The 68,413-nt window shown below is 39.4% G+C and overlaps 1 protein-coding gene across 1 annotated transcript; it reads left to right on the top strand.

Moving 5' to 3' along the window:
• The first annotated feature begins 14,154 nt into the window (after window positions 1–14,154).
• Window positions 14,155–60,695, top strand: rabggta (Rab geranylgeranyltransferase subunit alpha). Its single transcript, XM_034180478.1, has 17 exons — window positions 14,155–14,274; window positions 14,525–14,565; window positions 14,664–14,774; window positions 16,898–17,022; window positions 17,140–17,327; window positions 17,521–17,778; window positions 17,945–18,028; window positions 18,191–18,273; window positions 19,299–19,394; window positions 42,098–42,203; window positions 44,634–44,685; window positions 44,757–44,845; window positions 44,958–45,046; window positions 45,135–45,251; window positions 45,365–45,478; window positions 49,618–49,705; window positions 58,021–60,695. The coding sequence occupies exons 2-17, from the start codon at window positions 14,563–14,565 to the stop codon at window positions 58,167–58,169; spliced, it is 1,752 nt and encodes a 583-aa protein (XP_034036369.1). The 5' UTR covers window positions 14,155–14,274; window positions 14,525–14,562; the 3' UTR covers window positions 58,170–60,695.
• Window positions 60,696–68,413: the final 7,718 nt, after the last annotated feature.

The raw sequence follows: 68,413 nt of genomic DNA, 5'->3' as shown, positions 1-68,413 counted from the left end.
GTTCTTGTGTGTGCTCTTTTCTCGTCTTGTGTATGTTTAATTTCACCCTGTAGGTCACACTCTTTTCATCTGTCTTGTGTGTATTTGATCAGGTATATTCCACTCCTGTGTCCTCACCTGATAGTCTGGTTTTGTCTTTGTTAGTCTTTGTTCTCTCCACCCAGCCTCTTTTGTCTCATGTCCATAGTCCATTTTGCTTGTATTCACCCGTCTCATGCCTCTTCTTCTTTCTGTTTACATCAGTATGGATTGTGTTTCTTTTCCAGTGTCCTTGGTTTCTTTAAATATTCTATGTTGAGTGTCTCTGTGTCCTTGTTGGGTTTGCATTTATTTCTTTGGTGTACTTTTGGTTACGTGTCATGGTCTTGAGTTGTGTTCCGTCACTTGGATATGTCTCAGTATTTGCTACCCCCTTGTGCTCACATTTTGTCAGTACATGTTTCTTGCCGTCTAATTCATACACCTGTCTCTAATCACTCCAGCTGGTTATTTAAGGTCACCCTTTTGGTCACCCATTGTTGTTTGTGCTTCTCGTGTGTTGGCGGTATGTATATTACAGATAGTTGGAATTCTTTATGTGTACTTGTTAGTTTAAGTGTTCAGTTAATTCCCAGGGGCTTTAAGTATTTGTGTCCTTTTGGTTGCACTTTCTGTTTTACTGGTTGTTTCCCCTCACCCTGCATTCAGGGTTAGTTTGTATTTTGGTTGAAACCTTTCCCACTCCTGCTATGTTTGGAATATCACTCCCCAATTTGAATAAAGACTGTATTTTTGTTGAGACCTTCCCCACACCCGTTTTTGTATTTTTGTCTTGTTTACTGTACACTGTGGCATCTTTTGGAACTTATCTTTGTCTTGGCTGTTCTGCATATTGGGGTTCTACTTTGATTAGTTCCTGGCACCAAATCCTGTCATGAATAAGTGACTAAAAATGAATGAATGAATACTGAGCAGGTATATTACAAAGGTTTCCTGTGTGAGGATGGAATTTACCTGCACCTGGTACCTGGCAGGTGCTACTGTTCAGCCATGGGATATGCACTATATGAATACCCTTTTTATTTCTTTGTGGGAGCTTAATGATGTTACATATAATGAAAAAAAACAAAACAAAACAGCACCACATGTTTTTTGGGCAGTGCATTGGTAGAAGACACAGAACAAGCTAGAGGCAATCCCTGTCCACATCTGACCTCAGTTTTTATACCAAAATAGAAAACAGAAGAAGGAGATGGGTCTTGTTACTATACCTACATGAATACATACAACAGAATTTTTGCTGTGTGTGTAGCCCATCCTAGTTACAGTTAGATACAATCCAACCACTAGGAAAACACTGGAGTGCCTGGAAAAAACCCACACGGACACAGAGAGAACATGCAAACTGCACACAGAAAGGAACTGGGTATGGGTGGAATTAATCCCTAGATCTTCTATCTGTTAGGCAAGAAGATCTTGCTGTAATCTGTGCTTTTAAAATCTCATCTTCCAAACTCTGCATGAACATTGAAGACTCAGCTGATTTATAAATGTGTAAGAAATGACCCCAGTGCTATCTTCAAAATATTTAAACCAATCCAGTATTTATTTAGAATTTAACAACTTCCTAAAGCTAAACAGCTGCACAATGTAATTGTATGGGCCAAGTTAAAAACACTCACAGTAAACTATTTTTAATTATTATTATAATTATTTATTTTATTTATTTATTTGGAATACCGAATAAGGAAAATGTCATTCAAAGTGTCTGGTAGCACTGAGAGGATCTCTATGGATGTAAAGATGTGCATGTTTACCTCCATTAAATGTAAAAAAAAAAAAAAAAACTTGTTTAAATAATTAATTAGCTGCTTAGTGTGGCCCTCTGCCTATCTGGCTGTACCAGTCTCCACTAAGTCATTGCAAGTCAATTGTCAATAAGCGGCTCCTTCCTGTTGTAAGCAAATGAAGGAGGCCTCATCAATCCCCTTTAGGAACTGGAGTGTGGCAACAACAGACAGACTTGAGAGGTTTTCTGGCAATTTAATTAATCTGTGTTGCAGCAAGGTGTAGTATGACTGAGTTATGTATTTTTTCATTACTGGTTACTTTTATTTCATTGAATTAATTAAACAACATTTTTGTGTCATTGTCATGAATCACTGATCAATCAATTTGTGCTGAGAGATACTGTAGTGTTCAGAATAATAGTAGTGCTATGTGACTAAAAAGATTAATCCAGGTTTTGAGTATATTTCTTATTGTTACATGGGAAACAAGGTACCAGTAGATTCAGTAGATTCTCACAAATCCAACAAGACCAAGCATTCATGATATGCACACTCTTAAGGCTATGAAATTGGGCTATTAGTAAAAAAAATAAGTAGAAAAGGGGGTGTTCACAATAATAGTAGCATCTGCTATTGATGCTACAAACTCAAAACTATTATGTTCAAACTGCTTTTTTAGCAATCTTGTGAATCACTAAACTAGTATTTAGTTGTATAACCACAGTTTTTCATGATTTTTTCACATCTGCAAGGCATTAATTTTGTTGGTTTGGAACCAAGATTTTGCTCGTTTACTAGTGTGCTTGTATTGTCTTGTTGAAACACCCATTTCAAGGGCATGTCCTCTTCAGCATAAGGCAACATGACTTCTTCAAGTATTTTGACATATCCAAACTGATCCATGATACCGGGTATGCGATATATAGGCCCAACACCATAGTAGGAGAAACATGCCCATATCATGATGCTTGCACCACCATGCTTCACTGTCTTCACTATGAACTGTGGCTTGAATTAGGGGTTTGGGGGTCGTCTCAAACTGTCTGCGGCCCTTGGACCCAAAAAGAACAATTTTACTCTCATCAGTCCACAAAATATTCCTCCATTTCTCTTTAGGCCAGTTGATGTGTTCTTTGGCAAATTGTAACCTCTTCTGCGCATGTCTTTTATTTAACAGAGGGACTTTGCGGGGGATTCTTGCAAATATATTAGCTTCACACAGGCGTCTTCTAACTGTCACAGCACTTACAGGTAACTCCAGACTGTCTTCGATCATACTGGAGCTGATCAGTGGGTGAGCCTTTGTCATTCTGTTTATTCTTCTATCCATTTTGATGGTTGTTTTCCATTTTCTTCCACACGTCTTTTTTTTTTTTTTTTTTTTTTTTTGTCAATTTTAAAGCATTGGAGATCATTGTAGATGAACAGCCTATAATTTTTTTGCACCTGCGTATAAGTTTTCCCCTCTCCAATCAACTTTTTAATCAAACTACGCTGTTCTTCTGAACAATGTCTTGAACGTCCCATTGTCCTCAGGCTTTCAAAGAGAAAAGCATGTTCAACAGGTGCTGGCTTCATCCTTAAATAGGGGACACCTGATTCACACCTGTTTGTTCCACAAAACTGACACTCACTGACTGAATGCCACACTGCTATTATTGTGAACACCCCTTTTCTACTTTTTTTTTACTAATAGCCCAATTTCATAGCCTTAAGAGTGTGCATATCATGAATGCTTGGTCTTGTTGGATTTGTGAGAATCTACTGAATCTACTGGTACCTTGTTTCCCATGTAACAATAGGAAATATACTCAAAACCTGGATTAATCTTTTTAGTCACATAGCACTACTATTATTCTGAAGACTACTGTACATAGTCAAGGAAACATTTGTGCTTCACATCACAAAAACAAAATGTTCTTCACTCCTGGAGCAGATAATGGAAAAATCATTCATTCGGCAGTGAAAGCACCAATGTGGCATGGTGATTCTAGTGATATTACTCAGCATATCTCCTCGACTGACCACTTGAAAATTCAAGATGTCGGCCATTTTCTAAGATGGCAGCCAAAATGACCTATTGAAAATCTTTTTTTTTTTCTTTTTGCACAGAAATGCTCCTATTTGATCAATTAAAATTATATTGATGTCAAATTCTATTTTGTTACATTGTATTTTATTTTATTTGACATTAATGGATTTATGTGTTAAATTGGAGGGAAGTTTTTTATATTTAATATTAATGGTTTCCCCCCAGCACATTTTGAAAGTGTACATCTATTGAAATAACTGCATGTAGGCATGTTAAAAAGTGATGTGTTAAATATTATTGTGTTGTACTTCTTAATATCTGCAGTCATCATGGACAAATGGCAATTTATGGCGCTAAAAGTGTCATATTGTTGTTGAAACATGAAAAATTAAATCTGGTATGCCTGACAACCCACAATTTAACACAAAGATAAAAATAATCACATAAGTGATGACATTTTGTGAGGGGACAAAAATATTTTAGGGTCAATTTGGTGACCATTGTGAAATTATGTAACATCTTGGATTTCAATGATTCTGTAAAACACATCCATTGTAATAGGAGCATTTCAATGCAACAAGTAATTTTTCAGAAGGTCATTTTGGCAGCTATCTTGAAAATGGTTTGGATTTTCAAGTGACCAATCAGCCAGTTTTAGTAAATACTAACTTGGGAATCAAAATTCCATATTTGATGGTGTGTCAGCATTTGCACAATTTTGCTGTAAAATTCACAGTATCTGCTCCAATAATTATGTCAATATGAAGAAGTAAGGTGACACCATGAGTAAATGGTTATGTCATTGCCACCTAGTGTTGACATTTGGTGCATTTATTCCTTTTTTTGTCATCTTACTGCTGTGATCACACACAAGCACCTTGATTTCTACTTCAGAAACATTTTTCTTGCTCTTCCTCTCGGTCGTCACAATAAGCCCATATTTCAGGCTTCGTGTGTGTATGTGCTTGAACAATCATGAGGTGTTTGCACTGACCATTTGTGATTCACTGTGGGTGTGTAGAGGGCACGATATGAGGCAAATCCATGTGCACACAATTCCAGGTAGGGTGTGATTTATAAAGAACTTTTTACTTGTGTGTGTGTGTGTGTGTGTGTGTGTGTGTGTGTGTGTGTGTGTGTGTGTGTGTGTGTGTGTGTGTGTGTGTGTGTGTGTGTGTGTGTGTGTGTGTGTGTGTGTGTGTGTGTGTGTGTGTGTGTAAGAATGATGTTAGAATTTTTGTTTGTATGCCATTTTTGTCTTTTCTTCTAACATGTACTTTTAGTATGAATCCTACTCACTGTTTTCTAAATGAGGCCCCTAGACACAAAGAAAGAAAGTTGGAAACCAGGTGCAGGGCCGTGACAATAATGCATGATGATGAATCGTAGCACATTACAAGACATAAGGGGAGGAATAATTTTCTAAATGTTGTACCTCTTGTCTGTGATGTCAGTGACAAAATCGCTTTTAAGCAAAAGTCTTTAAATAATTTTTCCTGAGTTTGTGTTATTCAAAACGTTTCATTGTTCTGGTGAAAGTGCACAATTTTATTTTTTCAAAAGAAAGTCTAATACAGGCCCTGAGGCCCATAGGACTGGTACTTAGACATACTGTATTGTGAAGAGGATGACAGTCTGTGATTTTCCCTGGATGTAGCACCAGTCCATCACATGTTACTGCCCCAGACAGGTTTCGTATCCATTTACAGCTGGATGAACTGGTACAATTCAGACAAAGTGGAAGTGCCTTGCCCAAGGACACAAACAGTTACTACACCAGGAATCAAACCCCAGTCAATATATTGGCAGTCCAACTCCTAATACACAGTGTCACCTGAGCCTGTTGAAATGAAAGGGATTATTAAAATCATAAATACTGTAACAAAATCAGAGACAGGAGAAAAAGGTACGTGGGCATTTCTTTCCTGTCAGTCATCTGAAGCAGAAGAGACATCTCTTGTCATAACCTTGTCACTTCAGTTTTGTTATTTATTTATTTATTAGTGCATTTATTATTATTATTATTATTATTATTATTAAGTCATCAGTTCATGGGAGAAGATTTACCGAGTGCCCTAAGAAAACTTTAGTATTGTTTTGATTGAACCAAAACTTACTGTCATGATGCCTGTTTTAAAAATGTCTGAAAAGTTGACAGGTGACAGTTACTGTCAAGTGCTTCTTTGTTTTACAGGAGACAAAGAGGGCGTCGCCCTGCCAGAAGTCAGGCTCATGCTGATTGGTTGGAGATGGGCCGGTAAGAGCTCCTCTGGTAACAACATACTGAGAACCGAACAGTTTGTGTGTGGAAGAATCCGAACAGTTCAGGCTGAAGTAGGGCACAAAGAGGTTGAGGGTTGAAATCTCATTGTGGTCGACGCCCCAGGATGGAGCAACTCCCTCTCCCTCACAGAGATCCCAGAAGGAGACAAGCAAAGGTTCAAACTCAGTGCATCCAAATGTCCACCTGGACCAAACGCTGTTCTTCTCATTGTTCTAATAGACTCAGCTTTCTCCATTTGTGCCGTCTGATGATTTCTTTTGTTCAGACTGCATCAAATAATATCCAATAAATATACTGTCTAACCAGCTCAGTCTCAACGTTTCTTTTTCGTGCTCCCGTCACAAAATGAATAAAATTTTCGTGACTGTTTTTTTTTTAACTCATTATTACTAACCCTACTCCTACCCCCTACCTTAACCATAACCTAATCCTACTTCTCTCCCCCCCCCCCCCCCCTCCCTAGCCATAACCACCCCGACCCCCCTGCTTCACTTTTAATTTCGTGCAGCCATCATGGAATGTATTGGAATGAATTCGTGCTGCCGTGACGAAAATGAGGTGCTTTTCATCACAAACCAGTAGATTAATGTATCTTTTGTGCTGCTGAATCACGACTTGCAACATGGGCCTTATTTGCCCATGTTGCTTATATTTGGAATTTAAAAGGTGTTATGTTAAGTAGCAGCACACGCTGTAGTGTGCACATAGTTCCTGTCCACTTTTAAAGTCACCCTCAGGGGAAACATTGTATTAAAAAGTGAGTTCCACACACAGAAATAAGGTGCAACATATACTCTATTGCAGTTTGTGTTTTTCCTCTTCAAGAGGCATTTTTGACAAGTGCAACATTTACTCTGTTGCGACATACTCCAGAAAACAAGACAATTACCCACTAACTTAAGCCTGGATCCCACTGAATACTCACTGACTGACTGACTCATTACTCCTCTCCTTGACCTGCTAATCACCGAGAACCAACCACTCACTCACTCATTTTCAACCGCTTAGTCCAATTAAGGGTCGCGGGGGCTGGAGCCTATCCTAGCAGGCACAGAGCACGAGGCAGGGTACACCCTGGACAGGACACCAGTCTGTCACAGGGCCACATGTAGACAGACAAACACATTGACACAGAGAACAAATCAAATGAAAGCAGTTAGTTATTCTTTAAAATAAACAGTTGACTTGAGCTCTTCCATACTGACTCATTTTACAGTGACTCACAGTTGCAACTTTGTGAAAATTGCTTTTAGGATATCAAGTTATGAGAGTGTTGGACTTTGTAACATTAGGTGGGTACAGTCAGTGATACAGTTTTCTTCTTAGGTTCCAGATACAAATTATTGGAGCTCAGCTTATTTTTGCTTGGTGAAAAAACAGTGTGAAGAGCTCATCAGGAAATATCCTGCTGCAGAAAGAAGCCTTCGCCACCTGTCAGAATGAGTGCTGTCAGGCAGAGCAGGTGAAAATTGCTGACAGACTGGTCACATTAGTCGACACCCCGGGCTGGTGGACGAACCCGTCCCACTGCACTGAAGAGATGGACAAAAATAATTGTCCATGGTTTGACTTTGTGCCCATTATGAGTTCATTTTACTTCAATACTCTGTATGGGCTGGTGTTGGTCATAGAAACAAATCGTTATATTTTGGGATGTTAGGTTCTTTTATGTGGTGAGTGATCTCAAAAAGAACTGGACAGGAAACAGACTTCAAAGTTTAGATTTTGTATTGAAAAAGTTCAAACACTGATACAAAGAGTCATCTGCAGTGCTGGGGTCTCTGAACCAGATCACATGCAAGCACCTAGAACAAAGATCCCAGATCTCCCATCTACGCTAACTTTTGTTCCTCCAGCCAGCTCCATGTGGGTGGTCCTTAGCCTGTCGTGAATCAGCGGTTATGTGATTGGTTTCAAAGTGAAGTAGGCAGTTATAAGTGGGTGTCTGCTCATGATGCATTCAAGGTTATCTAAAAATCTTATAGTCTTTGTGTATGTTGATGCCAAACAATAAATGAGTGTGTTCCATCATGCTGTCCAAATAGATGCGAATACTTTGGTTTTATCAATTAGACAGCTATAAAAAGATCAGATGTTTTTTTATCAAATACAAGGACATTTTATATTTCAGCCATTTTGAAAAGCTGTTAGGTAGAGATCAGATAGTTACAAGGACATTTTGGATGTGCGTTGGTCATTTTGTGATATACATCATGGAACACTCTGGCAGGGATCATGTGAACTGAAAAACAGTTTCACTCAAAAAACTGACTCATTGTTAATAAATTACTTAGAAATGCATATGTCATATAATTTTATTGATTTCAGACTCTCTAAAACCCATATTAATACACTGTTACATTTCTGCTGGGGTTATGTGAGGTTAAAAGTGATGACTGTCAGCAAGTTTGCACTGGGTCAATATGTTCTTGATATCTGCAAAGTAAGTTTTTGTGCTTTTGTCTGCACCAAAAGTACATCTTGTAAAAGCTAACCACCTTTCATTATCTTGTTATCATGTGAAAAGATGTAAACAGCAGGCAGCGGTTTCACTAACACAAGGCCCTGCTTTTCACGTCTTTAAAGTTTGACCTAGTTAGCCACATGGCCTAAACATGACATGGCATTTTTTATCATCTTTATCAATGATGTCAATTGAAGTATCATTTCAAGTTGACCTGAATTGGAAACCATGCCGAGGAGGCCCAAAGCAAGCTGATAAGGATGTGAAGGAGACGGGGACAGTTCAGAGGGTGGACCGTGGGAGAAGACCACTGCTGGACCGTGAAGATGGATGGGACTCTGACCAATCAACAGAGAACAGATTCTGATTATAAAAATGAAGAGATCAGATGCAAAACCCAGTATCTCCAAAACCATAAATTTTTAGTTGCAGCCAATATGTAGTTGGCTGTCAAGGGGACCACCAGTGTGCAAAATATGAAAAAATTTGAACAAACTGTTTTCATTTTATTGATGAAAGTCTGTGCATTTTCAAATAGGGTTTTCTTTAAATATCCATTTTCAACTGCATTTTTCTCCATTTAGAAAAAAAAAACACCAAAAACACTTACTGCGTTTTGCATCTGAACTCTTCAAATGTACTGTAGTCAGAGAGTCGTCAGTCTTTTCTGCTCTCTCCCCTGCTGGTGATTTGCTAAGAATTACATTAGGAGGAGCCAGCCGAATGGATCCACAGAATTCTGTGTCTGGTAAACTTATCTTTACTCACTCTGTTTGTTTGAATAATAATTTGTTAATAAATTCCCGCGTAAGAGGTCTGTCTTCCGGGACAATGTACATTATAAATTGAGACTGACTTCTTATTTCGCATCAGTGGACACGCGGGGTGTGTGTCCTAAGGTAAATAGTTTTGCTGTTCACATGTTGATGTTTGGGTTCACAGGTATTTGACAGAAGTAAACATTTCCGCTCCAACCAGGAGGTTGATGTCTTGGGTTTTCAGTTAAATACCGTGGTAAAAGGTCCGCCCCAACATGTGAAAAGGTAGAAACTCCACAAGGTATTAGGTTATACACTCCAACAATTTCCACCTAATAAATATATGTAGTCTCAACTAAATTTAATTGAATTATCTTGTATGGATGCGCTTTATTTGAGTTGGGGCTACATATATTTATTAGATGGAAATCCAATCCAATGAGTCAGTTTTTTTAGTGTATTATGACATCATGCTGTAGACACTGTTGCTCATGTGATGTGTTGTGATCACCTTGATGTCAACCATCTGATTTTTTTATTTATTTATTTATTTTACTTTTGCCGGTATGGTGGGCCTACAGATGGGAATGAGTGATCTGATTTTGGTTAGGATCATTCAATGATCAAGATGAGAGGATATGGTCAAATTTCTGGCCCCATGTTATTATATTAACATATATTAATATGTTATTTAATGACATGCAGGTTAGGTGAATTGGAACCTTTAGAATTCCCCAGGTCTCCCTTGCAAAAGAGATCTTGACCTCAGTGGGACTAATCTGGTTAAATAAAGGTTAAATTAAAGAGAAATATTGGAAATTGGCTGCCTTTATGGGCATGAGTTCATATATTTTATTGCTGTTAATGATCTTGACTTGTTACCGTTGAAAAGGCAGAGCAACATTTTCTCTCCATGCCTGCTCCTTTGAAATGTGGGTGTGGCGTTACTGAGCTCTGTGCAGTTTTCGAGCTTGTGGTGGAGCTGATGGGTATTTAACAGCTTAGATCCTATTAAGTGCTTCACTGAATTAAGAAAATTAAATTACTTTATGTTTGTTGTGCTTTAAATGAATCTAGTGAAAAGTGATTCGCACAAATTCATCATGTAATCAAACAAGATTTCACCCGGACATGTAAGTGAATGTTAAACATGCTGTGTGTCCTGAACTCAAATAAATAAATAAAAATCAGAACCAGTTTAATGCTCTTGCATCCAGTCGTAATATATTGCACTAAATGTATTTTCTTGTAATTATGTTTTTATTACATTCTCCAAACTGTCATATTTTTATTTGTCTTGCCTGTCTCTTAGATGACAAAAAAGAAACAAAAACCTGAATGACTAATTTTTTATGAAGCTGAGTAAAAAAAAGAAATAAAAAAAATAAATAAAAATAAAGCTGCTGCAGCTGTGCAGCTCTGCAATTAGTACTTGGCTGTTCGATTTGCTTTGGAACACCAGGAGCTGTGTATGTTTCTCCAGGTGCAGCTGGAGATGTGCCAGAAAGGTGATCTGGTGTAAAACTGGTGCCAACCCCAAATGTCGATTCACTGTAGCAACCATCAGCAATCAGGGCAGCCAAAATAACAAGAGTAAAAGTGTTTAAAACTGAAAGAGGAAGTCCAGGAGTTATCACTTAAACACTGGAACATAACTGACCACTTGCGAAACAAACTACAATGGGATGATGTCATCATTTTCTCCACAAATACATTCTTTCTACAAATACATTGTTTCTGGATATGCACAGAAATTGAAATATGGTTAATAGTTGCCAAACTGTGGGTGGGTTAGTGGTTAGCACTGTTGCCTCACAGCAAAAAGGTCCTGGGCTCGTTTCCAACCTGGGCCTTTCCATGTGAAGTTTGCATGTTCTCCCTGTGTCTGCGTGGGTTTCCTCCCACTATAACATGCCTATTTAGGGTCTGCTCTTTTTCTGTCCCTGATCAAGGCAGCGTCTCTGCATCTGGAGTTGGTCCCTGGGCCCTGCTCTGTGGCTGCCCACTGCTCCTAGTGGTTGGATTGCGTGTAACTGTAATTTGAATGGGTTAAATGGACAGGACAAATTTTGTTGAATGTATTCAACTAAAAGCCCCTCTTCCCTTCTAAATCCAATTACTGTTTTGTTTCTTAATGTGTTTCATATTTTTTCTCTGATTATTTGTTGGGGTTTTTCCACCTGCCTGAACCCCACCCACTAATTTTATGTGGTGAACGAACTCAGTAACTGACAGGAGATGGACTTTAAAAAACAAACAGATGTTGTATTAAGAGATGCCTATACTGAGAACAGAGTCACTAAGACAGCACAGGGGCCTTCCAGAAGAAGACCTCACATACATACAGAAGAGCCCCCCACATTAGGGCTGAGCTGTCCTTATTTCTGCAACCAACCTGCCCCCAGGTGGGCGGTCTTTTCCCTGCTGTTGTGTATCAGTGGAACTGTGTGATTGGCTGCAATACTTGTGCATCGTTGTGGTAAGGGGGTGACATGATTGTGTTGTTTGTTCAAGCAGCATGTGTCATGTCAAAACTTTGTGACAAACGTGTTTGTGTCAGCGTGATAAGCAAAAATGGAACATTCCATCAGGCACCCTCATTCATCCCAGACAGATATGAAACACTTGTTTTTATCAGTTACACTGCATGCAAAGCAGCTAAGTTAAATCCAGTTTGCAACATTAAGTGGTCTGAGAACATTTGGGTGTGCGTCATGGAACATTCCGGCATGTTTTAACTGTCCAATATCAGAACCAACATCAGATTTCTGAATACAACTTGAATGCCCTGGTTGAATAGCAAGCAGCGTTTCGGCTAAGCAGTTAGTGCACTTGTTTCCCGAGCAGATGGTTCCTGCTTCAAGACCATCCGTGCCCACTCTTCATGTCATGTGGGGTTGCATCAGGAAGAGCACCAGGTGTGAAACCTGTGCCGAATTAACACTCATATCCATATCAAATCTGCTGTGGTAACTTTGAGCGAAAAGGAGAAGCCGAACCTTGGATGCCCCCTTGGTGTCTTACTAGGGCTCGTCCAGTCAAGAGGAGGCCCTGGGGAAGATCCAGGCCATGCTGGAGGGATTATATTTCCCAAATGGATTGGGAATGCATTGGGATCCCTCAGGAAGAGTTACAGGATGTGGCTGAGGATAGGGAAGTGTGGGATGAGCTGCTTGGTCTACTTCCACTGTGGCCTGGACCTGGGAAAGCACAGAAAATGAATGAATGAACTTGAATACAATTCCTACTGCAGTTTTTTTCCCCCTTACATGCTACAAAGGTTTCTTGCAGACTGCATCCTGCTTCCCTCCCATTACTAACCCTGGAGATCACTTCACCTGCATGCTTCTTTTTACCTGCTCTCCTCACAGCTTATTAACTGAGGGCAGTGTGTTCAGCCAATAAAGGGCTGACAGATACCAGACCTAACTAATCAGCAGTGCAATTAGAGTTGGAAAATGTGCAGGGTAGGTGACCCCCATGGGAGCAAGGCTCGTAAAAACTATCTACAGCTGACAAACCTCCCAGGGCATGGTGCCACCAGCATTATGCTTCACAAGTGAGATGATGCATGTATGATAATGTGCAGTGTTTAGCTGGTGTACAAATCATGGTTTTTAGTTTCATGGCCAAAAAGCACAGACCACAGAACCTTTGCCTTTAGAGTCCCCTAAACTGGATCTTGCATTTCAGGTGTAGAGTTTTTATCAGTTGCCCCTGAGCCACTCCACCATATATAAAGTTCTGACTGATAAAGCAAGAGGAAAAAATGTCAATCACAGCCACTAAGCAATGCAACTCCTTAACACATATTGAGGGTCTTTAGTCTGTAGCATATCATTCCGTTTTTGAGGAAATCTTGCTTTATGCAGGGCAATACAGCAGCTTTGTGGTTGGCACTGGTGCGTTTGTTTCTCTTAGAGGTGTGCGATTTGGTATCGACCCGATATTAAGTAAATACAGGGCCGTATCAAGGTTACCAATACTGATACTTTTTAACAATTAAGGTAAATGCTTCAACAAACTGCTAAATCTAAATGAATTTTCATGACTGTTAAGTGCTTTTTTGATTTTTTTTAACCTTTGGATTATTAATGAGTTAGAACCCAAGACAGAACAGGTAAATAGAAACTACTTGATTATCATAATAAAGGTTTTTGATCACAAATAATAGAACAGGAACAAAACAATTTTTCACATAGATTGTCATGTCTAAGGTTTTTTCTTAAATAAATTGTACAAAAATATCACTCCACAGCAACTCATATGAAACATGTGTTCATGAAATACAATAAAAATATAAAACAACATTTTTCCCTTCAGTGCACTTCTTTTCTTAGTGCACACCCACACACCCACACACACACACACACATATATATATGTGTGTGTGTGTGTGTGTGTGTGTGTGTGTGTGTGTGTGTGTGTGTGTGTGTGTGTGTGTGTGTGTGTGTATAGATATATAAGAACAAGAAGTCCAGTTTCTGTCAAGTAAACATCTGGATGTTATATTTAATGATATATTAATACAAATATATTTATTCATGCTCCTATCGTTAATGCTTCTGGTTACTTATTTAGAAAGTGGAGGCAGTAAAACAACGGCAACTTAAAAAAAAAACAACTTTCTCTTAAAAAAAGTTTGTAGATGTGAGTACAGCTTATTTTAACCTTTACAACAAGAAATACTGTACTTAAATGTACAGCTTTCATATATGTAACTCTTGAGAGCCTGTTCCGTTTGTTTAGGTCTGCTGTCGCTTTTACTCACCACTAGAGGGCGACAGAATATCACTATCGAACCATCACCTGTGGGTGGAACCATGGAAGGCATCTCAGTGACGTAGATTTAATGAGACGGAAGTCAAACTTGTAGTCGTTGGGATTCTTGTCAGTGACATGACAAAAGAAACTGCAGTTTGAAAATTAGACAGTAATTCAAGTTTGAAAAGGCGGCAGATTTGGCAGGTAAGTGATTCAATTTTGTAGACAATTATTCTTCTATTCTGTGTGTAATGTGAGACTAATATCTTGTGGTGTTGTTCTTGTTGCAATGCTAATTCGCTAAATATCTCCACATTTTTCCTCTCTAGTGTTAAATTTACTGATGAGCTGTTCTGGTTCAGGCCTCAGAGGATTCTGTCAGAATTTTTCTTCCACTTCGTGATATGAATGTTGCTCAGGCTTAAATAACCCACAGTATTATGTGTGATTTCAGACTGATTTGCAGAGAAGTTTCAGTCAGAAGCAGAAAGGATGGTAAAGGGTTCATTTCCTCTTGCTGTTTTGAAGATGAACTCTATCAGATTCTGTTCAGCAAATAAATAATTCTGCACCTCCCTTTTCTCTTTGCTCAGCATGGCAGAGTGAAGGTAAAAACTACAGCTCAGCAAGAGGAGGAGAAAAGAAAGGAGCGAGAGAAGAAACTGAAGATGTATGTGGCCGCACGGGATGCTTGCTTTTCTAAGGTATTTGAAAAGATATCACACACTGCATGTGAAAATGGCCAGCTTGAAGAAGTGTATAAAAAAGTACAAAACATCAGAGACTGTATGCAACATCGTTTTAAATTCAAGGGAGTTCAGGATTTTGTGTAATTTAGCATTACTTGCCCGCTTGCATTTGTTTACCTATTGATAGTGGTGCAGTTCTTTAGAGAAGTGCATTTACATCACAAATGAAGCCAAAACAGGTTGGTACTTACATGCATAACAGTAATTATTGAGACTAAAATGATGACCATCGCTTGCATTGTGAGGGAGCATCATCTTAAACATTTTGGCCATGTGGTGTGTTTTTCTGAGCGTCATCGAGCACATTGGTGCCAGTGTTGTGGTCTGAGTTTGCGCCGGTCTCATTTTACCAAGCGCATGCGCAAATCGATTTTTTTTTCACGGTCAACTTCCGGGAGGTCTAGATTTACCATTTCTTGCGGCGATCTTCAACCGAGCAGATGTATTTTGAAATAACTGCATTTTCCACACACAATTTCGATTCAGAAAACTTGAAGTGGGACATAAATTCAGACTTGCAGGCTGGAAATTTCAGACTAGCTAGGTAACTAGTAACCAGAATTATAATGGTTAAATCAATAAGCATCAATAGAAAGTGACAGGATTTACTTGTGGTTCCAATTTAAAAAATTATATAATATATTTGCTTGGCAAATTTGGACCAGGGTCAATAACACACAAGTCTCAATATACCAAGATGGTAAGTTCAGACTGTGGCTGCTACAGTCTAATTTTACCTGGTAAATTCAGACTGGTGGTAATCTCAGACCGTGACACCGGTGTTCTGTCGAGATGAGGTGCGTCGTCGAGATGAGGTTCCTCGCATAACTGCATATGTGTGCACTGACAAAAATACTTGACGAAGTTCGCTTATTTTGATGGGAAAGTAAATGTATAAATTGTTCATCCGAACGTAGTAATGTATAAAATCTACTCACTATAAAACGATAAGTATTTTTAACCTGGAGTTAGCTTATTTCAACAGGCAAAATATACATATACATACATTTATGCTCCTAATGTAAAATACAGAAAATGTTTTACTTACTAGGCTATAAATACACTGAATACAATTAATAAAAAAAAAAACTTTGCCAAAAAAAAAAAATGCGCATGCGCAGTTGCATGTTGAGCGAGTTACATCATCTCCCCATGTGCAGTTGCGCGAGCCACCTCATCTCGACAGGTGACGTTTTCAAGTCCGGGGTAGAGCGATATGCGCACGCATGCATAGTAGCGTGACGCACCTCATCTCGACGGGAGTTGAGGACCCCAGTGGCTGGAGATGGTCAAGGCGTTGCCCACGTTTCACCTAGCTGTGTCAGATAATGCAGTGGTTATGGACTGGTTGTCTGCCTGGGCGGTTGTCATCCATATTGTGGATGCTCCCAGACTCGAGGTTTGACTTGACTTGGTGTAGTCAGTTATATCCATATTTCGATAGTGATACCATTTTTGTAATTTTGCCTCTGTACATCACTTCAGTGAAGTCTAAATGAAGCATCAAAATGTGCTTGTAGTGTAGATTTGCACCTTTAATTCGGGTTTACCTGTTGAGGAATTACCATTTTCAGAGACTATAAATAATTGGACAAACTCAATGCAGTATTAGAAGTCTTTGCACACGTCAGGAGATGGATGCACGAATATTTCCAAGTCACTGAATATGTCTTGGATTTAATTAACAGCAAGTGTAAAGAAATGTGAACAGTACGGTGCTGCATGGTAAATCTGTCTGAAGTAGGCATTTCTCAAAAACTGAGTTACTAGGCAAGAATGAGACAAGTGAGGGAATCCAAGACACTCCTAACAGTCTGGAAGGAAATAAATGCTTCTGCGGCTGTGACTGGAAAAAATTGTGCATCGTGACGTGCAACTTTTACATGTTGCACCACCAGTTGCAGTTTCATGGTGGAGTGGCACAGAGAAGGATTTTCATTTTTGTGGTTGTACTTATTCTCTGTAAATTAATGCTTGTCACAAATTATTTGGTTTCATTCTTCTCTATATACTTTATAGAGCTCTGCATGTAGAAGAATGACCAGGTGTGTCTGCTTTACTTTGTCCTGTGTGGTCAGAGGAAGGAGGGCGTTTGTGATGATGAGGCCCTCCAGTTGACTCAACAGCTGCTTTCTTCTAATCCTGACTTTGGAACCCTGTGGAACTACAGAAGAGAGATCCTCATGCACCTGGACACTGTGAGGTTGGTTTGTATTTTCCTCATTGTAGCAAAAGTAATATCCCATTTTTTTTTTGCATGGCTAAGCCATCTCAGTACAACAGAAGAAGGATGATTTTTGTTTATTAATTTCTGCTTCAGGGAAATGGATGACATGCAAAAGATTTATGAGGCCGAGCTGTCATTTTTAGAGACTTGTTTGAAGGTGAATCCAAAGTCCTATGGCAGCTGGCACCACAGAGGTTGGGTCTCTGCCCGCCTGCCTCAGCCAGATTGGGCCAAGGAGCTGCTCCTCTGCAATCGCTGCCTTAGCCTGGATGAACGCAATTGTGAGTGGTGTACTCGTAGTTTAAAAAAAATAAAAATAAGAGGATTTAGTGGTCAAAAACAGTTGGGGAAAGGAGTCAGTTAATGCTTCTGTGTGTTCTTGTAATGTATGAGTTATTATACGTATGTCACTGTACTGTTTCCATGCTTTAATGTTCACCCTTTAATTCCAACATATTCTTTCATTTTAACCAGTTCACTGTTGGGACTACCGCCGGATGGTTGTGAAGATGTCTGGTGTGCCCGTGGATCAAGAGTTGGAATTTACTGACCGTCTTATTGGTTCCAATTTTTCCAATTACTCCAGCTGGCACTACCGCAGTACCTTACTGCCACTCCTCCACCCAGAGTCCCCAGAGAACCCATCGCCTTGTCATAAGCCTCCCCATTCCTCCCCTCCAACATCTCCGCAAATCCACTCTCATCGAGTGTGTGAACAACAGCTACTCAAAGGTTAACTTCATGACACACAAAATGTTGTTATTGTCTGCTGTATGCCAATGAAAACAACAGAGGGCAGTATTGTTGTGCAAGCTGTCTGAGCATTCCGCGTGCACTTGAGCTGTTTTTATGTACAAGACTGAGTTTGCCAATTCAAAATGATCTTTTTTATTTTCAGAATATGAACTTGTGCAGAATGCCTTCTTCACTGACCCCAATGACCAAAGTGCTTGGTTCTATTATCGCTGGTTGCTAGGCAGAGGTATGCCGATGTGTAATCGTTTGTTTTCATGTATGAGTACATATGGAGGTACATTTGACTTTATTTTTGTCCTGTTTGAGCATGCAAACATTATCAAAGCTTTTCTGTATTTATTTATCAAACATAAGTTGTACACAACATTTTTCTTGGTCCTTCTAACAGCAGATCGTGAAGAGATGATAAGCTGTGTCTATGTCAGTCGAGAAGAGGAGAGAGTGGCTGTTGCCTTCTCTCGGCCTGTCAATGTATGAATCTTCAATTACTGTCATTATACAAATATTTACTTTGTGTCTTAACTAGTCCATGGGCCAAGCAGATTTTCGGTACCGCTTAAGCGGACTAAACAACACTTTGAATCCAGCCTCAGTGTGCCATGACCTACACAAAAATGTATGATAGCCATTTGTAGTTGTAGCCAGGTAGGGGTCAATGAAGAATTACAGAGGTCAAAATTTGAAAGTGCTGCAATTATATTCAGAAATATACCGCATTTGTTGTCTGATTGTAACTATTGCAAAAAGGTATGGTTGGACTAACTATGACTGAATTCAGTGGATTTCTGGTGTAAAAACAGCAAAAATGTTGACAAAGGTCCGTTTCAGTTTGGACAGGGGTCAAAAGTTAAACTTGCTCCAGTTTTGGTAAGAAGTGATGCAAATTATTGGTTGAGTTAATAGGGTTTTATAAAAGAAATAGTTTTCACTATTTGTTATATGTAGTTATCATGTTACAGGGTAACATATGTCACAGTGTACGTCGACCTTATTTGACCTTTTACTTTGGAACCTAAGCATTCAACTTGGTCAAAACTATTCCATTTATTAATCCTTTTATTTCAACCAATGATTCGCATAACTGTTTTTACTGAAATTGGAGCCACTTTAAACTTTTGACCCCTGTACAAACTGAAACGGACTTTTGTCACCATTTTTGCTGTTTTTACCCCATAATTCCTTTTTGGAATCATTATGATCAGACAAATAATGCGGTATAGTTTTCAACATGATTGGAGTATTTTTAAATTTTGACCTCTGTGTAACCCTTCATTGACCCCTACCTGGCTACAGCTACCACCCTGGGATAGCTATAATACATTTTTGGGTAAGCCATGGTACACTGAGGCTGGATTGTAAGTGTCATTTAGTCCCCTTAAGTGGTATTGATTAGGTCAAAATTGATGACTGACTCATGGACTAAACCTCATGTTTTCACTTCTACACGGTGGCTGGAATTTGCTCACTGACTTTTCTTCATTCCTTTGTTGTGTTAGGGACGGGGTGTTGGTCTTCAGCTGGTGCTTGATGGTCAGATCCAGCAAGTAGAGTGGAGGAGTGTTCACCCACGCTATAATCACAGCCCTGTCTTGGTATCCTTTTCTGTTGTGACACTATGTAAGTCGTAACACAGGTGCTGATGTTGGCTTGAATTCTGTATAGTGAGGTGGGGGTGGCCGATTGGATAATTTTTCAGCTCAGAAAAAAACAAAACACTCACAAAAGGATAAATATTACTTTGCTTTGTATTTTTAAAAATAATAAGTAATGAAAATGAGGAACTTTTGCCTGTGGTTCTGAATGAAAAGGTGTAAATTTGTTTATTAAAGTAAAATGCTTAATAGTTGTATTCAGTTGCAATATGAACAATATCAGTGAGTTATAAAGCTGCCTTTGTCGAAATCATGAAAAGGAGAAAAACTAATTTGATTTTATAATTACATTTTTTTCTTCTTCTTCTTAACAGAGATGAGGGTATCTCCATTGTTGGTTGAGAAGATAACAAAAATAATTATATTTATCACCCTTTTTGGATAAATACTTCCACTGAAAAAATTCAGCAGCATGAGTGTGAGAAATCCTAAAAATTTACTGGGGTCTGGTGCCTGCTGGAGAGTCAGCCAGGGCCAGTGTGGAGACCATTTTGACCTTTATTTTAGCATGTTTGGGCTCAATATATTTGAGAAAAAAATTACTTTTGTATCTGTAGACTGCCAGAAAGATGGAAATCATCTGAAAATATAGGTACTGGATTTCAAGAGTTAACATGAGAACGTGATCTCACAGAATCTTCTGGCCATAGCTGTCGCATTTCAGCCAGTTTGGCTGTGTGCGCTCAATTCAGTGGGCAGAATCAGTCAAAATCAATCTTATGCTGCGTTCACACCGGGTGCGACCAGACGCCACAAATCTGCATTGGTCGTGTGGCGACGGACGTGCCACCATTGCCTGGTGTGTCATTCTGCTTTTGCTGCGAAAATTTGCCCAGTGCGTCATCAAATAGGAGGAGCTTCCATTCCGCTCACCGCCTCCGGTTGTCAGTCAAGTTAACATGATGGACCTTGATCACATGGAGCGAGTTGTTGTGGAAAGCTGACAAACGTCATGAGATGTTCCTAATTCGGGGAGTATCATTATTTGCCGCAGGAGCTGCGTCTGCAGGACGGCTGATTTCAGCGGTCCTTCCGCCTCTGCAGGACCCAGTTTGAGGACCTCCTGTCCCGTTCACGCGTGCACATGTAAACAATATAAAAAAAAAAAACTCTGCTCCCCCTCTTGCGGGGCTGCTGCTACCTCCAAAAACTCTGTCATAATAGTGTTTAGAAACCAGTCACCATTTGCTTTATTATACATCTGTGTAGTTAGTAAATAAAATAATCTTCACGGACGATTCGCTCACGCGCGCATGTAAAAAAAGAAAAAAAAAAAAAAACTCTGCTCCCCCTGCTGCGGGGCTGCTGCTTGCTCCAAAAACTGTCATAATTGTGAAATAAAGGACTGACGTGCGTTGTTGATGGTCTCAAAGAGACTTCTTGCGAAGTTAAAGTGAAGCAGTGTTTTCATGTGTTGTTTTAAAAACATACAGCGCCGTGTATTGATCCCAGCAGCAGACACTGGCTGCTCGCTCCACCTCACAGACAAAGTGAGAGGTAGCGCGCACTTTTTTTTTTTTTTTTTTTTTTTTTTTTTTTTTTTTTTAGTGAATCAACTGACTATTCCAAAAAACACTTTTATCAGGCTGATTCTTATTGGATTCAGTCAGTTTTCATCTTCTCAACAACAGGCCACACAGCAGATTTATCATTGTGGCTTTTGAGGAAATCAATGTGGAAAGGCCACATTCTGCAACCCCACATGAGGCTGTTTTTAACAGTCTGCGTTCATGAAGTGCAGCTGCAGCTCCTCCACTCAGTGATTTTACAGAGAATGCATCGGAATAAACACAGTTATCACTTTAAAGACAAGACACTATGACATCAGAACAGAATGTTGTAACCCTAAGTTTGTTTCCAAGGCTGTCAAGCCTTCACTGGCTTTGTTTAAGGCATGAAGCAAAGATGCAAAAATTCATTACAAATGCTGGAATGGCACTCAGAGTGCACGCCACTGCCTACACTGGAAGTGCACCAACAGGAATCCATTCTCTTGTGCAGATAACAATTCAAATGTTGTGGATTTGATTGCATCATGAAAATGTTGAAAAATGCATTCGCTCACAATATTAAAGTGGAAAAAAAAATTCCCCCCCCCCTTTAATTGGAGCCACTCCACAAGGTAATGGATTCCTCCTTGGATCATACCCTGCCAATTTCAAAAATCTGTTATGTGACAAAAAGACACACAGCACTGACAACATTGCCTGCTTGGCAGATGTAATGATTAAACTACAATTATTCAGTGTAGGCTACCTTCATATTCCAGACTTCAGTGCAGAAACTATGGTGTCTGACCACAACACTTTCATATTCAGTCAAACAAACAAATGCAACAACAACAACAAAAAAACCCACTTGCACTCATTAAACAGATGGTTGCATCAAAAAGCCTTTCAATTTGAAAAACACTTGCTGTCATAGACTATATGAACAAATATAGCTTACAGCACATGTTGCATTTTAATCTGATAATGTGCCTGTTGCATCTTCAGACCAACACAAAGGCTTTGCAAAGATTCACAGCACAACAGAAGTGCATTACGCACAACATGAACAGGAGTTTCTGGCCGGGGGACTTTAACTGACGTCAGCTCTTCAGTGTACTGCACATACATGAATAAAATATGAAAATACGAGGTCTGTGATAAAAGTAACGGACCTTATTATTTTTTTCAAAAACCATATGGATTTGAATCCCGTGTGATTACATCAGACATGCTTGAACCCTCGTGGGCATGCGAGAGTTTTTTCACGCCTGTCGGTTACGTCATTCGCCTGTGGGAAGTCTTTGAGTGAGGAGTGGTCCACCCTCTCGTCGTTTTTTTAATTTTTTAGGAATGGTTCAGAGACTGCTGCTTTGTTTGATCAAAATTTTTTTCAAAAACTGTAAGGCACAACTGAGTGGACACGATTCGATAAATTCAGCTGGTTTTCGGTAAAAAATTTAACGGCTGAGAGATTTTGGTCTGGTAGTGTCGCTTTAAGGACGGCCCACGGCGCCTGATGGCGATCTGCGCTTTGAGACGGCAGCGTCTCGCCGTTTCAAGTTGAAAACTTCCACATTTCAGGCTCTGTTGACCCAGTAAGTCGTCAGAGAACAGAGAACTTTCAGAAGAAGTCGGCATGAGGAGTTTATTCGGACGGAGATTTTGTAATGAAAGAACGTGCGGGCAGAGTCGCATGTCGGGCCGGACCCGACCGTGGGGGGGGTCGCGACAGGAAAAACACCTCCGTTGGAAACCTTAACGGGCAAGTTGGAACATGCCCAAGCTGTTAAACAAATTCTCAGTTACTCACTTGTTGAAAGCCATCAAAAGCCGCCTGAATTTTACAAATGGTTTTCAACACGGAGGTGTTTTTCCTGTCGCGGCGCACACAGATTCGCCGAGTCGTCACAGAAACGACTCGGCAAATTTGCGCGCACGTCTTTCATTACAAAATGTCCTTAAACAGTGGAATGTCCGCATAAAGTCCTCATGCCGGCCTGTTCTGAATCTTCTCTGTTCTCTCACCACGTCCTGGGTGAATTAAGCCTTAAATTAGGATGTTTTCAGGTCGAAACAGGCCGACGACGGCGCCTGGAAGCGCTGCGCGACGTCCCGCTCCGTGGGAAGTCCTTACAGCGACAGAAACACCCCATAATCTCTCATCAGCCGTTAAACTTTTCACCGAAAACCAGCTTAATTTCTCGAATAGTGTCCACTCGGATATCCCTCACAGGTCCAGAAAAAATGTTGATAAAGCAACGCGCGCCGTCCGCAGCGGCTATTCAGACAAAGAGATTCCGACGGGCGGGGTGGAGCACTCCTCACTCAAGGCCTGCCCACAGGCGAATGACGTCACCGACACGCGTGAAAAAACTCACGCATGCGCACGAGGGTTCAAGCTTGTCTGATGTAAAAACATATGAGTCAAATCCATTTATTTTTTGAAAAAAATAAAAAGGACCGCTTTTTTCATCACAGATCTCGTATAGCTACTGTTTTCATGGAAACCTATCTGTGACAAGGAAGAGTGTGTCTTGATTGTTTCCCGGATGAGATGGTGGACATGGAGTTGACTGAACAGGCCCAGTCCTGATGCACACTGTTTCTGGCGGTTGTTGTGGGAAGCTTCTACCAGTCAGGATCTTGCTCTTTCTCCTCTGTGTTGTTTGCATTTTTTTCAAAGACTTCCACTCCCTTGTGGTTCAGTGCTGGCCAGCTGGCTTGGTCTCTTGCTTGTTCTTCCCAGGTCTTCCAGTCGATGGATGAGTTCTTGAGGTTGTACTTCAGGAGGTATTTATAGCATTTCTTTTGCTTTCCTTTGGACTGTGATTGTTCACTCAGCTGGGAGTAGAATATCTGCTGGAGAAAGCTACTGTAAGACTAAAACTCACGAATAAAGTAAATAAATAAACTTCAACTGTTCTGCTGATCGGCTAGAGATGGAGTGCAGCACCATGACACGCTGAAAGATCAGTCAGAAACACTGCTGTGTTGTGAAGCATTTCTATATTGCCTGTGCTGCAGGATGCATGTTTGTGCTGTCTACATTTGTTTTTGTTTTGAATTTGCAAAATGTTTATTGATGTAGCTCCGTGATGTTTGCATTTGGAAATGCCGGCTTTGCTGGTGGTGTCTTAATGTGAAAGTGTTGTGGTATCTGTCAGCTAATGTACAAACCAGCATAATACCCTGTACCAGCATGCCAGCCACACACTTGGCCTTAGGTCGGCTTTGCTTTTACACTACTGCAAGTTAAACATACACAACACAGGTGCTGATGCCATGAATACACAACACAAACCCATACTTTTTGTGACCCATGGTTCTTTTGTGTGTCTGTGTGAACATGTTGCTGGCTTTTCAATAATTCAATGGATTATCACAATTCGTTGTCATTTTTGCAGACATGATCTCCATCAATTTGAATACAATGCATGATATCGGCACAGTGCTTTGACTTCAGTATGGCAGCTTTGTTGCTTGTTAGGGACCGGGGGTTGTGTCTGGCACTGATGAGGGGAAAAGGAGAAGGTGGACATGAGTTGGGGCTTCAAAGTTTCCTGCTGTATGGTGCTTTTGAGAGACTTATTCAGGAATTACAAGAGAGAGATGCACCAGATTGTTTTGATGATTTTTTTTTTTTTAACGCACCATGTGAAGTGTGTCAGGATACTGTGTTCCCTATTGTGCCTGTTGTGACACTGGCATCAACCCTGAGGTTGAATAGTGGCAATGCTGTGGCAAAGGTTCTTAGTGGGTTTGTATCCAAAACTGATTTCTAGTTCAAAACATCTGGAGTGTGTTAAGATGGGCATCTGGTGTAAAACCTGTGCAAAATGAACCTATGAATCCATTTGTGATCTGCTGTGGCGACTCTGAGCAAAGAAACAAATAGGGAGAAGCTGAAAGAAATTTCTAGTGGTGCAGGTGGCAAATAATGCAAACATTTGATTTCAGTCTTAATTAAATTATGGTCTGTTGCAGAGTCATTCTGTGTTGATGTAACACATTTAGCACATATGTTGAACTGTAGCCCGCACATAAGGTGTGCACACACAGAGTCTGTGCCACATTTGCTTGACGGCATCATAATTTCAAACGTGTCAAATTTTGCATATGCTCTGCATTCACCTAATGTAAGCTCTACACAGTGCTTTACATTCATGTCCCACCTGTGCATCCTGCAGTAACATTGGTGGTGCACAGACGCAACATATAGTTTGCGGTGGGTTTAGAGAGAGGCCCCTACAGACTGCCCCTACTTCTACCAGTAGGGGTCAGCTGCTAACAGATGGCTTGTATTTGATCCAAAACTTCAACCTGCCTGGCAAAATGCAACTGAAAGCAGCACAGCAAGTGCAGCCCTTGTTGAGATTAGGCCACCACGCCTGTATCTGATCAGATCTATGAAACAAACATTAGTATATTGGCCTCTGCATGTTAGTAGTTACAGCCTTTATTGATAAATCTTTTGTGGATACATTTTGAAAGGTGATTCCTACAACAAAGAGTTTATATTTTGAATTGTATGTCATAACCATATGTTTGGGAAATAGTTGTTATTATTATTATTATTAAATTCTTTTTATTGAATTTTCAAAAGGTTTTCAAAACATATACAATACATACAAACACAAAACAAATGGAATACAGGCACAAAAAATACAAATGTTTCTGAAGTGGTTCAAACGAAAAAAAAAAGTTAAATATTAGTTGTCAGACCCATAAAAAGATGCATTTTAGTATATCAATACTGGCTGCTTGTTGGAATGAGGGGGGGGAAAAAGAATTAATTAAAAGAAACTACAGATCAGATTTGAAATAAAGAAGAAATGGCTGCCAAATCTTGTAGTACTTTTGCTCTGATCCATTCACAGTACACCTAAAGTGTTCAAGTTTCAAATGAGACATAATATCTTCAACCCAACGTTTAAAAGATGGTGCAGTTGCATTTTTCCAGCCAAACAGTATTATGCGTCTTGCAAGCAATGTCATGAAGGCTATTGTATCTGCTTGATGGGGGGTTACTGACACATTTGGAGGCGCAGTCCCAAACAAAACAGTAGCTGAGTTTGGCTAAATATTTATTTTACACATATGTGAAATTATCTTAAATATTTTCTCCCAATATTCGCTTAGCTGAGGACAGAGCCAAAACATATGACTAAGATTGGCTGACTTATGCCCACAATGCCTGCAGGAAGGATCAGCTTCAGGGTAAAGTCTGGCTATCTTACTTGGTGACATATGTTACCTGTGCAGTACCTTAAACTGTAGTAAACCATGCCTAACACAAATAGATGTATAATGAATTTTTGAAATGGCTTTTTGCCAGGTATTTTCAGTTAAGTGTTCACCAAGTTCTTCTTCCCATTGAGTTTTTAGGTGGACAAGGGATGGGGATGCTTCACATTGTATTTTATTATAAATGACTGACATCAGACCTTTCTCAAATGGATCCAGGTCGAAGCACTCATCAAGCCATGATTTTGAAGGCATGGTTAATGAAAAGAACTTCTTAACAAAACTATGTAATTGAAGGTATTTGAAAAAGTCTGTTTGTAGGATATCAAAGTCAGTCTTTAGAGTTCAAAAGATATAAATATATTATTTTGGAAAAAATCTTTGACACATCTTAATCCTCTTCTATGCCATTGTTAAGATGGGTCAATTAAGGAAGGTGTGAAGTTGATATTTTGTTGAATAGGGGCTGAGATTAGGGACTGTCTGAGTTTAAAATGGGTTCTAAATTGAGACCATATTTTTAAAGTACCTTGGACAATAACATTGTTAGTAAGCATGCGCTTACTCAATGGAAGTGGACTACATAAGAGGGACGAGAGTGAGACCGGGTTACAAGAGTGTTGCTCTAGGTGCACCCATGATGGAGATTCAGCACCCAATCCATCTGCAACCCAAAACAGAAGTTTGTGGATATTAGTTGCCCAATAGTAATATAGAAAATTAGGTAGAGATAGCCCACCATCCTCCTTCAAACTTTCTACAAATTCCTTTCTGATTCGGGGAATGTTTTTATTCCAGATGAACATGGACACATGCTTATTTAGTTCTTTAAAGAAGGCTTTAGTAATGAATACTGGTATAATTTGAAATAGATATAGATGTCTAAGCATGACTATCATTTTAACAGAATTGATTCTTCCTGCCAGTGATAGGGGAAGCTTTGACCATTTATCCATGTCTTGCCTGGCTTTTTCCAGAGCTTTTGTGAAATTTGTTTCATATAATAAATGATAATTGTAGGTAACAGATACACCTAGGTAATTAAAGTCGTCCTTGTTAATTGTAAAGGGGAAGCCCTGGAAATTTAATTGTTGAGCTTTTTTATTTATTGGGAAAAGTATACTTTTAGTCATGTTTAATTTATACCCCGATACTTGCCCATATCTGTTTATAAGTTCAAGAGCAACAGGGATAGCAGCGTGTAGGTTGGACAAAAAGAGGAGGAGATCATCAGCATATAGGGCTAATTTATGAATTTGTCCTCCTCTCTGAATCCCAGCCAACTGCACAGACTCCCTAATCATAATTGCCAGAGGTTCAATAGGAATATCGAACAAAATTGGGCTCAATGGGCAACCCTGTCTTTTCCTACGAGTGAGGGGAAAGAAGTCAGACACAATTTTGTTTGTTCTAATAGATGCCTGAGGTGTCAAATATAAGATATTGATCCAAGAACAACAATTAGGACCAAATCCCATCTTTTTTAGTGTAGTAAATAAAAAATTGTATTCAACCCTATCAAACGCTTTTTGTGCATCTAGGGAGATCACAATTTCTGGAACTGCTTCATTGCATTGATAGATAACATTGAATACCCGTTGGAGATTACTTGATATTTGCCTTCCCACCACAAACCCAGTTTGATCTGGGCGTACCAATTTTGGAAGAACAGTCTCAAGTCTTCCTGCTAACACCTTTGCTAATATTTTATAGTCATGTTTGGGAAATAGTTATTCAGTTTGAATAGTGTTATTAGCTATTTTGGCATTGTGGGATAGCTCGGCGGACTACTTTCACCTGGTGTGCTTGAGAGCATGCTCTTTCAGAGCAGCTTCTTGTTCTGGTTTTAACACAAAGTTAACACCCAACTCTTTCATCGCCAACTGTGAATGGTAATCAAACCATTCCAATCGTATATTTCTGAACTCTTACACATCAAACTCCATTGTGTCAGTGTTTACAATGTGCTTGCGCAATAATAGGCGAAGTTGCTCCAAAATTTTAAGTTTCGTAAAACGTAAAAATGTAAATAAAAACAGAATACAATGATTTGCAAATTCTCTTCAACTATATTCAATTGAATACACCACAAAGACAAGATATTTGTTCAAATTGATAAACTTTATTGTTTTTGTGCAAATATTTGCTCATTTTGAAATGGATGCCTGCAACACGTTTGAAAAAAGCTGGGACAGTGGTATGTTTACCACTGTGTTACATCATCTTTCCTTCTAACAACACTCAATAAGCATTTGGGAACTGAGCGGTGGCGGCTGGCCTATAGGGGGCGCTGGGGCGCCACCCTCCCAGATGTGGAAGGGGAAAAATTATAAAATATATTTTTTAAAGAAGTATTATCACTGTCAGTTTTACTTAATAGTATGTGCCTACATTTAATCTGAATTACACTATGTAACAAATTTTTATTTTTGTTTTGTTCCTGGGTACACAGTGTGTTTTCCTAACCTGTTATGCCTTAAATAAATAGAAAATAGCTGTTATTCCACAGAAACTTTGCTTCTGTGATCAGGACAATGATATTTTGAAATTTGTCTGTTTTCAAGAATATTCTTGATTCACCTTCACTACTACTGAGTAGTCTTCTAGAATATTCTTTAACTGCTAGAACTGTCCAGAATTATCTAGAAATTTCAAGAAACTTTTAGAACTTTCTAGAACGTTAAAAAAAAAATCAATTTGTGCTGAATGTAGTCATTTTTCCATAGACTTAGACATAAGCAGTTGAAATATAACACTTAGAAGCCACGAACAAAAAATGTGTTACATAGTGTTATTAAAACAACATTTCCACCAACTGACTCTCATTCGACAGTGCATTTCCACTGACAGAAGCACAGAACGTATCATTTCTAATCTTGGACGTTCACAAATTAGCCCCTTAAGTGCAGCGAAATGTCCAGTTGTGTATTTTGCTAAGCAGATTAATAAATATTTGGCTAACCAGCATAGCCAAATTTAATGGCTTGTGGGTGCCAGAAATGGTGCCCACAAGCCAATTGTGTGTGGTTGCTAAGGAAATATGCTAAATATTTGGCCAATCAGTATCTCCAAATTTACTGGCTTGGGTCACCTGTGGATTTATCGAAGTGCTGCTGTCTTTGGTGCAAACAGAAACCCCATCGATGTTTGGGTTCTGTTTATTTTTATTTTTTTGTCTCCGTGTGTTTTGCTGGAGTAAGTTGAACTTTGGGACTTTACGATGCTGCTCCTCCTGGCCATTATGTCCTCGGAGGTTTTCAGCTGCGGACTGATTCGCCTTTGGCTCGCACTTCAGCTCATTTACGAGGTGTATTAGATAAGAAACTGACACTTTTTTTTTTAACTATATGGATTTGAATGACGTGCGATTACACCAGTCATGCTTGAACCCTCGTGCGCATGCGTGAGTTTTTTCACGCGTGTCGGTGACATCATTTCCCTGTGGGCAGGCCTTGAGTGAGATGTGGTCCAGTCCTCTCGGCTGAATTCCTTTGTTTCACACGTTGCTCGAGACGGCGCGCGTTGCTTTATCAAATTTTTTCTGGACCTGTGAGGAATATCCGGGAGAACACTATTCGAGAAATATAGCTGGTTTTCGGTGAAAAGTTTAACGGCTGATGAGATATTATGGGGTGTTTCTGTCACTGTAGGGACTTCCCACGGAGTGGGACGTCGCGCAGCGCTTCCAGGCGCCGTCGTTGGCCTGTTTCGAGCTTTTTAATGAAAGACGTGCTCGCAAATTCGCAGAGTCGTTTCCGTGACGACTCGGCGAATCTGTGTGCGCCGTGACAGGAAAAACACCTCCGTGTTGAAAACCATTTGTAAAATTCAGGCGGCTTTTGATGGCTTTCAACAAGTGAGTAACAGAAATTGTTAAACAGCTTGGGCATGTTCCAACTTGCCCGTTAAGGTTTTCAACGGAGGTGTTTTTCCTGTCGCAACCCCCCACGGTCGGGTCCGGCCCGACATGCGACTCTGTCCGCACGTTCTTTCATTACAAAATGTCCGTTAACAATGGAATGTCCGAATAAACTCCTCATGCCGACTTCTTCTGAAAGTTCTCTGTTCTCTGACGACTTCCTGGTTCAACAGAGCCTGAAATGTGGAAGTTTTCAACTTGAAACGGCGAGACGCTGCCGCCTCAAAGCGCAGATCGCCGTCAGGCGCCGTGGGCCATCCTTAAAGCGACACTACCAGACCAAAATCTCTCATCAGCCATTAAAATGTTTACCGAAAACCAGCTGAATTTATCGAATGGTGTCCACTCAGTTGTGCCTTACAGCTTTTGAAAAAATTTTTATCAAACAAAGCAGCAGTCTCTGAGCCATTCCTAAACAATGAAAAAATCGACGAGAGGGTGGGCGACTCCTCACTCAAAGGCTGCCCACAGGCGAATGACGTAACCGACAGGTGTGAAAAAACTCTTGCATGCCCACAAGGGTTCAAGCATGTCTGATGTAATCACACGTGATTCAAATCCATATGGTTTTTGAAAAAAATAATAAGGTCGGATACTTTTCTAACAGACCTCGTATATATTCCCGAATGTTGCTCCTGGTTGTAAATGAGGATGAAAATTTAAGATAAAACGAATGAGTGGCGTTTGTTTATTTGTTTTAGGGGGTCAGTGCTGTGATCTTTATTGGTACAGTGGACCAGTTATAACGGTACTAGGGGAGACTGGGGCTGTTTGTAACAGTGTTCAAAGCTGCAGCCATGCTGGCATTTTGATTTCAGTTTACACTTAATGAGGAGCCCACAGAAGTTAAATATTCTTTGGAGTATTCCACAGTCTAAAACAAATTATTTGCTCAGCTTAAAAAAAAAAGAAGCTAAAATAGCAATTTGCATGTTTTTTTGTTTTTTTTTAAGAAATTCAAACTCAGTGGTTTTGTATACTTAATTTGCTTTGTCCTCTACACTGTTAATTAATTTTAACCAATTTAATTTAAAGATTTTGGTGTTATTAGTTAGCGGAATTATTTAATTTAACTTATTCTAGCTTCTTTATTTTGCCTCCATTCCACTCAGTAATGTTCATGCAAAATATTACCTTAATTTTCGCTCTCACTCACACACACTCTCTCTCTCACACACATTTTCTCTCTCTGTCTCTTTCTCTCTCTCTCTCTCTCTCTCTCTCCCTCTCTTTTTTGGAAGGTGGGGTGAACATTGTAGTATGTAATGTTCTTTTATCAATTGAGGAATTTTTCCATATTTTGAAAGTCTAAATTTGCTGATATTTTCTATTGGGGGGGGGGGTCATTGTGAAACCCAGGATCTGTTTGGCTGAAGATAATGGCAGTACAGTACAGTTTGGTGTACCAAGTGTGTAATTGGTGTCAAATGGTGAAATGTTCCTTGCTGAGGAACTTGAGTGTTGTATTGCATTTGATACTGTTCCTTTCCAAAGTATAAATGAGGCCTAATATCTGTAAATGTTAACTTTATCTGTGAAACTGCTGATTTTGAGAAGGACATGAAACGATTATTGTGGCATTGTAGTAATGTTCTGACTGTTCATTTGAATGCCTGTACTGGACCAGGCAGGGAAATCTATTGGCACACCAGCCCCACCAAGACTTTTTTCCGCCAGCCGCCACTGGACCTGAGGACACTAATTGTTGAAACTTTGTAGGTGGAATTCTTTCCCATTCTTGCTTGATGTACGACTTCAGTTGTTCAACAGTCCGGGTCTCCGTTGTCGTATTTTGCGCTTCATAATGCGCCGCACATTTTCAATGGGTGACAGGTCTGGACTGCAGGCAGGTCCGTCTAGTACCCGCACTCTTTTACTACGAAGCCACGCTGTTGTAACACGTGCGGAATGTGGCTTGGCATTGTCTTGCTGAAATAAGCAGGGACGTCCCTGAAAAAGATGTTGCTTGGATGGCAGCATGTGTTGCTCCCAAAACTGGATGTACCTTTCAGCATTGATGGTGCCATCACAGATGTGTAAGTTGCCCATGTCATGGGCACTAATCTTTGCTTGTGAATGGCTGAGCCTTTTTGGGATGCTCCTTTTATACCCAATCATGACACTCTCACCTGATTCCAATTAACCTGTTCACCTGTGGAATGTTCCAAACAGGTGTTCTTTGAGCATTCATCAACTTTCCCAGTCTTTTGTTGCCCCTGTCCCAACTTTTTTGAAATGTGTTGCAGGCATCCATTTCAAAATGAACAAATATTTGCACAAAAACAAAAAAGTCTATCAGTTTCAACATTAAATATCTTGTCTTTGTTGTGTATTCAATTAAATATAGGTTGAAGAGGATTTGTTAATCGTTTTCTGTTTTTATTAACCTTTCACACAACATCCCAACTTCATTGGCACTGGGGTGAGCACGTACTAACACAGAATATACGGAAACTATATCGTTGTTCGGTCAAAACTAGCGTCCAATGCCTGAGCTAGTGGCGCACGTGAGAGTATGATGGAATTGTTCAACAGTGAGTCCCTTCCAGCTTGAATAGTGTTGTATATGTGACCACAGTTAGTTTCCTATGGAAGAGAGATGTATAGTGGAGAACTATACCAACTATGACTTGTCAGTAGTGTTGTGAAAATGGGCCCCTTTGGTATAATACCTGAAAATAATCAGTTTTATTGCCAGTATTCTTCAGACAAGACGGGATGGATACATGAACATTTCCAAGTCACTGAATATGTCTTAGACTTTATTTACATAATTTATGAAGAAATACAAACAGTATGGCACTCTGGTGGCAAATCTGATTGAAGTAGACAGTTCTCAAGAAGGAAAGAGTGAGAAAGCCAGCAAAACACTGAGACAACCCAGAAAAGTTATAGGCTTCTGTGGCTGTGATTGGAGAAATTGTGCATAGTTTTTTTTGTTTGTTTGTTTGTTTGTTTGTTTTTTTGGGGGGGGGGGGGGGGGCTTTTCGTATCACCAGTTATACAGCTTCATGATAAAGTGGCATAGAGGAGGATTTTCTTTCACCAAAACATTAAATCTAGGCTTGGATGTTAGATGTACCTTCTGGCAAATTGTAGCTGAACTTTCAGGTCTTCTTAAGAGAATCCTCCTCTATACCACCATCAAAATATGGCCATCGGATATTGCAAAGGCTTGGCGTCCATCTGTCCAGCGGTCATTCTGTCTGTCTCTCCATCCGTCCGTCTGTCTGTGCTCAGTATAAGTCCATTCCTGTTACTGCCAGTCTTCAAATTTACATGCAACATTCTGGGGACACAGACCTTAGACAAGTTCAGAGATGGCTAACTGTTCTGTTTCATATTTTTATGCTATGAATCATGCAGATCATTTGTTTTTTTTTTTTGGGGTGGGGGGGGGGTTGACAGTCAATCAGAGTAGAGTGGCACAATGACTTCACTGGCTGGTCCTTCTCTGGCACTCCAAAACCGCTTTGTTTATGTGTAAACATAACGTTTCTCATATACGCATTATGTAAAAGCTAAATCAAATCAGTTTTATTTATATAGCGCCAAATCACAACAAACAGTTGCCCCAAGGCGCTTTATATTGTAAGACAAAGCCATACAGTAATTACGGAAAATCCCCAACGGTCAAAACGACCCCCTGTGAGCAAGCACTTGGCGACAGTGGGAAGGAAAAACTCCCTATTAACAGGAAGAAACCTCCAGCAGAACCAGGCTCAGGGAGGGGCAGTCTTCTGCTGGGACTGGTTGGGGCTGAGGGAGAGAACCAGGAAAAACACATGCTGTGGAAGATAGCAGAGATCAATCACTAATGATTAAATGCAGAGTGGTACATACAGAGCAAAAAGAGAAAGAAACACTCAGTGCATCATGGGAACCCCCCAGCAGTCTAAGTCTATAGCAGCATAACTAAGGGATGGTTCAGGGTCACCTGATCCAGCCCTAACTATAAGCTTTAGCAAAAAGGAAAGTTTTAAGCGTAATCTTAAAAGTAGAGAGGGTGTCTGTCTCCCTGATCCGAATTGGGAGCTGGTTTCAGAGGAGAGGAGCCTGAAAGCTGAAGGCTCTGCCTCCCATTCTACTCTTACAAACCCTAGGAACTACAAGTAAGCCTGCAGTCTGAGAGCGAAGCGCTCTATTGCGGTGATATGGTACTATGAGCTCCCTAAGATAAGATGGGACCTGATTATTCAAAACCTTATAAGTAAGAAGAAGAATTTTAAATTCTATTCTAGAATTAATAGGAAGTCAATGAAGAGAGGCCAATATGGGTGAAATATGCTCTCTCCTTCTAGTCCCTGTCAGTACTCTAGCTGCAGCATTTTGAATTAACTGAAGGCTTTTCAGGGAACTTTTAGGACAACCTGATAATAATGAATTACAGTAGTCCAGCCTAGAGGAAATAAATGCATGAATTAGTTTTTCAGCATCACTCTGAGACAAGACCTTTCTAATTTTAGAGATATTGCACAAATGCAAAAAAACAGTCCTACATATTTGTTTAATATGCGCATTGAATGACATATCCTGATCAAAAATGACTCCAACATTTCTCACAGTATTACTAGAGGTCAGGGTAATGCCATCCACAGTAAGGATCTGGTTAGACACCATGTTTCTAAGATTTGCGGGGCCAAGTACAATAACTTCAGTTTTATCTGAGTTTAAAAGCAGGAAATTAGAGGTCATCCATGTCTTTATGTCTGTAAGACAATCCTGCAGTTTAGTTAATTGGTGTGTGTCCTCTGGCTTCATGGATAGATAAAGCTGGGCATCATCTGCGTAACAATGAAAATTTAAGCAATACCGTCTAATAATACTACCTAAGGGAAGCATGTATAAAGTGAATAAAATTGGTCCTAGCACAGAACCTTGTGGAACTCCATAATTAACCTTAGTCTGTGAAGAAGATTCCCCATTTACATGAACAAATTGTAATCTATTAGATAAATATCATTCAAACCACTGCAGCGCAGTGCCTTTAATACCTATGGCATGCTCAAATCTCTGTAATAAAATTTTATGGTCAACAGTATCAAAAGCAGCACTGAGGTCTAACAGAACAAGCACAGACATGAGTCCACTGTCTGAGGCCATAAGAAGATCATTTGCAACCTTCACTAATGCTGTTTCTGTACTATGATGAATTCTAAAACCTGACTGAAACTCTTCAAATAGACCATTCCTCTGCAGATGATCAGTTAGCTGTTTTACAACTACCCTTTCAAGAATCTTTGAGAGAAAAGGAAGGTTGGAGATTGGCCTATAATCAGCTAAGATAGCTTGGTCAAGTGATTGCTTTTTAAGTAATGGTTTAATTACTGCCACCTTAAAAGCCTGTGGTACATAGCTAACTAATAAAGATAGATTGATCATATTTAAGATCGAAGCATTAATTAATGGTAGGGCTTCCTTGAGCAGCCTGGTAGGAATGGGGTCTAATAGACATGTTGATGGTTTGGAGGAAGTAACTAATGAAAATAACTCAGAACAATCGGAGAGAAAGTCTAACCAAATACCGGCATCACTGAAAGCAGCCAAAGATAACGATATGTCTTTGGGATGGTTATGAGTAATTTTTTCTCTAATAGTTAAAATTTTATTAGCAAAGAAAGTCATGAAGTCATTACTAGTTAAAGTTAAAGGAATACTCAGCTCAATAGAGCTCTGACTCTTTGTCAGCCTGGCTACAGTGTTGAAAAGAAACCTGGGGTTGTTCTTATTTTCTTCAAATAGTGATGAGTAGTAAGATGTCCTAGCTTTACGGAGGGCTTTTTTATAGAGCAACAGACTCTTTTTCCAGGCTGAAGGAAGATCTTCTAAGTTACTGAGACGCCATTTCCTCTCCAACTTACGGGTTATCTGCTTTAAGCTGCGAGTTTGTGAGTTATACCACGGAGTCAGGCACTTCTGATTTAAGGCTCTCTTTTTCAGAGGAGCTACAGCATCCAAAGTTGTCCTCAATGAGGATGTAAAACTATTGATGAGATAATCTATCTCACTCACAGAGTTTAGGTAGCTACTCTGCCCTGTGTTGGTATATGGCATTGGAGAACATAAAGAAGGAATCATATCCTTAAACCTAGTTACATCGCTTTCTGAAAGACTTCTACTGTAATGAAACGTATTCCCCACTACTGGGTAGTCCATCAGAGTAAATGTAAATGTTATTAAGAAATGATCAGACAGAAGGGGGTTTTCAGGGAATACTGTTAAGTCTTCAATTTCCATACCATAAGTCAGAACAAGATCTAAGGTATGATTAAAGTGGTGGGTGACTCATTTACATTTTGAGCAAAGCCAATCGAGTCTAACAGTAGATTAAATGCAGTGTTGAGGCTGTCATTCTCAGCATCTGTGTGGATGTTAAAATCGCCCACTATAATTATCTTATCTGAGCTAAGCACTAAGTCAGACAAAAGGTCCGAAAATTCACAGAGAAACTCACAGTAGCGACCAGGTGAATGATAGATAACAACAAATAAAACTGGTTTTTGGGACTTCCAATTTGGATGAACAAGACTAAGAGTCAAGCTTTCAAATGAATTAAAGTTCTGTCTGGGTTTTTGATTAATTAATAAGCTGGAGTGGAAGATTGCTGCTAATCCTCCGCCTCGGCCCGTGCTACGAGCGTTCTGGCAGTTAGTGTGACTCGGGGGTGTTGACTCATTTAAACTAACATATTCATCCTGCTGTAACCAGGTTTCTGTAAGGCAGAATAAATCAATATGTTGATCAATTATTATATCATTTACTAACAGGGACTTAGAAGAGAGAGATCTAATGTTTAATAGACCACATTTAACTGTTTTAGTCTGTGGTGTAGTTGAAGGTGCTATATTATTTTTTCTTTTTGAATTTTTATGCTTAAATAGATTTTTGCTGGTTATTGCTGGTCTGGGAGCAGGCACCGTCTCTATGGGGATGGGGTAATGATGGGATGGCAAAGCTAGAGAGAGATAAACACTTCTAAAACTGAAAACGCTGTTTTTGTAACCTGATAATACTTCTAGAGTAATTTACATCTTGCGGGCGTTAGCATGGTGATATCACTGGCTGATCTTGCTAGCTGCTAATTGCACTTCATTTGTGTGTAAATATAGCCTCTTCCGTTTTTCTTTCTTATTTCTTTAATATATTTATTTCATTCATTTAAAAGAAAAACAGAAAAGCAGAAACAAAGCACCACAACACCAGAATGAAAAGGAGCAGAAAGAAGAACAAGTCTTGTGATTTCTGCCCTTTTTAACAATACAATCTTTCAATATCCAGCATCATAGTCAACATTATTTAACAGATTGCATTTCTTTAACTTGTCACATACCACTGACCCATTTCATAATTATGACCATTAATTAATAGATTACATCTCTGACAGGTTACATTTTAAACTTAAGACACTCCAAACATTATTAACAGATTACCTTTTTTTTTTTTTTTTCTTTTTGACTTTCTTGCAGCCCACTGACTTATTTCATAGTTTCATACTTACTTAATACATCTAATTTAATACGTTTTTTAAAATAATTTAAGCGACCTTAATTCTTTAATTTCTTTATTAAGATTGTTCCATAATTTTACACCATTTACTGCAATACTCATTTCCTTTACTTTGGTTCTAAATCTTGTTTTTTTTAAAGACTTCTATTCCTTTCAGTTTATAACTACTTACTCTTTTTTCAAACATATTTTGAATGTTTGTTGGTAAAGTATTTTTATTAACTTGGTACATTGTTTGTAATATTTTCAAATCGACTAAATCATAAAATGTAAGTACCCTATACTTAATAAACAATGGATTAGATGGATCTCTAAAACCACTGTTACTAATCACTTTTAAAGCTCTTTTCTGCAAAATAAATAAAGGTTGTATATAGGTTGTATATGTTGATCCACAGATTTCTACACAATAAGTTAAATATGGGACAATCAATGAATTGTACAATGTTAATAAACCATAACTATTTAATTAATATTTTACTTTATGCAAAACAGCAATGGCTTTCGCTATTTTTCCTTTTATGTAATTTATGTGTGACTTCCATGTAAGATCTTCATCAATCATGACTCTTAAAAATTTTGTTTCTTTTACCCTTTGTATACCCATTCCATCTACTTGTAATGACACATTATTTTTTTTTCGCTCTATCATTAAACAATATAAAAGTCTTATTAATATTTAGTGACAATCTGTTTATATCAAACCAATGTTTAACTTTTTCCAACTCTGTATTTATCACTTGTGCTACTTCCTGTATATCTGATCCAGAGTAAAACAGCGTTGTATCATCAGCAAATAAAATGCTGCCAAGCACATTGGATACATTCACAAAATCATTGATATACAAAATAAACAGTTTGGGTCCAACTACCGATCCTTGTGGTACTCCATAAATAATATTACACAATTCTGATTTGGTATTATTTATCTGAACAAACTGTTTTCTATTTTCTAAGTAGCTCTTTACCCAGTGATTCCTCATACATTATGTAAAAGCTACAGACAAACACTTCTAAAGCTGAAAGTGCTGTTTTTGTAACCTGATAATTCCTTTGGAGTGATTTAAAAGACGTCTTGTGGACATCAACTTGCACACTAACGTCCGCTAACTCAAAGCTAGCTTCTGTTCTGCACACACGCGCGCCTTCCTGCATTCGCCTTTTAAACGTAAATAAAATATTGTTTATGATTGAGTTTCGTCTGCAATATCAATATAACCATACAGAGGTGAATGTGCCAATAATGATTTTGAGGAAGAAACCTCAAGTAGACCAGACTCACAGGGGTGACCCTCTGCTTGGGCCATGCCACCAGCACAATTTACAGCAAAATTCACAAAATGAAAATGCAGGAAATGTTGCCGGTGCACAGGACAGGAGGGTACAGAAACAGAAAACAGACACCACACCCATCTCTGGATGGAGCCACACCTTAAACAGAGAAAAAACAAACAGAATCAGGCATCAGAAAAATATCAAATACAGCATAATTTGGCAGCGTTAAGCAACAAGAAAAACAAAGGAAATACTAAGGTGATCGCCGGCCACTAGCCCTAAGCTTCACTAAAAGACCCAGACTTTAGATAAAGTTGAGGCTGCGGCCCGCTCTGTTTCCTAATAAGATGAATTAAATGAGTAAAAAGCATAGTAACATACAACCCCTGGCAAAAATTATGGAATCACCGGCCTCAGAGGATGTTCATTCAGTTGTTTAATTTTGTAGAAAAAAAGCACATCGCAGACATGACACAAAACTAAAGTAATTTCAAATGGCAACTTTCTTGCTTTAAGAAACACTAAGAAATCAGGAAAAAAAATTTGTGGCAGTCAGTAACGGTTACTTTTTTAGACCAAGCAGACGGAAAAAAATATGGAATCACTCAATTCTGAGGAAAAAAAAATATGGAATCGTGAAAAACAAAAGAATGCTCCAACACATCACTAGTATTTTGTTGCACCACCTCTGGCTTTTATAACAGCTTGAAGTCTCTGAGGCATGGACTTAATGAGTGACAAACAGTACTTGTCCTCAATCTGGCTCCAACTTTCTCTGATTGCTGTTGCCAGATCAGCTTTGCAGGTTGGAGCCTTGTCATGGACCATTTTGTTCAACTTCCACCAAAGATTTTCAATTGGATTAAGATCCGGACTATTTGCAGGCCATGACATTGACCCTATGTGTCTTTTTGCAAGGAATGTTTTCACAGTTTTTGTTCTATGGCAAGATGCATTATCATCTTGAAAAATGATTTCATCATCCCTAAACATCCTTTCAATTGATGGGATAAGAAAAGTGTCCAAAATATCAACATAAACTTGTGCATTTATTGATGATGTAATGACAGCCATCTCCCCAGTGCCTTTACCTGACATGCAGCCCCATATCATCAATGACTGTGGAAATTTACATGTTCTCTTCAGGCAGTATCTTTATAAATCTCATTGGAACGGCACCAAACAAAAGTTCCAGCATCATCACCTTGCCCAATGCAGATTCGAGATTCATCACTGAATATGACTTTCATCCACAGTCCACGATTGCTTTTCCTTAGCCCATTGTAACCTTGTTTTTTTCTGTTTAGGTTTTAATGATGGCTTTCGTTTAGCTTTTCTGTATGTAAATCCCATTTCCTTTAGGCGGTTTCTTACAGTTCGGTCACAGACGTTGACTCCAGTTTCCTCCCATTCGTTCCTCATTTGTTTTGTTGTGCATTTTTGATTTTTGAGACATATTGCTTTAAGTTTTCTGTCTTGATGCTTTGATGTCTTCCTTGGTCTACCAGTATGTTTGCCTTTAACAACCTTCCCATGTTGTTTGTATTTGGTCCAGAGTTTAGACACAGCTGACTGTGAACAACCAACCTCTCCTTTGTTTCAATTAACATCTCTCGTGTTGGAGCTATGATTCATGTCAGTCCACTTGGTGCAACAGCTCTCCAAGGTGTGATCACTCCTTTTTAGATGCAGACTAATGAGCAGATCTAATTTGATGCAGGTGTTAGTTTTGGGGATGAAAATTTACAGGGTGATTCCATAATTTATTCCTCAGAATTGAGTGAGTCCATATTTTTTTCCCTCTGCTTGGTCTAAAAAAGTAACCGTTACTGACTGCCACAATTATTTTTCCTGATTTCTTATAGTGTTTCTTAAAGCCAGAAAGTTGCCGGTGATTCCATAATTATTGCCAGGGGTTGTACTATGCCAGTATCCTAGCCATACAAAAGGGAAAATAAGTGCGTCTTAAGTCTGGACTTGAAATTCTCTACAGAATCTGACTGTTTTATTGATACAGGGAGATCATTCCGTAGAACAGGGGCTTGATAAGAGAAAACTCTGTGACCAACAGACTTTTTATTCACCCTAGGGACACAAAGTAATCCTGCATCTTGAAAATGCCGGTACGTAGGGTTTAATTAGGTCAGCTAGGTAGGGAGGTGCCAGTCTGTGAAAAATTTTGTAGTTTTTATAATTTTATTTTAAAATCTGATCTCACCAAGACAGGAAGTCAGTGTAGGGATGCCAAAATGGGTGTAATGTGGTCAAACTTTGTGCTTTGTGTCAAAAGTCTGGCAGCAGCATTTTGAACCAGTTGGAGACCCCTAATGCTGGACTGCAGTAAACCAGAAAAAAAAAACATTGCATTAGTCCAATCGAGAAGAGACAAATGCATGAATCAGGGTCTCAGCATCAGCCATTGACAGGATGGGATGAATCTTCGCTGTATTTCACAGGTGGAAGAAAGCAGTCCAAAATAGAGGGACTTGATTGAAGATGTATAAATTGTACATAAGACAATAGAATCTTAATAATTATTTTAAATAACAATAAATGTATAATTTTATATATACATATATGTACTTTGCACTGGGATACCAATTATACAACTGCAAATTATAAATAAGACAGTGCTCATTTAGATGAGGGTATTTTAACATTGCATTGTTTTTTTTATTAAATTTTTTCAGTAGTAGTGTACAAAATATTCCATCTGACATCTCACATATTACTTCCTTCACAGAGTGACTCTGCGTGATAACAATAGAGCAGCACACAGTCAGCTTTGAACTGCACTGAATCACTTTTTTCTTTTTTGCTTCTCTCTGTATCAGTGAAACTTAATATTCCGTTTCTATTATTCGGTTTTATCTAGCATTGGATGAAGAAAAGAAAAAAGAAGTGCTTTAATAAAGGGAAGAAGAGTTTCTTTACCAATGGAAAAAAAATATCTAGAGATGGCATTTTTTAATCATTTTTCTTAGCTGTTCCAGTTTGTCACATAGTATTACTCGGCATGCACGTGCATGTTGTCAGCTTGGAAAGGGTTGGTGCTGAATTAAAATGGGCTGAGTTTAAATTTTTTTTTAGTTCTTTGGATGAATGAAAGCTTTCGTTTTTGCTTCTGGATTAAATTTCATATGAAAGAAACCCTTTGTAAAATCCCCTAACTTTGATTTTGTGTGTTTTTAACCTTAACACTGGTTCAGATCTGTGATCTTACACCTGGAACAATAAGTGACATCACTAATGAACACAACCTGACTGTGCACTGGACTGAAAAACATACTCACAGAGATTGTGCCCTTTATACAGGTGACACATTTTATGTAGCTTTACATGTTCTGTTTTGCATACATTTATCAAGTTTCTTTACACCAAATACTGTCATTATCATCATCTCTAGTTTTCAAGTGGAGTCTAGTTTTGTATTTGCAGGATAATATGGCCTTCTTTTTTATGGTGCATTCAAATCAGACTTGTGCAGAGGTTGCTCGGCCATTTGGGCTGTGTCTCAGTGCACCTTGGTAGTTGCGGGGAAATACCTGCACAAAGCCAGGCACTGTGAAAAAGGTTTGAGTTTGCCAGGTTCACGAGTGCTCACCATTGTATTCCAAATATGACATCAATCACAGCGGCTGAACAAATCACTCTGCCACAAATATCTTCATCAGTCACCTGGAACAATGTTAATGTGTGGGTGTTTTCTTTTAGAATTTACTTTAATGAATAGAGAATCACCGATAGTCGAACCACTAATTGAAGAGGAATAATGCGGGTTTCATCCTGGTCGTGTAACAACCGACCAGCTCTTCGCTCTCACAAGGATCCTGGAGGGTGCCTGGGAGTATGCCCATCTAGTCTACATGTGTTTTTGGTACTTGGAGAAAGCGTATGATCGGGTACCCCGGGAGGTGCTGTGGGAGTATGGAGTGAGGGGGTCCCTTCTCAAGGCCATCCAATCTCTGTACTCACAAATTGAGAGCTGTGTTCGGGTGCTCAACAGTAAGTCAGACTCCTTTGCGGTGTAGGTTGGCCTCCACCAGGGTTGCGCCTTGTCACCAATCAACCAAGGCGCAAGCCTTGTCACCAATCCTGTTTGTGATATTCATGGACAGGATATCGAGGCATGGTCGGGAGAGGAGGATTTCCAGTTTGGTGGGCTCAGGGTCTAATCACTGCTTTTTGCAGTTGACGTGGTCCTCTTGGCTTCATTGGCCGGTGACCTCCAACACTCACTGGATCGGTTCACAGCCGAGTGTGAGGCTTCTGGGATGAGGATCAGCACCTCTAAATCTGAGGCCATGGTCCTCAGCAGGAAACCAGTGGTTTCCAACTCCAGGTATGGAATACGGTCTTGCCCAAGTGAAGGAGTTCAAGTACCTTGCGGTCTTGTTCACGAGTGAGGGAACAGTGGATCATGAGATTGGCCAGAGAATCGGCACAGCAGGGGTGGTGTTGCATTCGCTCCACCGTACTGTTGTGATGAAAAGGGAGCCGAGCCAAAAGGAAAAGATCTCAATCTACTGGTCAGTCTTTGTTCCTACTCTCACCTATGGTCATGAGGGTTGAGTCATGATCAAAATAACTAAATCGCGGGTACAAGGGTGGCTGGCGTGTCCCTTAGAGATAGGGTGAGAAGTTCAGTCATCTGTGGGGAGCTTGGAGTAGAGCCACTGCTCCTTTGCATTGAAAGGAACCAGATGAGGTGGTTTGGGCATCTGGCCTTCTGGGCGCTTCCTAGGGAGGTGTTCCAGGCATGTCCACCTGGGAGGAGACCCCGGGGAAGATCCAGCACTAGGTGGAGAGATTATATCTCCACACTGGCCTGGGAATGCTTTGGGATCCCCCAGTCAGAGGTGCTCAATGTGGTAGAGGGAGGTCTGGGGGTCCCCTGCTAGAGCTGTTGCCCCCATGAGTCAGTCCCGGATAAGCGGTTGAAGATGAGTGAGGGAGTGAAAGATGGGACAGTCCATCTTTCACCGAATGAAATGTTCTTTCCATTGAACGAATGAAAAAAAAAAAACATTCATTATTTGTTTTATGTAATGCTTAAAATAGATCCTTGTCAATTGATATTTTATTATAAACAAGAGAAAAGGGACTTACGGCCTTCCTGGTCCTACAGTGTCCGCCAAATCTCGGTAGCAAGACCGAGATGCCTCGTCTCACCCAGGTGTCATCTGATGGAGTCGGCTGTGCCCCAGTAGCCCCCTGCAAGCCCCGAACTGCGGCAGGCCAACCCGGCCTGTGTGGCTCCGGCAAACACTTTTTTTTTCTTTTCTTTTTTTTCCTCCCCAGCTTGCTTTTGAGCCTCCTCGGCGCATCCAGCACTTTTCGTCCATTACCCAGCAAGTCTGGGCACTGTGTCAGGCTGCTGTTTGTTTTTAAGCTGCCATTGCAGCAGTTTGCAATGGTACAAAATGTATGGAACCAAATTTGCATGCTAAGTGGAACCAAAATTGCACATTATATATGTTTATAATGTAGTAATCACTATTTTAGGAACTAGTGCAGTACCTGTAGGAAGTTTGTATTCCTATAGAAAATTGGGAGATTAAGTAGATTTTTCATGGATGGTCATATGAGGATGTGTTTGATGGCGGGATATACAAAAAGGTGTACTTACTCTTACATAGCTTTAACAGGCAAAGTGTACATTTGTTAAGACATGGTTAACATTGAGATACAAAGGCATGCAAATACAGTTATTTTAAGAGCATTTTCATTTCATAACTTCCACAGGTCGAATTGAGAGTTGGTGCCGGGACTCTGCCACTGATCGGGAACTTTTCAGGTACTCTACTGAACATATGGCACCTTATATCCTCATTGTGCATGGGATAAGACTGTGCTGTTTGTCTGTAGGAGTGAACTCTCAGTGGAAAAGACATCAGTGCTGCAATCTGAGCTTCAGTCATGCAATCAGCTACTGGAACTGGAGCCTCAGAATAAGTGTAAGTGTCTTTAAATTCATTAAATCCACATAGTTCCTTATTCATTACAGAGCCAGATTCACTTTGTAGCAGATAAAAGCAGTACTTCTGAAGCATTTTTCTGCATTGGCAGGGTGTTTACTGACCATTATCCTATTGATGAGGGCATTAGACCCGCTTGGATATGAAAAGGAGATGCTCGCTCATTTCCAAACACTCAAAGTGGGTACCAGACCATCCCTTTGTGATACTAAGTGATCAGTGTGATTGACATGGAGCAGTGACTGAGAACTGTTGCTTTTTCACACAGGAAGTGGATCCCATGCGTTGTGCTTATTATTGTGACCTGTGTAGCAAGTTTATGATAGAAAACACCATCCTGAAAATGGAGTATGCTGAAGTGCGTGTCTTCAGTATTTCTGAAAAGGTATGTTGTTCTGACAACGAAGTGTTCAATTATCATGAAAGCAACTTTTAAGTTTCTAGTGAATAGGAAAGATCTGAAGACTAATTTTGCCCTCTGTATTCCTTTTTTTGCAGAACCTGACCACTTTATGTCACCTGGACCAGCTGTTGTTGGTCACCCATATTAATCTGTCATCTAACTTGCTGCAGAGGCTGCCTCCTCAGTTTGCTCTCTTGCAGTGCCTGGAGGTGATAAAAGCCACAATTCAAACACAATTATCTCTTCTGTGTTGACAGTGTTTCTTGTTTTTTGTGTTCCTCAGAGGGTATATTGGAATAGGAAAGCTGTGTGTTGATTACTTACTTTTACTTGAATAATTATTAGTGTCCCTATGAAATTTAACATTTCTTCAAAAATTTTCCGAAGTGCTTTTTTAACACAGCAAGGAATTTTCAACACAGAATTTCTAAACATCATAGATTAATTTTAGATGCTTATGTTGTTTTACTTTGCACACAGAAACAAAATTATTTCACAAAAACTACCAGGGCCAAAATGATTAGCCCTCTTAAGAACTGGCCTTCTTATTGAACCATAACATAAACCACTGTTGTTCAATGATGTGCTTTAACTTTGTAAAGCTTGTAAAACCACATTAAAACTGAGGGTTACCTTCAATGTACACACAGTATGAAAACATCAGCAGTGGTTTGAGCTGTCACTTGAGAAAGCATCAAAAGAAATCAGTTTAGACTTGAGAAAAATAATTGATGATGCTCACAAAGCATGAGGAGGAGTCATCACAAAATTTCCAAATGTCAAGAACTCGGGGGAGAAGTATGATCATGAAATTCAAAGAGAGCCACACAGAATAGAACAAGCCTGGCAGAGGGTAGGAAAAGAAATGAAATATTTCAAAGACTCTGGAAAGAAAACTAGTGAGAGATATAGCTAAGGAGCCCAGAACAACTGCCAAGACACTCGTTAATGACTTAGCTGAGTCGAGAATTGTAGTGTGAAAGAACACAATCACTAGGACCCTGGACAGGAATGGACTGTGAGGTTGCAGACCAAGAAAACTCCACTTCTGCATAAGACACACATTCAAGGCAGACTAAAGTATGCTGAGGACAACCTGGAGAAAGATTATGGTTACTAGAAGTGTGTCCATTGGTCAGATGAGACAGCAGCTCGGTTGCCAGGGAGACATTGCTTATGTTTGGAGAAAGAACGGAGAGGCGTATAACCCAAAGAATACCGTCCCCACAGTGAAACACAACGGTGAGAGTACTATGCTGTGGGGATGTTTCAGTGCATCTGGGACTGGAAATCTCTTCAAGGTGGAAGGAATCATGAAGAAATAAGGATATGTGAAGATTTTCAAAGAAAACCTCAAGCTGTCAGGAGCAAAACTGGATCTGAGTCATTGCTTTGCCTTCCAACACAACAATGACCCAAAATATACATCTCTCCTAGTGAAAAACTACCTCAGAGTAGACTATGAACATTTCACTATTAGAGAAAGATGTTGGAAAGGCTTTCTCCTTAATGAAAACAAGAGCCATGGACCTGACAACATTTGCAGTTGACCGCTTAAATCCTGCTCTAAAGAACTGTTTCCAATATTTTATTACATTTTTAATAAGTCCTTACAAACTCAGCATGTCCCCAAATGTTACAACGATGCTGTAGTTGGTCCAGTGTCCAAGACAAGCTGCCCCAAAACATGAAATGATTTCAGACCCATTGCACTGACATCCATTGTGATGACAACTTTTGAGAAATGGGTGAGGTCTGAAATCTTAAAGAAGACTGAGCAAGATATTGATCCTTTGCAGTTTGCTTATAGGCCACAATTGAATTCAGTTAATTTATATAGCACCAAATCACAACAAAGCTGCCTCAAGGCTCTTCACACAAGTAAGGTCTAACCTTACCAACCCCTAGAGCAAGCACACTGGTGACAGTGGTAAGGAAAAACTCCCTCTGATGATATTGCGGAACAAACCTCAAGCAGACCAGACTCAGAGGGGTGTCCCACTACTTAGGACATGCTAACAGTTACAAGGTTTTTACAAAGTTTTACAAAGCTGAAGAAACAGAAAACAGGAATTAAAAAAGATCTGCTGCGTCACACGTCCTCAGATGTTAAGGATGCCACAGTCACTTTGATGAATATGCTACTTAAACATTTAGAAAGGAAAGGAACCCATGCTCTGCTATTATTTATTAATTTTTCATCTGGTTTTAATACAGTTCGAGAGACTTTTAGAGCAGTTTGATTTAAGCAATAACTTGGTGGGCTGGATTTAAAATGTTTAAGTAACAGGAGACAAACGGTGCCTACTATGTAGTAAGTAAAGTGTGATACTTGCTACCTGACCTGAGTACCATGTGAACTGCAAAAATAAGGGATCCAGTGAGCGGGTCATGATCTAATATACAAGGCTGACCGTGTGTGTGTTTGTGCACACTTTCAACCTAAGAGCCCCAATGACCTCCCCCTTGGTGCCCCCAGTCACCATAGCAAGTCTGGTCTTGATTGCTTAATTACTGTGGCTGTGCATAGCGGAGCAGGTCATGATGTAATATAGTAATCTCATCAATCACACTTTATCTGCATTTTTCATGCTGTGGTACTTTGATCTCACTGGTACCTTCTTTCTTTGTTTGCCCTATTGAGGTTTCAAATCCCACAAAATCTCGCAAAACTTCAGAGAGGTCAGTAACATTGAGAACTGCATTGATGCGGTCTGATCAGGCTGCACTTTAACAGCTGCACACGGACAACAGCATTAACATCGCAACGTAAAACTCTTTTTATATTGTGCCTAAAACTCTAGTGAATATATTCTCTGGGTTTATAGATGTTGTTATTGTGTTTTATGTAAACATGCGAGAAGCTCAGGTTGTTTCTCCTTTATTTTCAGTGGGAGCTGCTGTGAGCTGCATGTCGTTCTGGGGGAAAGTGAAATTTGCTCTTTAATGTCCTGCTTATTGTCCTTTACAGCACTGTCTGTCCTCTTTGTTCCAGAGTAATATTTATAATATGTCTGAAATTTGGTTTGCGTTTATTAAATTCCACACAGATTAAATGTAGCAGACACAGATTATTTGGAATATTTGTTTTAGCAAGTTTTCAGGGTCTCATACATGCAGCCTCTTATTAACGTGATGAAAAGCATAAAAATTTACATTTTGTTAGTATAATGTTAATTGGCAATTGTCCTCATGGATTCTCTGTTGTTTAGACCGCAGCATCTCTCTGGCATGGAAGGGATTATGGGATATCTCAATAGGGCAAATAGAAATGTGCCAAATAGTTGAACGAATTTAATGACGCGCTGGGCTGAGACTAACCACTCTTCTGATGTCATCCTAATGACTAAAAGCAACAACTTCCAAATGTGACTTCATCACTTACAAGCAACCCCAGACCTTTGATGTTTGTTTTTATGAGTCAAATAAGAAAGGAGAAATATGAGAAAGCAAATTGTCTGAATCAGTGGTTTTCAAAGTATGAATGAATGAATAGCTGTGTGCCCCCCTCCTCCCCCACCGACACATATACACACAATTTCAACATCTGCATGTATTTCTTTTTATTCTTTTACACATGTTAAACACATTTTAAATATATTTGTGTTTTTAAGGAACTGTCTATGCATTTACACATTTTACAGCCTTTGTAAACATTTTTTAAAGAACTCTTTTTTCTTTCACACATTTTACACCATTTTCAAACATTTTAAATGTGTTTTTTAAAAACTTTCTATTCTTCTAGTTTTACCTTTTGTCATATTTTAAACATAATTTTTTTAACATTTAAACATCTCTGAGTGTTTTAAATGTCTTTGACATAACTAACACATTTTAACATAAATAATATTAATTAAACTTTTATACATATTTAGTCTCGCATCTAGTTTCACCACTTGTTTAGTGTGAGCAATGAGTCTGGGTCTTTGACGCACACAGGTGGCTGATGTGGGGATGCACTGTGGAGAGGAGCAAACGAGATCGTCCTCTACTTTCTTCTTTTTTTGGTTGCCCCAAACTCTGTCTTCTTACTGGTAGATTTACGCACTAAAAATGTATTCATTTTGCTCCTGGCATGTAAGCTAACAATGTTTTCTTTTTCCTTTTTCCCCCTCCTTCTTCTTTTTGTTGGTTAACAGTGTTCACACGCCTCATAGTTTGAAAACCTCTGATCTGAATGCTTCCATATATTGTTCAGCAGATTTTGAGGGAAATTACAGATACTGATGTGCAGTTGGAGGTCCTCTCATTGATTACTGGCTCAGCTCCAGTATTTTGGAGAACTGGTAAAATGACAGTAATTGTCAATTACTTAATTTTTCTTTGTTTTTGTGGCTGACATTTTTAGGTCTTGGAGGCTGATAACAACTCCATAGAAGATTTAGAAGGAGTGTGTTGCCTTCCCAAGATAGAGGAAGTTCTCTTGAAGAATAACCGTATCCTTAGAACAAAGATTCATATTCTCTATTTTGTTGACTGAAGAATGACTTCGTGGGTAAAGTATTTTTCCTGTGACACAAATGTCTAAAGAAACTACTTAAAACTCACTCAGACAGGTTTGTCTGAAGATGTCTGTGAAATGTAATGTAATCAATCAATTTTTTTTATATAGCGCCAAATCACAACAAACAGTTGCCCCAAGGCGCTTTATATTGTAAGGCAAGGCCATACAATAATTATGTAAAACCCCAACGGTCAAAACGACCCCCTGTGAGCAAGCACTTGGCTACAGTGGGAAGGAAAAACTCCCTTTTAACAGGAAGAAACCTCCAGCAGAACCAGGCTCAGGGAGGGGCAGTCTTCTGCTGGGACTGGTTGGGGCTGAGGGAGAGAACCAGGAAAAAGACATGCTGTGGAGGGGAGCAGAGATCGATCACTAATGATTAAATGCAGAGTGGTGCATACAGAGCAAAAAGAGAAAGAAACAGTGCATCATGGGAGCCCCCCAGCAGCCTACGTCTATAGCAGCATAACTAAGGGATGGTTCAGGGTCACCTGATCCAGCCCTAACTATAAGCTTTAGCAAAAAGGAAAGTTTTAAGCCTAATCTTAAAAGTAGAGAGGGTGTCTGTCTCCCTGATCTGAATTGGGAGCTGGTTCCACAGGAGAGGAGCCTGAAAGCTGAAGGCTCTGCCTCCCATTCTACTCTTACAAACCCTAGGAACTACAAGTAAGCCTGCAGTCTGAGAGCAAAGCGCTCTATTGGGGTGATATGGTACTACGAGGTCCCTAAGATAAGATGGGACCTGATTATTCAAAACCTTATAAGTAAGAAGAAGAATTTTAAATTCTATTCTAGAATTAACAGGAAGCCAATGAAGAGAGGCCAATATGGGTGAGATATGCTCTCTCCTTCTAGTCCCCGTCAGTACTCTAGCTGCAGCATTTTGAATTAACTGAAGGCTTTTTAGGGAACTTTTAGGACAACCTGATAATAATGAATTACAATAGTCCAGCCTAGAGGAAATAAATGCATGAATTAGTTTTTCAGCATCACTCTGAGACAAGACCTTTCTGATTTTAGAGATATTGCGTAAATGCAAAAAAGCAGTCCTACATATTTGTTTAATATGCGCTTTGAATGACATATCCTGATCAAAAATGACTCCAAGATTTATCACAGTATTACTAGAGGTCAGGGTAATGCCATCCAGAGTAAGGATCTGGTTAGACACCATGTTTCTAAGATTTGTGGGGCCAAGTACAATAACTTCAGTTTTATCTGAGTTTAAAAGCAGGAAATTAGAGGTCATCCATGTCTTTATGTCTGTAAGACAATCCTGCAGTTTAGCTAATTGGTGTGTGTCCTCTGGCTTCATGGATAGATAAAGCTGGGTATCATCTGCGTAACAATGAAAATTTAAGCAATACCGTCTAATAATACTGCCTAAGGGAAGCATGTATAAAGTGAATAAAATTGGTCCTAGCACAGAACCTTGTGGAACTCCATAATTAACTTTAGTCTGTGAAGAAGATTCCCCATTTACATGAACAAATTGTAATCTATTAGACAAATATGATTCAAACCACCGCAGCGCAGTGCCTTTAATACCTATGGCATGCTCTAATCTAATGTAAGAGATGTACAACACACCAGACTGGTGATTAAAACATTTAGAAATCACAGCAGCCAGACTCTTCAAGTCTGAGCATGAATACATTTTGAAGACAGTGTCTTTATAAAATAATAATTTTTTTTCCTGTTCAGAAGTCTGATTTGATGTTCACATGTTGGCACAACAAGGCTAGGTTTTGTTGTTAATTTTGTATAATGATAGTTTAATTATAGTTTTTTCCTCATCGCATTCAACTCCATTGTCAATACTGGAATTGGAATGAAGAAGTCAGCTATTTGTTTTTGCTGTACACTGAAGACATTTGGTTTTGAGATCAAAAGATGAATAAGACAGTTTAGAATGTCACCCCCGTGTTCACCTCGAGAAACATTAACTCATATAGAACACAGCACTGTTTTGTCAGCTCACCCAATCTCTGCTTCCATTTTGGAAACATATATCCCAACAAACTGGAAGAACAAACTTCTTGTCCCTTTCTGGAAAGAAAACATTTTTCCCCTGGATTGCAACAGTGACATGGGGTATTACACTGCTCTCTGTGCTGGTGTAAGGGTCTTGCAAGGTTCATTCTTCCCGGTAACAGGACTCTGTAGCAGTTACTTGCTGCTCAGCAACCAGTGCTGTTTGGTTTCTTGCCCAAAACTCAACCAGTGACTGTATCCTAGTTGTGTATGTGAGTACTCACTGAGTGAAAGGGTGAATACAACCCCTGGCAATAATTCTGGAATCACCGGCCTCGGAGGATGTTCATTCAGTTGTTTAATTTTGTAGAAAAAAAGCAGATCACAGACATGACACAAAATTAAAGTCATTTCAAATGGCAACTTTTTGGCTTTAAGAAACACTAAAAGAAATCAGGAAAAATAATTGTGGCAGTCAGTAACGGTTACTTTTTTAGACCAAGCAGAGGGGAAAAAAATATGGACTCACTCAATTCTGAGGAATAAATTATGGAATCACCCTGTAAATTTTCATCCCCAAAACTAACACCTACATCAAATCAGATCTGCTCGTTAGTCTGCATCTAAAAAGGAGTGATCACACCTTGGAGAGCTGTTGCACCAAGTGGACTGATATGAATCATGGCTCCAACACGAGAGATGTCAATTGAAACAAAGGAGAGGATTATCAAACTCTTAAAAGAGGGTAAATCATCACGCAATGTTGCAAAAGATGTTGGTTGTTCACAGTCAGCTGTGTCTAAACTCTGGACGAAATACAAACAACATGGGAAGGTTGTTAAAGGCAAACATACTGGTAGACCAAGGAAGACATCAAAGCATCAAGACAGAAAACCTAAAGCAATATGTCTCAAAAATCCAAAATGCACAACAAAACAAATGAGGAACGAATGGGAGGAAACTGGAGTCAACGTCTGTGACCGAACTGTAAGAAACCGCCTAAAGGAAATGGGATTTACATACAGAAAAGCTAAACGAAAGCCATCATTAACACCTAAACAGAAAAAAACAAGGTTACAATGGGCTAAGGAAAAGCAATCGTGGACTGTGGATGACTGGATGAAAGTCATATTCAGTGATGAATCGCAAATCTGCATTGGGCAAGGTGATGATGCTGGAACTTTTGTTTGGTGCCATTCCAATGAGATTTATAAAGATGACTGCCTGAAGAGAACATGTAAATTTCCACAGTCATTGATGATATGGGGCTGCATGTCAGGTAAAGGCACTGGGGAGATGGCTGTCATTACATCATCAATAAATGCACAAGTTTACGTTGATATTTTGGACACTTTTCTTATCCCATCAATTGAAAGGATGTTTGGGGATGATGAAATCATTTTTCAAGATGATAATGCATCTTGCCATAGAGCAAAAACTGTGAAAACATTCCTTGCAAAAAGACACATAGGGTCAATGTCATGGCCTGCAAATAGTCTGGATCTTAATCCAATTGAAAATCTTTGGAAGTTGAAGAAAATGGTCCATGACAAGGCTCCAACCTGCAAAGCTGATCTGGCACCAGCAATCAGAGAAAGTTGGAGCCAGATTGATGAAGAGTACTGTTTGTCACTCATTAAGTCCATGCCTCAGAGACTGCAAGCTGTTATAAAAGCCAGAGGTGATGCAACAGAATACTAGTGATGTGTTGGAGCGTTCTTTTGTTTTTCATGATTCCATAATTTTTTCCTCAGAATTGAGTGATTCCATATTTTTTTCCCCTCTGCTTGGTCTAAAAAAGTAACCGTTACTGACTGCCACAATTTTTTTTTCCTGATTTCTTTTAGTGTTTGTTAAAGCCAGAAAGTTACCATTTGAAATGACTTTAGTTTTGTGTCATGTCTATGATCTACTTTTTTCTACAAAATTAAACAACTGAATGAACATCCTCCGAGGCCGGTGATTCCATAATTTTTGCCAGGGGTTGTAAAAGCAGTGCTTCTTTGTAGCTTATGTTGATTTTTGTCAAACCTTTTGATTTGATTGATTGGCTGCTTTGTGGCATATACTGAAAATTTGCGAGAACCGCAATGAGTTGCTGGAAATCAAAGCCGGCCAATACAGGGTCACTGTGAGTGCTGTGCAGAGTGGTAGAAGGGTCTCTGACTTTTTCATGGATAATTCTGTTTTTCATCGTGGACGTGATTTGTCTCCTACTCATGAAAGTGCTTGTATTGACTCTGTTGGAAAAGGTCAGAGTCCAACAACTTGGGTGCCTTTGTTGGTGAGGTCAGGGTCACTGTACTTGAGTGTGAGGACAATGATGTGATCTTTGTGTACTTAGTACATGCCCTGATGGCAGAATTTGAGAAGCTGAGGGAGGAGTTAGTGTTTGGGTTTTGATTGTTCTGGATCAAACTAAGATCCATACTGGGCTTTCAATGAACCCTCCTCTTTGGCACAGTCATCAGAAAGGGTGAAAATGTCAAATCTGTTGACTGACATTCGCAGCATTATCTCGGCAGTGACAATGATGTCTGTCAGACCTTGACCTTTTAAGATCGAGATACGTCTGGGAAAAGCTCATGGAGTCATGCGGTCACTTAACAGAAATGTTTAGTGATGCTGATACATTTTCAGGAGAATGAAGGACCAAATCTTTAGGATCCTACTGGTTCCTGAGTTACGATATCGTAGTGATAACTGATTGTTAACCACTGACAAGGTCTTTGGGGTTTCACCTGTGGTTACCAACAGGTGGTTCCATTGTGTGGTGGATGCGGCGACATGTGGCGCTTCACCTGAGAGTTGCAGGCTTGATGTAGTCATTACAAGTAAGGCATATGGAAACAAATGGAATTATTTATTCATATTTCTATTATCCCCAAAATTAAGTAGCATCAAGGCAGTAAGTACAGTGGCTCAGTACTTAGCACTCTTCCCTCACGGCAAGGTCTGGGATTGATTCCACCCATGTCCAGTTCCTTACTGTGTGAACTTTGCATGTTCCCCCATGTCTGCATGGGTTTTCTCCAGCCACTCACGTTTCCTTCCTTCATCAAAACATGCACATCACTGATCCTTTGTCAGTCCTTGACTGGGCAATGCCTCTACATCTGGAGTTGGTCCTCGAGTGTCAGACTGTGGCTGCCTACTGCCCCTAGTAGTTGGATTGTGTCTGACTATAATTAGGACGGGTTAAATGCAGAGGACAAATTTTGGTGTGTGTATCATGTATATACAATGACAGTAAAAATCTTCTTTTTCCATCATACAAGCCGTGCTATGTTGTACACTATGTTGTTTACTACATTAAGATGTAAATGCCAGTAATCAAAAGCCAACATGATACAAATGTCTTCAGTACATGACAAACTCAAATTGATTGGCGTTGTCATTCTAATACTTTGAGAAATTACTGAACGTTAGCCAAAATTATGTATACCCACACAGTAAATTTTGCTGAATAAAATATACTCTGCCGGGATAACATTTGGTCCCAATCTAGAGTAAAATACACTCTATTATATTATATTATACGAGGTCTGTTAGAAAAGTATCGGACCTTCTTATTTTTTGCAAAAACCATATGGATTTGAATCACGTGTGATTGCATCAGCCAAGCTTGAACCTTTGTGCGCATGCGTGAGTTTTTTCACGCCTGTCGGTTGCGTCATTCGCCTGTGAGCAGGCTTTGAGTGAGCAGTGGTCCACCCCTCTCGTCAGATTTTTATTGCGAATAAATGTCTGAACGATTTGGAGCTTTGCTGCATCAAATTTTTCCAGAAACTGTGAGAGACCTCCAGGTGGACACCATTCGGAAAATTCAGATGGCTTTCAGGGACCATTTTATGGGGATTACACAGATTAAGGAGTGCTCCAGCCGGTTTAAAGACTGCCCACAGCGTCTGAGAGCGCGAAGTGTCCTGTGAGGCTTCATCACGGCATTGCTATGCGCCATGCAGCTCCGCCACGACGCGCGGAATTCCTCCGCTCCTCTTTCCATGACAAAAACTCCTGTAACAGTGGAATGTGCCATTCATTTCTAAACTGGACGCTGTGTTTTATCTGGGACGTCCTCTGACTAGCACAGGAATTGCAGAAGACAGCACTTTTTCGGCACATTGAGACAGACATGCGGAGGAATTCCGCGTGTCGCGGCAGAGCCGCATGGCGCAAAGCAACGCCGTGATGAAGCCTCAGAGGACATGTTGGGGCATGTCCAGCTCATGCACAATTTCTCGGATAGTCACACGACTAAAAAGCCACCGACAGCCATCTGAAATCCATCTCAAAGCCATCCTGTGAGACCAACACAGAGGTGGTTTTGTCCCGCGCCATGAGCGTCACGGTGGCACATCTGTCCGCTTATTTTTCCATGGAAAAAACTCCTGTAACAGTGGAATGTGCCGAAAAAGTGCTGATGTCCACGCCTTATGCCTTTTTTGTGGAAGTCAGACGACGTCCCGGATCAACAAAGCCTTCACGTTGGAAATGATCTGGTTGTTTCAGCGGGGTGTCAGCCTGTTGATCGGCGCTCAGAGTGCGCCGCGCTCTCAGACGCTGTGGGCGGTCTTTAAACCGACTGGAGCACTCCTTAATCTGTGTAATCCCCATAAAATGGTCCCTGAAAGCCATCTGAATTTTCTGAATGGTGTCCACCTGGAGGTCTCTCACAGTTTCTGGAAAAAATTGATGCAGCAAAGCTCCACATCGTTCAGACATTTATTCGCAATAAAAATCCGACGAGAGGGGTGAACCACTGCTCACACAAAGCCTGCTCACAGGTGAATGACGCAACCGACAGGCGTGAAAAAACTCACGCATGTGCACGAAGGTTCAAGCTTGGCTGATGCAATCACAAGTGATTCAAATCCATATGGTTTTTGGAAAAAATAAAAAGGTCTGATACTTTTCTAACAGACCTCATATATTAGAGTGAAATCATCTCTACAGTCTTGTCAAATAAAGTGTTTCTATTCCAATAAGAGTTGATTTGAACTGTGATAGAGTTGATTTAGCACTGCAATAAAGTATATTTAACTCTATTTGGACTGGGACCAGGGTTCTAGCCATGTTGAACCTGGCTCTCGGGTTCAAATTGGCTGTGCCGCCCAGCACAGAATTTCTGAAAAATTAACTGAAATGTTGCTGAAAATGTACCAGTTCGATCGTATTTCAAGCTTACTGAGTTATAGTTTTGCCATTTTAAACCAATAATTAAAGTAATAAGAAATATATTTCTCATTTTCTTCGTATCAAATTGCAAACCGCAGAGATAAGAGAGTCAGTGCGTTCTTTAGCCACAGAGCTGTGAACAGGCACAGCTGGAAATGACATCTCTGCTCTGAACTGCAGAAAAAAGCCACCATGAAAACCGACATTAATCCAGGTCCTTCTGTATCCGTATCTGAAGATACAATCAGAAATTTGGTTTATTTTACAGCTGAAAGGCTTTGTGTTTACAAAAAGCTCTGAGTTTGAAAAACAGCAGATGAGAGAGAGCGAGAGAGATAGAGAGATCATTCATAAAGTTTTTCCATTTAACAGAGCAGGTTTGACAAATCAGTCCAGATTCAGGTCTTGTTCAAACAAGGCAGTTTGGTGTTGGATTGTTTAAAAAGGATAAGTAATAGAATCCCAGTCTAATTGTTGAAAAAAAAAAAACTGTCAGGATGACACAAACATTGCGTGCTTCACTGGTTTAAAAGCTACTGTGTGTCATTTTTGAAGAATGGAGTAAATGCTGTGTCCATTAAATATTAATGCGTTTTTAACATTTTCAATGTTATTTCATTTATTAACTTAGACTTTGACAGAAACATGCAAAAAATAACTTTGATCTTACAAATATTACAACATAAATATAATTTTTTGTTTATTATTCTTGCGTTCAGTGTGTCTAAAACCATCGAAAATTTGTTAAAATAAAGCTTGCCAAGAATGTTTTCATGGTATAAAACCATATAGCTTCAGGGGGCTGCAGATAAAGGGGCCCACGGCCCCCCAAAGCTATGAGCCGCGATCCCTGACTGGGACCAGATGTTATCCCAGCAGAGTAAATTTTACTCCTGTTAAATTTCCTGTGTATTGTTTGTGTGATTCTCTTAAAGTGTAGAAAGCAATATGAGTTTCTAGTGTCCGTTTAAACTCATTACTTTTGCCTTTGCTGTGGTGTAGGCATCAAAGAATGTGTAGCTTTTTTTTTATCTATTGCTGCTCATATTGCTCACCCTTTCACCCCAGTTTCTTCATTAACAAACCAATATACAGAATTATCTACACTGGCAGCTCTTCAGCCGCTGGCATCTTGCCCAAAGTTGAAGCGTCTTGATCTCCGTGGCAACCCTGTCACTCAGATTGCCAACATCAAGTCAGAATTGGCTGCACTGATGCCCTCGGTCACAGACATTCTGCTCTGATCAGTCACAGGGCAGCCATCACCATTTTTTTGTGACTTCTCCACTTTCTTGTGTGTGTTTATCACGAATCAAGAGCGAGTTTTTCAAGTATCTTGAGTGCTTACAACACGTTTGGGTGAATATTAGTCACCCCCACCCTTCCTGAGGGTCTGAATACTTGACACATCAGTGAAAATATGTCCTTTAACTTCATCAGCAAGTCTACATGTTGAAATGTGTAATAATATTGTCTGTGTTTAATTGTGTATGCATATGGATGTGATTAATATAACACAGCCAAATGCATGCAAAAAAATAGAGTAAATAGACTGTACATGTAGAGGTGTGTAACAAGCTCACTGCTTCTGTAAGTCCAATGTTTAAAGAAAAAACATGACCCTTGTTATCAAAAAGTTATTCAGAACAATATGTAGTTCACATCCACATTTAAAAAACACATTGACTCAGTACTGTTTACAGGAAGTCAAACATAACATAAAAACACACACATTGTGTCACTACCTTCCACCTAATAGTGCATATTATCATCTCTTGCTAATGCATAATCTGTCCAGTAGGTGCCTTTTCTGAGTTAATGTGGTGTATTTTTTTTTTTTAATCCCCAAACATCAGGTTGTTGTTGGTTTTTCTTATGCATGAGATTGATAGATTAAGTGAGACAGGCTGACAGAACATTAGTAATGCTGGACTTTACCTGAACTTGTACGCTTTATCTTTCATACTGGCTTGGACTTGAGCATTGATGCGCCCATTTGTGCATTTCAGTGCATTTTCACACTTAAAAAACAGTTATTAATTACTGATAACTATGTACTTGGCAATTGCTGCTGTAGTTCTTGCCATTATGTGGATTGTTTTGAGGCAGGGATGGTGGTTACTTGGGGAAGCCATTTGCTTTTCATTCACAGCCAGGAATGGATCCATCACCGCCAAGGCTGAGCCAGTATCAGAGACCAAACCTATGTCATGTTCATATAAGGTCTAGCTTTACTAATGTCTCCAGTCAGGTACATAAATATTTGGACAGTGACACAATTTTTTTTTAATTTTCCTTTGTATACCACTATAACAGTTAAAATTAAACCCTCAGTATGAAAACTTTCAGGTTTAATTCAAGACGTTTTACAAAAACATACTGCATTAATCATTTTGAAATGATGATGTTTGTATACATTGTGTTTTTATTTGAACTAAATGGGAATTATTTTTAATACAAAGCAATTTCACAACCAATATTCTATAGACAGGTCAGGGGACTGATAAACTTTTTCCAATTTACTGAATATGACCTCATTTACAACAATCATTAAGAAATGCACACATTAGTGGTACTGTTTGGTAAATCTGTCTGTAGTCAGCAGTTAAAAAAATGAAAAACTAGAAGAATAAGATTCATAATATTGTTTGTATTTCTTAATGATTGAAGTAAATGAAGTCCAAGAAATATTCTGTGATGTGGAAATGTTTGTGTCCATCTGGTAACTTATCTAATGTCCAGTGGGGATAAAAGTGGTGATTTATATTCAAAATAATCCTTCAATTTAGTTTGTCCAAGTATTTGTGGCCTCTGAAATTGGAAGCACTGTGTATAAAAATTCCAAAATGATAGATATTTTTGCAAAACCCCTTCTGTTAAAGCTAAGTGTCTCCATTAAAAGTACAAACTGAGTGGTTTATTTCATCTCAGGTGGTGGTGTACTACAGAAGTAGCTGTCCAAATACTTGTGGCCCTGATTACATCAACTAATTTTGAGCTAATGTGTCTTGTCAAATTTGGTATAGTTGTTGCCTTTATCAGCATATTAATATGAATAGTTGGCATCAAGCTAGCGTTGCTAAGGGTGTTGCAAAGAAATTACTTTGTACTTCAACTGGTCTATTGTGTACTTCTCCTGAACATGTTTAAAGACATTTTGCCAAGCATTTTTGGAAAGTGTTATGGCAGTTTATCCCTTTCCACAGGACTGACAGGACAACAGAAAGCTCTGCCAGTTGCAAACTACAAATTTTTAAACAGTGGCCTACATTAGTTTGCTGAAAAGTGTCTTGAGTCCGGAGGTGTACGTGCTTTTGATCTCTAACTATGTACTATAGGCACAAATGTTGGCAAGATGTCTTAAGAATGCCTTCTCTGATTCAGAGCTCTCTGGTACATTCAGCCTATGAATAGGAAGAACTGATTTGATTGTTGTGTTGTTTTGTTTTTTGGTGAAAGATTTAGTTTAGCGTTTAATGTCAAATTTACAGTTCCATGCCAATATACAGGAATATATGCCTAGTTTTATGAAAAGCTCCTTGATTATTGCTGTTTTTTTTTTGTTGTTTTTTTTTTGGCATTTGGGAACTCAGCTGTTTCAAAGTACATGTAACATTTTCTGTACTCTGAAATGTGCTAGTGGCATTGCTAGGCTTTCTGAGCACTGTTTTTTGTGGAATTTATTCAATTTTCTGTGATGCACAAGTATCAGGAAAAAGTGATGTTTCAATGTTGTGCCAAGTACAGCATTGAAGACAAAATAAATTTAGCTAAAAACAGACTGTGTGCAAATATTTATACAATGTGAAAGGTACCAAAAAGGAAAGAACAAAAACAGAACCCCAACAAGAAACCTGAATGTGATGGTAACCTGATACTGATTAAAAAGATCAAATTAACACAATAGAAAAAGACAACAGACAACATTCCAAACTCATCACAAGTCCATAAATAGGTCCCACATGTAATTAGAAGAAAAAAAACACTAAGCACTTTGAATCTTGTTTTCACTTGAGTTGACAAAGGCAGATTAAGTCTTCAAAACTGCTTGATGTTTTCTGTGTATCCATGTGGATGATGTGTATCCAATATCTGAAAATAAATTTTGTGTATCGAGATGAAACTTCGCACACAAGGTACCCTATTTAAGACCTGTTTTGATTCCAGTTGTGGCCACCAGGGGGCAGAGCCTCTGAAAACGTGTGCGCATGATATCTTGACAAAGATTTAGCAAATTGACCTCGTCTTCCAACTTTCATTTTGATGCAGACTTTAAAGAAGTTTGGCATTAGGTATGTTTTAATTCTGGCCAGAAGGGGGCAAAGTTACTGTTTGTGAGTACACAAAGTGTCAACGGATCATCATCACACTTGCTGCTATACATTATACCTTACTAAAACCTTTCACAAGTTCAAGGCTGGACTCCACTGTGCAAGTTAGATCAATATGGCAGTGTTGTGCGATTCATGAACGATATGTTTCTTTTCAACAGCTCTGTCAGATGAACAAAGATATCAGAGTTCTAGGCAGGGTGCCATTCGTCTTATCAGTGTGTTAAATTTGACTGCTCACCAGAAATCCAGTCTACTGCCCTTCCCGTTTCAAACCAAATAGTATAAATCAGGGCACATTTTGAAGCATCACCATAACTTCTTGAACAAATTTAGTATGCGTAGTAGTTATGACCGTCATCGGCACCAGTTTTGAAATCTGGGTGAAATTTTCGAGGTGTTCAAAAATTTCATCCCAATTTACCAAATCGCCGTCATTACGTGGTCACTCCCGGGTGTTTGTAGTCTTAACAGCTTCAATCCTTTTCAAAGCTTCTTTAAATGGGGTAGTCCGTGTGAGTACAGCTTGAAATTTGTTGGATCGTGCTCCATTGGGGTAAAAACTTGAAGCAGAAGCAGCGTTTGTTGTGAATTTGGCCAAGGCCATAACTTTACCTTCGTTTTTGATTGAGTTGCCAGATATGCACTTTATAAGCCAGCTTGATAGGAGGCAAGGCAGAGTATAAGCTGTTTCATTCCATTGTTGCACATTTTCTGGAGCATGGAGGATCGTAATAAAATGGTGCCCTGTGGAATAGGGGTGTTATTAGAGCTCAAACGGCCACTCAGAGAAAGTACAGGAGTGAGACTGTGGGGGAGGGAACACAGAGTTGGAGCAACCTGCACATGAGTTGAATGTGAGCCTGCAGAGTTTCTGGCAGGGCTTTAAAATCCTCTCTGCTCCATCATGAGTGATCAGCCAATTTTCCGGGGGGGGGGGCAGTGAACGATGAGCTGTTCATTTGAAAGGTCAAAGAAGTAACTGAGCTGACAAGATCCAGGTCTCCTCGTGGAGCTGGAATTCCCAGTGTTGTTCTTGTTTTAAAACAAGCTTTAGTGTAAAATTTAAGCAAAACAATTACTTAAATTAGCTAATTAAAGGCACAAATTTTATAGCCAGCTCTCTTTATCCACATCAAACCAGTTTTTTGTTTTGTTTTGTTGTTTCCACTTTTCTTGTAGTTGCCCCAATTGATGGGGTCACCACAGTGGATCTGGCAGAGATCCAATTTGGGATTTAGCCCCAACTTTTACGTGGGATCCCCTATTGAAAAATGTCCAGATAACTGTTTATCCATGGATCAAAAGAGCAATGTGTAAATTTTATTAAGCATCTGCACACCCTTTTTCTGTGCATGATGGATACTGACAGCATACTTCATACTTGTTTGGTTTCTGGTAGTGCTGTGACTGGGTCAAATCCTCTGTGAGCAGCATGAAGGCGTGTCTTCACTGTCTTAGCTCACCAGTATTTAAAGCAGGTCTGAAGGTGTCTCTGGCATAGCAAGTCCACAGCGGATACAAGATTGACTTTCTTCTACTCTGCATGATCACATTTCTCCTGCCTTATTTGATCTGAGTGAGTGTGAATCAGCTGTTCCTCCTTGTATACTCTGACAGTTAGGCCTTAATTCAGTACATTCAGTACAGATTGTTTTATTGCTTTTTTTAATACACTTCGAGTCTCACTGACTGCTGCGTCTGGCATGTAGACTTTTGAACTGTGTATTGTTGATCTGCTTCCTGTTTTGGATTTATTAACTGGATTCACAGCTGTGTGATGATGAATTCTCAGGGTGGCCTCCCATTAGGTGCAATATGTGGTAATCAGGACCTACTGTTCTCATCCTCCTCGGCAACATGAAACCCATGAAAAGCATGCACTCTTCAACAGAAGACAGTTTTGAGTTTTTTGGAAACGTGTGGGGGGAAACGCCGAAATACTGGTGTTGTGTATGCACTGGTGCATGCCCAAAAAACAATCGTGTGTAATAGGAATCCTACATACTCGGGTGCATTTGGCAATATTTGGTTCCGCTCATATGTAAGATCAGAAATAGTGGGTAATATTAATTTTGCTTACTATTTAAAATAAAACTGCATCTAAATTCCTCAATTTTAAAACTGAGGCCAAAAATAGTCAATAGGAGACCACCTGGAGTCATATTATTGGTGTTAGTGCATTCTGTCTTCCTGAGATACTTTGCATAGTCAACCATTTCATATTTCAGTTTCACACACAGTTTCCAGCAAAATAAGACCACTAACATCATTTAATATCTAGTCACGTGCAGATGACTGTCTGTCTGATTTTAATGGGTCAAAATGTTGGAACCTGTCTGAATACCAATTAAAGTGGACATCAGTGAAGGTCTTGTTTGTTCCTTTATGGGTTATAATGACACCACGCACACAATCATGAGACTAGATGAGGGTTACCAGGTCACCATCCTGAATGTTTCACTGGCGTCACAGGAGCAAAGTTGCACTCTGGTCCATATTTATTTGGTTGTGAACATTTTTTTTTTTTCTCTGTCTACTAGAGCACAGGAGAGCTGAAAGCAAATAATGTAATCTGGTAGTGCAGCCTGTCAAATGATAGCTGACGGTCATGAAGTTAAGTAGATGGCGTCAGAATGAAAGGGTTTTTTTGTTTGGTTTTTATTATTACTGTGATCCTTCAGTTTTTTAAGGGGACAAAAGTAATTGGACTATTGGCTGTGGAGCTGTTTCACGTCCATATGTTATTCCTGCATTACTTCATTGGTAAATCAGATGCAGCCAATCTACTCTGTGTAAACCTGATCCTGTCAGATTTCAGAAGCTAAGCAGTGTGGGGCCTGGTTACTACTTGGATGGGAGACCTCTTTGGAACACTAGTGGCTGAGTGTGTTTCTCTGGGTTACACTACTGCAGCAGATAGAATATTTAGAGTGGAATCCTGCAAATGGTGATAAAAGCATCAAATTTGGCAAAAATAGTCCTCAGACAATCCTCTTTTGAAAAAACTGATTGGCCACTTGAATTTTCAGTTGGTGTTCAGGTAGAGGTCAATTGAAGAATTATACAGGAGTCAAAAGATGCTCCAATCATATTGAAACCTGATTGGAGCCTGATCATAAAGATTCCAAAAAGGTATGGTTTGGATGGCCTGTAACTGAATTCTATGGAGTTATGGGATTAAAAACAGCAAGAATGGTGACAAAGGTCAGTGTTGGTATGTACAGAGGTCCAAAGTTAAAGTTGCTCCAATTTTCACGTTACGGGGTAACATATGTCACGTCATAGAATCCAATAGACATAGACCTTGTTTGACCTATACTTTGGAGACCAAGCATTCAGCACTGTCAAAACTATTCCATTTATTAATCCTATTAACTCAACCAATAATTTGCATAACTTTTTACCAAAATTGGAGTAAATTTAACTTTTGACCCCTGTACAAAATTAAACTGACCTTTGTCACCATTCTTGCTGTTTTTATCCCATACCTCCATAAAATTCAGTCACAGATAGTCCAAACTATACCTTTTTGGAATCTTTATGATCAGGCAAATAATGTGGAATATTTTTCAATATGACTGGAGTATCTTTTAATTTTGACCTCTGTGTAATTCTCTGTGGCCAATCGTTTTTTTTTTTCTGTTTTTTTTTTCCAAAAGAGGCATGTCTAAGGAGTATTTCTGCCGAATTTGATGCTTTTATCACCATTTGCATGATTGTTTCAGTTATCTGCTGCACTACACTGCACTATGCTTTTTTTCCCTGTATATGGCACCCCTTGGGAACATTTTGCGGCATTTCAGGGTTGCTTTTCATTGTTATGCTGATGATACTCAGTTGTATATGCCGATAGCTGCTGGAAATCCTGTCCACATAAAATCTTTACAGGACTGTCTTGCAGCAGTGAGAAGTTGGATGTCTAGCAACTTTCTACTTTTGAACTCTGATAAGACTGAAATGATGGTTCTTGGCCCAGCAAGACATCGGCACCAATTTGATCAGCTGGCGCTTAGCCTAGGTTCATGTGTTATACATCATACTGACAAAGTGAGGAACCTTGGGGTAATCTTTGATCCTACGTTGTCCTTTGACCTCCACATTAGGGACATTACGAGGACTGCTTTCTTTCATCTGAGAAATATAGCAAAGATTCGCCCCATCCTGTCTATGGCTGATGCTGAGACTCTGATTCACGCATTTGTCTCTTCTAGATTGGATTATTGTAATGCTTTATTTTCTGGTCTGCTGAAGTCTAGCATTCGAGGACTTCAGTTGGTGCAAAATGCTGCTGCCAGAATTTTGACACAAAGTAGAAGGTTTGACCACATTACTCCCATTCTGGCATCCCTTCATTGGCTACCGGTTTCTGCCAGATTGGATTTTAAAGTTTTATTGTTGGTTTATGAAATTGTTCATGGACTGGCGCCTTCCTACTTGGCGGACTTGGTTAAGCCTTACGTACCTGCTTTTCTTGCTTTTAATTTTGAATTTAGATTAATTTGTGTTGTTGTGAATTATGTGAAGCGCCTTGGTGCGACTTTGTCGTGATTTGGCGCTATATAAATTAATAAGTTAAATTAAATTAAATTACACAGGAGTTGCGTCAGGAAGGGCATCCGGCATAAAACTTGTGCCAAATGCCAATGTGGATCTGGCTGTATCCGCTGTGGCGACCCCAAACAAAATGAGACAAGCCAAATGGACAACAACTTCATTGGTAAATCAACTGATAAAATGTCTCATGTTGATTTCAGACGTTACCTATCCATTGTAGTTCAGTTAAATTAACAGAAAGAAAGAAATATAAGGAGAATATCAGTGCAGTAAATCTGTCTGAAGCAGGCCGTGTAAAAAAAAAAGGTTACCACGCACAAAGATGATTACTTTGAAAAACAAAACAAAAAAAAAAATTAATAAATAAATTCCAGAATGAATCCCATGTGATAGTCACTCATTCAGGAACTTCCCTGATTATGAGTAGTCACATGGCTATAAGGGGACACACTTACACAGAACAACACTTTTTTTTTGTACAGTGTAGTTCAAAAGAAACAATCGACGTGATTGTTGTGTAGATTTTTCAGCTTTACGTCAAGAGGATTTACAAAAGTAACATTAACAATTTAGAAATTACAGCCACTTATATACTCAGTCCCAACATTTTCAGAGTTCATAAGTACATAATTACAACAATTCCAATGAAGTTCGAACGTTGTGTGAAATGTAAATAAAAACAGAATACAATGATTTGCAAATCCTCTTCAACCTATATTCAACTGAATACACCACAAAGACAAGATATTTAATGTTGAAACTGGTAAACTTTATTGTTTTTGTGCAAATCTTTACTCATTTTGAAATGGATGCCTGCAACACGTTTCAAAAAAGCTGGGAAAGTGGTACGTTTACCACTGTGTTACATCACCTGTCCTTCTAACAACACTCAATAAGCATTTGGGAACTGAGGACACTAATTGTGAGTGTCATGATTGGGTACAAAAGGAGCATCCCCCAAAGGCTCAGCCGTTCACAAGCAAAGATGGGGTGAAGTTCACCACTTTGTGAACAACCGCGTGAAAAAAATAGTCCAACAGTTTAAGAAATGTTTCTCAACATTCAATTACAGGGAATTTAGGGATTCCATCATCTACAGTCCATAATATAATCAGAAGATTCAGAGAATCTGGAGACCGTAAGCGGCAAGGCCGAAAACCAACATTGAATGCCCGTGACCTGCGAACCCTCAAGCAGCACTGCATTAAAAACCAACATCATTGTGTAAAGGATCTTACCGCATGGGCTCAGGAACACTTCAGAAAACCATTGTCAGTTAACACAGTTCATCACTAGATCTACAAGTGCAAGTTAAAACTCTACCATGCAAAGCGAAAGCCATACATCAACAACATCCAGAAACACCGCCGCCTTCTCTGGGCCTGAGCTCATTTGAAATGGACAGACACAAAGTGGAAAAGTGTGCTGTGGTCTGATGAGTCCACATTTCAAATTGTTTTTGGAAATCATGGATGTTGTGTCCTCTGGACAAAAGAGGAAAAAGACCATCCAGATTGTTACCAGTGCAAAGTTTAAAAGCCAGCATCTGTGATGGTATGGGGGTGTCTTAGTGCCCATGGCACGGGCAACTTACACATCTGTGATGGCACCATCAATGCTGAAAGGTACATCTAGGTTTTGGAGCAACACATGCTGCCATCCAAGCAATGTCTTTTTCAAGGACGTCCCTGCTTATTTCAGCAAGACAATGCCAAGCCACATTCTGCATGTGTTATAACAGAGTGGCTTCATAGTAAAAGAGTGCAGGTACTAGACTGGCCTGCCTGCAGTCCAGACCTGTCGCCCATTGAAAATGTGTGGCACATTATGAAGTGCAAAATATGACAACGGAGACCTCGGACTGTTGAACAACTGATGTCATACATCAAGCATGAATGAGAAAGAATTCCACCTACAAAGCTTCAACAATTATTGTCCTCAGTTCCCAAACGCTTATTGAGTGTTGTTGGAAGGAAAGGTGATGTAACACAGTGGTAAACATACCACTGTCCCAGCTTTTTTGAAACGTGTTGCAGGTATCCATTTCAAAATGAGAAAATATTTGCACAAAAACAATAAAGTTTATCAGTTTGAACATTAAATATATTGTCTTTGTGGCGTATTCAATTGAATATAGGTTGAAGAGGATTTGCAAATGGTATTCTGTTTTTATTTACATTTTACACAACGTTCCAACTTCATTGGAATTGGGGTTGTAGACAAACTAAGTGTAAGAATCACTTTTACATCCAGTTTTCTTGAACCACTTAAACGATGGATATGAACATTTCCAAGTCACTGAATATGTCTGTGACTTCTGTCACATTTGGCATACAGTACCAAATTTTCTGTACTTAATGTAAACTAGCATGTTGCCTGTGGGGATCCACGGGCTCTACACTGGGTTGTGTTTATAAAACAGGAAGCTGACATTTTTTAAGGGTGGTAATAAAAAAGTTTCTATAATGAGTTGGAATGCCGTGTGAGCCCAGAATATTTTTACAACCTGAGACCTCAACAGTTTTTAGAAGAACTCAACCCTTTTATTTCCTGTTAATTACGTAAGTCTGAAATGTTAATTTACTGTCTTAATGTATTTA

Source organism: Thalassophryne amazonica, chromosome 10 (assembly GCF_902500255.1).
Source record: "Thalassophryne amazonica chromosome 10, fThaAma1.1, whole genome shotgun sequence".
NCBI classification, from domain to species: Eukaryota; Metazoa; Chordata; class Actinopteri; order Batrachoidiformes; family Batrachoididae; genus Thalassophryne; species Thalassophryne amazonica.
Note: the sequence above shows the minus strand (reverse complement) of the source record. Positions and strands in the feature narration are given on the sequence as shown.

Excerpts from the sequence above, each read along its gene's own strand:
- rabggta (XM_034180478.1), top strand. Across the intron at positions 14,775-16,897 it reads GGGATGCTTGCTTTTCTAAG|AGGAAGGAGGGCGTTTGTGA; the intron begins GTATTTGAAAAG and ends CTGTGTGGTCAG. Across the intron at positions 17,328-17,520 it reads TAGCCTGGATGAACGCAATT|TTCACTGTTGGGACTACCGC; the intron begins GTGAGTGGTGTA and ends CATTTTAACCAG.